The sequence below is a fragment of the Furipterus horrens genome, unplaced genomic scaffold (genome assembly GCF_987537825.1).
Source record: "Furipterus horrens unplaced genomic scaffold, mFurHor1.1.pri manual_scaffold_2, whole genome shotgun sequence".
Lineage (NCBI taxonomy): Eukaryota > Metazoa > Chordata > Mammalia > Chiroptera > Furipteridae > Furipterus > Furipterus horrens.
This window is the reverse complement of record NW_028327172.1, coordinates 172,668,006-172,740,094: the sequence shown is the minus strand read 5'-3', so window position 1 is coordinate 172,740,094 and position 72,089 is coordinate 172,668,006.

Sequence of the window (72,089 nt, the reverse complement as noted above, 5' to 3'; positions counted from 1 at the left end):
ATATTTCAAGCAATGGAAAACAAAGGCCTAGAACCAAGACTGCTCTACCCAGCAAGGCTCTCCTTTAAAATGGAATGTGAAATGAGGAGTTTCCCAGACAAAGGAAGACTAAAAGAATACATCTCCACCAAACCGCATTGCAAGAGATGCTAAAGGGAATGTTCTAAGAAAAAGAAGAAAAAGGGAGAGGGAGAGGAATATTGGTACAAAAGGAAATGAATAAATACCTGTCAGTCAGTAATAACCTTAAATGTAAATGGATTAAATGCTCCAATAAAAAGACATAAGGTAATGGAATGGATATTAAAACATGAACCACATAGATGCTGTCTACAAGAGGCACACCTCAAAACAAAAGACTTACACAGACTGAAAGTGAAGGGATAGAAAAAAGCATTCCAAGCAAACGGCCATGAAAAAAAAAAGCTGGGGTAGCAATACAAAATGGATTTCACAGCAAAGGTCATAAAAAGAGACAAAGAAAGGCATTTCATAATACTTAAGGGAACAATTAATTCATCGGAAGATATAACCCTGGTAAACATATATGCACCCAACACAGGAGCACCAAAATATATAAGGAAACTATTGGAAGACTACAAGAGAGATATCAACAGCAGCGCATTCATAACAGGGGACTTTAACACCCCATTGTCAACAACTGACAGATCTTTGAAGCAAAGAAATACCAAGGATATTGAGGCACTGAACAACACTCTAGATCAAATGGACTTAGTCGATATATATAGAACTTTTCACCCCAAAGAAGCAAAATATACATTCTTCTCAAGTGCACATGGAACATTTTCAAAGATAGACCACATGGTAGGACACAAACAAGCCTCAACAAATTCAAGAAAATTAAAATTATATCAAGCATCTTCTCAGATCACAATGACTTGAAACTAGAGATCAACCTCAAGGAAAAAACTCAAAGACATTAAAACTCATGATGAATGAATAACATGCTATTAAATAATGAATGTGTTAACAATGACATCAAGAAGTTTCTGGAAACTAATGATAATGAACACACAACAGCCCAAAACTTATGGGACACAGCAAGAGCAGTTCTGAGAGAACAGTTCATAGCAATACAGGCCTACCTGAAAAGGATGGAAGAATCTCAAATAAAAAATCTAACCCTACAGCTACAAGAACTAGAAAAACAACAAACAAAGCCCAGAGCAAGTAGAAGGAAAGAAATTATCAAGATCAGGGCAGAATTAAATGACATAGAGAATAAACAAACAATTCAAAAGATCAGCAAAAGTAGAAGCTGGTTCTTTGAAAAGATAAAGAAATTTGATAAGCCTTTAGCCAGGCTCATTAAGAAAAAAAGAGAGTACCCAAATAAACAAAATCAGAAGTGAAAAGGAGAAATCACAACTGATATCATAGAAATACTAAAGATTGTAACAAATTACTATGAACAACTGTATGGCAAGAAACTTGACACCTAGATGAAATGGGAAAATTTCTAGAAACATAATCTTCCAAAATTGAATCAAGAAGAAGTAGAAAGCCTGAACAGACCGGTAACAAAGAGTAAAACTGAAACAATAATCAAAAGACTCCCGGCACACAAAAGCCCTGGACCGTCTGGCTTCACATGTGAATTTACAAAACATTTAGGGAAGAACTATTCCAAAAAATCCAAGAAGAGGGAAGATGCCCAAACTCTTTCTATGAAGCCAGTATTACCCTAATTCCAAAACTAGGTCAAGACACAACAAAGAAAGAAAACTACAGGCCAATATCACTGATGAACATAGATGCTAAAATCCTCAACAGTATATTGGCAAACAGGATCCAGCAACACATTAGAAAGATCATACACCACCATCAAGTGGGATTCATCCCAGGGAATCAAGGATGGTTTAATACTTGCAAATCAATATAATATACCACCTAAACAAAATGAAAGACAAAAATCACATGATCATATCAATAGATGCAGAAAAAACATTTGATAAAGTACAATACCCATTTATGATGAAATCACTCAGCAAAACTGGAATAGAGGGAGCATACCTCAACATAATAAAGGCCATATATGAGAAACCAGAAGCCAAGATCATACTCAATGGACAAAAACTGAAAGCATTCCCCCTGTGATCAGGAACAAGACAAGGATGTCCACTCTCTCCACTCTTATTTAACATAGTGTTGGAAGTCCTAGCCAAAGCAATCAGACAAGAAAAAGAAATAAAATGCATCCAAGTTGGAGAAGAGAAAGTAAAACTGTCATTATTTGCAGATGACATGATAATGTACAAAGAAAACTCTATAGACTCCACACACACACACAAAAAAAAACTCAACCTAATAAGTGAATTTGGCAAAATAGCAGGGTACAAAGTCAATATTCAGAAATTGAAGGCATTACTGTACACCAACAATAAAATATCAGAGCTAGAAACTAGAAAAAAATCTCATTTAGTGTAGCAACAAGAAAAATAAAGTACCTCAGAACAAACTTAACCAAAGAGATAAAACACCTGTACTCAGAAAACTACATAACACTGAAGGAAGGAATTAAGGAAGATACAAATAAATGGAAGCATATACCATGTTCATGGATGGGAAAAATCAACATCATTAAAATGTCCATACTACCCAAAGCAATTTACAGATTCAACACAATTTCTATTAAAATACTGCTGATATATTTTGCAGACCTAGAACAAATACTTCAATAATTTATATGAAACCAAAAAAACCCTAATAGCCATAGCAATCTTGAGACATAAGAACATAGTAGGAGGAATCACAATACCTGACATCAAACTATACTACAAAGCCACTGTAATCAAAACAGCCTGGTACTCACATAAGAACAGACGTATAGATCAATGGAACAGAACAGAGAGCCCAGAAATAAACCCTAGTCTATATGGTCAACTAATATTTGACAAAGGGGGAAGGAACATAAAAAGGAATGAGAAGAGCCTCTTCAACAAATACTGCTGTGAAAACTGTACAGGGACGGGCAAAAAAGTGAAACTAGACCACCAACTTACACCACACACGAGAATAAACTCAAGATGGATCAAAGACTTAAATGTAAGCCATGACACCATAAAAGTCCTAGAGGAAAACATAGGCAGGAAAATTTCAGATATCCCATGTAGCAATATTTTCACCAATACATCTCCTAAGGCAAGGGAAATAAATGAAAGAATAAACAAAAGGAACTACATCAAACCAAAGAGTTTCTGCTCAGCAAAAGAAAACATCAGCAAGATGAAAAGGGAAACAACCATATGGGAAAACATATTTTTTAATGATACCTCAGACAAGGGATTGATCTCCAAAACATATAAAGAACTTATACATCTCAACACCAAGAAGACAGGCAGCCCAATTAAAAAATGGGCAAAGGACCTGAACAAACACTTCTCCAAGGAGGATATACAGAGGGTCCAGAGGCATATGAAAAAATGCTTAATATCACTAGCCATCGGAGAGATGCAAATAAAAACCACAATGAGATATCACTTTACACCAGTCAGAATGACCATCATCAACAAATCAACAAACAACTTGGGCTGGTGAGGATGTGGAGAAATGGGAACCCTAGTGCTTTGTTGGTGGGTATGCAGACTGGTGCAGCCACTATGGAAAACAGAATGGAATTTCCTCAAAAAACTAAAATTGGAACTGCCTTTTGAACCAGCGACTCCATTGCCAGGATTATACCCAAAGAATCCTGAAACCCCAATCAAAAGAACTTATGCACCTCTATGTTCACAGCAGCACTATTTACAATAGCCAAGTGCTGGAAACAGCCTAAGTGCCCATCTGTAGATGAGTGGATTAAAAAACTGTGGTACATTTACAGAATGGAATACTATGCAGCAGAAAGAAAGAAGGAACTCCTGCCATTTGCAACAACATGGATGGAACTAGAGAGAATTATGCTTAGCGAAATAAGCCAGGCAAAGAAAGAAAAATACCATATGATATCATCTGATGCAGGAGACTAATGAACAACACAAACAAATGAACAAAATTGATCAAGGAACAGAATAACAGTTAACAGGGGGGAGGGGAGAGGGAGAGAAGGGGGATAAGTAGGGGAAAGGTTTAGTAAAGGAACATGTATAAATAACCCATAGACATGGACAATGGGGTAGGGAATGACTGTGGGAGAAGGGGTGGGCTGGATGGGGGAGGAGCAATGGGGGAAAAATGGGACATCTATAATAGGAAAGCAATAAAAATTAAAAAAAAGAAAAAAATAATAAAAAGACAGGAGAAAGAAGATCAAAACTATGAATAATAAAATGGCAATAAACACACACCTATCAACAACTGAACCTTAAAAAAACCTAACCAAATGAGAACAGAGTCAGAATAATGGATATGGAGAGCATTTTGATGGGATGGGGATTTGGGGAAATGGGTGAAGAGCTGAGGGGATTAAGAATTATAAATTGGTAGTCACAGAATAGCCATGGGGATATAAAGAAAACACAGGAAGTGGAGTAGCCTAAGAATTTATGTGCATGACCCATGGGCATGAACAAAGATGGGGGATTGCCTGAGGGAGGGGAGCTGCTAAGGGAGGCAAAAGGGGAAAGATTGGGGCAGCTGTAATAGCAAAATGAATAAAATACAAAAAAAATTCTGTACCTTTCTCATTTACTTCCTCCATTTGTATTGTTGTCAATAAAAAGGGGCAACCTCATGTCAGAAAGAGTAAGAATCATCCACAGTATTTTAAAAAATTACATGATAAAAATAAGACTATGTAGGATATATAAAACAGGTACAAATATGCATTTTATTGTTCAATTTGCATACTAAATATCATTTGTTTATTAAATGAGAAATATTATAGAAGTGATGTATGTCTGTTAAAAAATGAGGTTTCAGGACATCAAAGTTGTGTAATTTTGATTATGAGGCATTTCAGTGCTTCCAGCCCTAAATCTGAACACACACACAGATAGACACACACACACACACACATGTGCACGCTGATAACTAATAAACCACTGTGAATTTTTTTATAAATATTTTCAGAAGCATAAGAGCCAGGAATAGCAGAATAATATTAATATCATAACAAAATTACCAACTGATTCAATGACATAATACCTTTTCAGGCAAAAAGAGTCATTAATCTTCTCCTATCTCTTCTCCCCAGAGATAATAAATATTTTTAAATAACAGTAATATTAAGCAATAGTTAGCAATAACTTGCCTTGGTTATTTATTCTTTTATTTAAAAGTTAAAAGTAAACTTTTAAATATTGATATGATACTATGACTATTTTCATTAGTAATATTAGTTTTAAATGCTCTGCCTTGATAGCCACAAAATTTTCTAATTTCTATTGATGTTAATATATCCTGTTACAGCCCTCAAAATCACTGTGAAGTTATTACTGAATTCCAAATCTAAACAAGTTGCTACTATCACAGCATAAAAACACACATGCCTGTGTGAAGAAATATGAACAAGTGCATGAACTTTTAGTGAGTACTTATAACTATGAGTCAAGCACCATGAAGTCTTTGTATTCACAATAATTTCATTTCTCTAAATGATTTAGGGTATTTTTTGGAGAAGAAAACTTTAGATTATGTTTCACCCAAGTGAAAAGTTGGCTTTGTGCAGTTTTTAGGAAAAGATTTGTTGTGCTTGGACCTGAAATTTGCTTAGGGTTTCTTCTATGCTTAATTTCCCTTGAAGTAGTATAATGTTACATTGCTGCTAAAATCAAGTTTTGCTGCAGCAAGCAAGAATTTCTAAGATTCTCTTAGTTGACAGATACTTTTTTCCTTGAACTATTCCACGGAACAAGGAAGAAAGGATGGGAAGATACTCTCTGTGATGAAACTCAAAGGAAACTTCTAGAGAAAATATATCTTTAAAGATGCTATTTTTTAACAGATATTTCTTTTTAAATGAATTGAGAGAGTTAACAGAAAATAGGCATGGTATTTACTACCTACATTAAATTAAATAATTAGAGCTTTTTATAGTCAATTTCAATCATTTCAAGTGGATGCTGATGTCTGCTTCTCTAGTTTCTTCTAAATGACTCTGAAATAGTAATGATTATTGGGATGCTCTTGATACACAATAGGCTGAGAAAAAAGTCTTAGAGTCAAAGGAATTAGGTCGTTTTCTCTCTCAGTGAACTATCTGGTATCTCAAATGATTTCCTGGCCAGTTAAGACTAAAATGGAATCTCCCTGACAGTATCCCCATATCCACATAAAAGACTTAAGATAAGAAGGTTTGGCCAGCTCTGAAAATATTAGGAAATGAAGGAACACAAAGAACAGTGTTTGCAGTGATTCAGAAAAAAGAGGTGTCAGCTGCTGCAATGTGGCTTTTCATGTAGTATGTGTTGACTGTCACAGCTCTTCCATCTACCTGAAAATTCAATTTCTCACAGTGATGGAATAAGGTTATATTTCCATTCCTGTACTTGCTTCCATGAGCATTGTCAGCATGAGCCAAGGTTAAGACTGGCTAAGTTTAGAGCACTGACTGTGTTGTCTTTATCAGCCTGCAAAGCTGAGAGGCATAACCTAGATTTTGGTAAATTCACCAAGATAATTGGGGCCTGGCTGGACAGGCAGCCACCCTCCTTGATAAACTCCTTCAGCATCAGTAGATGGACATTTCATTGCTCACTAGATAAGCACACTATACCTCTGGAGGTTTATACTCTGTGATCTATAAAAACAATATTCATTTCCAAAATATTCTCTGAAAGCCAATATTGTAAATCCCTTTTGGGAATCTGCTCTCCTTTGTCCTCAGGGCTAATTGCCATTCTTGGCACATAGTAAGTGTGAACAAATGTTTCTTGAATTAATAAGTGAATGAATGAATAAGTGATATAATTTAAACAATAGATAATAACTAGATAGAAAAGGAGAAAAATTGCTAATTCTAAATCCAGTGATACATTAAAACAAAGTCACCTACTTGTTAGCTCTTATAGCTAACAAAAAAGAAATTAAGGTAAGCTTTAAAGAAAAAAAAAAAAAACAAAAGAATGGAATATTACCACTTGTGACAGCATGGATGGACCTAGAGGGTATTATGCTCAGTGAAATAAGTCAGACAAAGACAAATACCATATGATTTCACTTGAATGTGGAATTTAAAGAACAAGATAAATGAACAAAGAAACAGAAACAGATTCACTGATACAGAAAACAGACCAGTAGTTGCCAGATGGAAAGAGTGTTGGGAGACTGGGTGGAAAGGTAAAGGGATTAAAGAGTGCAAATTGGTAGTTACAAAATGATTATGGAAATATAAAGTGTAGCATAAGGAATAAAGACAATAATATTGTTATAACTAAATACAAGGGGGGACCCCCCAAAGTCCCAGAATTTATTTATAAAAAATTGTGTGTTCTCACATGTTTAAACTTCAGTCACCATCAAAGTACTCTCCATTTGATGCAAGATGACTATCAAGACTTATTTCACAACTCAAAACAGTTTCTGAACTTGTCAATTTTGATGCCTTTCAGTGCTTCTGCTGTTTTTTTGTTTTACCTCTTCCACATTGGCAAAACATTTCTCTTTGAGGACTTTTTTCATCTGGGGAAACAAAAAATGTCAGTCTGGGCAAGATTGGGTGAATAGGGAGGGTGGGGCATGGGACTCATGCCATTCTTTGGTCAAAACTACTGAACACTCAGCATGTTGTGGGCAGGCGTGCTTGTAAATCACCCACCATAAAATGGGCAAATGTATTGAAAGAGCCTTAAAAAATATTCACTGAAGCTGAACACGGCCTCTCACAACAATGCCAGCTGGTACACTGATACAGATTGTTTCCTAGAACACTCACCTAGTAGGGGAAGCCTGTACTACAAGGGGCTCACAAGAAGGTAATTCCTTTTTTCTGGGTCTCTCTTTACATGGTGCCAGATAGGTACTGGAAATAATACTTTTAAAGTATATGATTATCTAACTATTATGCTGTACACCTGAAACTAATACAAAGCAATATTAAAGTAAACTAATCAAAAATAAAATGTAAAAAAGATATACAAAAAAGGAAAAAATGATGTTATATAGCATGTGGTGATATAAAAATAAATGACAGTGCTCTATTTTAAAAGATAACTTATTGCTACCAAACTTGTTTATTGTTAAATCTTTGCATCTACAAAGAAATTGAAAGACAAGTACAGAAAAGATTGTTAGGCAAAAATTTTAACTTCCATGGTTGAAAGTCTTGATATAAAAGGGGTTTATTAGGCCATTGCTGGGGGAAAAACAAATGATCTTGCTGTATGGAGGCTAAACCACAGCAGCAGGGCCAGGCAGGAAACACAAGCACATCCATAGTCTTGGATTTACAAGCATTTTTATGCATCAAATAGGGGGAGGGAGATGTCAGCGGTTCTGATAGGATTACATTAGCTATAGACAAGGGGATAGAGAAAGTGAAGTGGGGCTTGCCCTGGGATAAGTGCAGCAGAGTCCGCAAGGAAGACATGTTCGCTGCTCCTGTGGATTAGCTGTGGGAGACAGATTGGAAAGTTCATGTGTAAATACGAAGCCAGGTTCCTGTGGTCAGGATGGCAGAGGCTCCTGGGGTTCCATAATCACAGAAATAGCCGCCTAGAGATGAATCCTAAATGCCGACAGATACACAGGTGTATGAGCAGTCTTGTCAGAGCTGGTCCACAGCCGTGATAATTTTAATTTAGAACATCTCAGAGTTTTTTCTTGTCAATATTCACAGATCCTTCACATACATTCACTCATAGTTTTCCAATTTTGCTATATCCTTGTGCTGTCTCTCTCTCTCTTTCTACCCCCTCCCTGCCCCCCCGCCACACACACACCTTATTTAAATATTCCCAATTGCACAAGACATATATTTTAACGGTTATTTAATCATTCCTTCATCATTGCTTTGCTTATTCATTTGTTTTTGATCGTAAGATCCATAAACTCTAATCAAAATTCCTGTACAGCTTTTAGGTGTTATGTGTCTTTAGTCTCCTGTAATACTTAACAGTAGAAAAGCCCCAGTCAACTTCTGTTTTGTTTTTTCATGGTATTTAGTGTTTTAAAGGATCCAGGCTAGTTTCCTTTAAAACATAACATATGCTGGATTGACGTAATAACTCCTCAATATTAGATTAAGTCTAGACATTTCTGACAAGAATACTGTTACTGACATTGTCCACTTCCTGATGTGATGCAATAAATACACAATGTAAGATTATCACACTACTGGTGATGCTAAGATTGGTAATTGTGGTTAAGTAGAAGAAGATGCAACTCGTAAATTTCTATTTTTTTTATTGTGTAGTCATACAAAGTAAAGGCATTTCTAAAAGATTGATAAGTATAGAATATATTATTTGGTTTCCTGATATCATCAAGAAGCACATAAATTTAGAATTAATTCATATTTTTACTCTGAATATTAGCTATTATAGCTTTGCTACATTAAACTAATTTACACTAAATTCATAAATTACACTAAAAATCATAGAAAGATGACTTACAATGAAGAAGATAAAGAATATATACTTAAGATAAATTTGGTTGCAAAATTACATCTTTAACGGTAAAGTAAAATTACCAATTATTCTGCTTATAAGCATGAATAGAACAGTGTGCTTATCATTTAGAGTTAGTTCCACAAAATGAAATTTTTATAGCATTTCATGTATTACCATTTTAAATAAGCTTGACTCAACAACCATTCTCATTATTTGATAACCAGGAGGAAATTACTATGCTAAAAAGCTTTTAATGAATAATCATGACTGGATTTGAAAGCAACACGATATTCTAGAGGTTTTGATAATTTTCACAGAAACTTTCAGAAATCAACTAACAAAATGAAATGCTGTTATCTACTATTTGTAAAACCACTGTTTCCCTGCTCTTAGCCAGAAATACAAGCATTTGTAATTAAATAAAGCACTCTGTTGAAATGCAATCCTATGATCAGAAAATAGATTGGCAGGAGTTTTATGGCATAAGGACTAAGTTAGGGGTAGGAGAGGTTTGAAATTTTTTTCTCAGTTCTTTCTTCTGTAGTTGATAATATAAAAAAAATCTACTGCTTGTCTACCTCTGAAGCAGATATAAAAATAACTATATGTCTTCCTTAGTTGTGTTTACACAGTGAAGAAAATATTTTGAAATATTTAATTATTTTATCCATTCATTTGCACAATTGTTAACCTAATGGCTACCAAGTGCTGGGTTATAGTTGAATGGGCATAAAGAAGACACCGTTTCCTACAGAGCTCACATTGTCATGAGAGAGACAAATGATAAACAGAGATTTTATATAGTAAGACATCAAATAGAATAATTACATTAAAAATAAAGTGGGGATAAAGAGCAAATGATTGAAAATGAAGGGGCATTTTTACAGGGTGACCAGGGAAGACCTCTGCTAATGACATTTTAGCAGAGACCCAACCCATGAAATCAGAGAGTAAACCATGAATTGATTTGGGGGAAGAGCATTTAAGGCAGATGGGAGAGCATACAAAAAAGCTTTGAAAGATGGGAGAGTAGTATATTCACAGAAGATCTAGGAAGCCAGGGTCCTAGGGCAGAATGAACAAAGGTAGAGGAGAGGCATATGTATGTAATCAGGGCAGCTTAATCAAGAACTGAAATTTTAATCAGAGTGCACAGGAAAACCCATAGCAGTGATTCTCAACCAGAGCCAATTTTGCGCCCAAGTGATATGTGACAATATCTGGAGAAATCATTCAGTTATCACAACTAGGGGCTTGCTATTGCCAGGGATGCTGTCAATCATCCTACAATGGTTCAACAACAAAGAACCATCCAGTGCAGAATGGCAACAGTGCTGAGGCAGAGAAATCCTGAGGAACAGAGGGCTAAGAGGTCTCTCAGGTTGCTCTGTGGAAAGGGAGGTGCAGGTAGAAATAAATGAATGCAGGATGGCTGGTTAGGAGGTTATTTCAGGATAATGGCTTGCACTACAGGGAATAAGAACAAGAGGCAAAGGAGAAATGCAATCAGACAATTCTTTAAACATATGATCAACCTACTACAAATCAAAGAAATATAATTTTTTTAAAGATTATTTATTTATTCTTAGAGCAAGGGAAAGAGATGGAGAGAGGGAGAGGAACATCAATGTGTGGCTACCTCTCCCATGCCCCCAACCAGGGACCCGGCCTGCAATCCAGGCATGTGCCCCGACTGGGAATCAAACCAGCAACCTTCTGGTTCCCAGGCTGGCGCTCAATCCACTGAGCCACACCAGCCAGGGCAAAAATAGAAAATTTTAATAATAAGATATTAGTTTTCATTCAGAGGTAATGGCTGATTTGTTCCAGGGTGTTCTTTACAGCTTGGCTTTCCCTAAGGAGTGAACCTTTACCCTTTCCTACAGAGTTCCATGGAAAAATAGGTATGGTTCAGTGCTTAAGGCAATCAGTACTGATTAACCCCAGGACTTGAACCCCAGCCCTACATACTGAGGCAGGGGCTGATACTTGCCCAGATATAGAGACTGGAATGGCCAGTTCTGCCACCAGTGTGCTCTGATAGCAAGGCTTTACCCCAGATATATGATTATAACAGGAAGAGCTAAGGCTCTTACATGTCATAATGCTACTATATCACAGTCCCTAACCCCACCAGAGGAGGGATTGCTGTTTCCCCTGATCATGAACTTAAGGGCCACATATTTGTGGGTCAGGGTGTCTCTCACTGAGTTGATGTTCTTTCCTGCCAGATTGTTGTTCACTGCCCCAGATTGCAATGCAGCCAAGGTGGGAAGATGAGGGGGTGTCCTACAGTTACTGTTACTTCTGTATCAGCAAGATTTTCACATGAAAGCAGAACCAGCAGATGCAGATATATGAGGTCTGTCTGGAAAAAGTGCAATCATTAATATAGTGAGAAAGGTTGTGTGTGACATTGATGTAAGCTGGCAGCCAAGGAGACTGGACTGGAATGCACATGTGTGAACAATGATGACTTCACTGTACTAGTCAGTGGGGGCAGTAGATGCTGTGAGTGAGCATGTGTATGGTGGCCATTGCATTCAAAATGAGTAAAGCAATAAAACCACATTAAATTTTGCATTAAGCTTGAACATTAGTCCACAAAACTATTCAGATGATTCAGAAGGCCTCTCTGTCTCTTCTAACTCATTTTTAGTCTTTTTAAAATCATGATTGCCTCCTCTTTTGATCATTGTTAATATGTCTTCTCTTCATAAAATTCTTTCCTAGCACCCATCTAAATGTATCCCTCCCCCTAGTCATTTTTTAACACCTTATTCTGTTCCCCCCCCCATAACATCTATCACTATCTGATATCACATCATTTGTTGGTTTACTTGGATGTTTCTACCCTTCTCACTAGAATGTAAAATGTGGGAGGCCAAGAATAGTACCCAAAACTGTTGCTGATGCATAGTTGGTACAGCTGTAGAAATAAGGAAGTATTTTGGATGTCAAGTAAAAACAAGAAATATTTAAGCAATAAATTAAATTAATATAAAAAACAATACTTTTATTTGATATTAACTTATCAATCTACTTGTTATTTGAGGAGACTATATAAATGAATTGTTTTTTTGCATCATATATTGAGTATAGTCTTTACTGCTCTCTTACAGATAGTTGAAAATAACATTTAAAAACATGTAGAGTATTCAGGAAGACTAATAGCAGGTTTACAGTATCAGCCAACCTCCCTCCCCTCCTCACTCCATTAAATCCCAGAAGATGATGTAAACAATCAAAGAGAAAAATCTAGGTGTGAAAGTAGCCAGGGTTATTAATGCTTAAACTATCAATTCCAACAATGCAAAGCCTGAAGCAATTCAAGTTATTTAAAAATAAAAATAGTAATAATGTAGAATCAGCATGTTTTTTCAGTCAAATTCCTTTATTTTCTCTCTGATAAGTAGTAATTAAATATTACCTCACTATTTTCTTTATAGTGAGGTTTGTGTCCTTAATGGTAATGTGTTTTGAATTTTTGGCAGTGTTTTGAGGCCTTCTACAAACTCCTCCCCCATCTCTGTTTTAGGAGGGGCAGAGGAAAAGATGCTTCTCTATTGAAAGTATCCTGGTTCTGGTCCAGTCACTGCTTCTCCCTCTATGGGCACCCTGCTTCCCTCTTTATGTGATTGATCATAACAGAGCTGAAATTCAACTTTTTTTTTCTCATTTTGATCATAGAGAGGCCAGCTTCACCTATTCTCTAGCCAAGCTCTTGAAAAATGACAAGCATGGAAAAGAATGATCACAATGTAAGTCACAAAACCAAGGAATAAATTAATAAAGGTTGAAAAGAACAGTATGGCATTGCTGATTCATGTTGTCCAAGGAGCAGTTTACCAGATCCATATGCACACAAAAAAGGATGCATTATCTGCTAGAAATTGGCCTAAGGACCCCATGGCCCACTAGTTTGCTAAGGTAGGTTTGTCCAGGGTTCTTCGGAAAAGTGGATCCTGGGATGAATGCTTACTTAGTAGAGTAACTTTCCCTGAACAATCTGAGGTCACGAAAGGAAAATGTTAACTCTCCATTGCTCGCCATTAAGGTCTGTTAATAGTGGAATAGACTCACTTCAAGGAGGGAAAACTATCTTTATATTGAGGGGGAGGTTTGGAGGCCAAACAAGCCTAAGGAAGAGATGGGATTGATGCACTTGAAAGCAATTTGCAGATATCGACCAATAGTCAAAAGATGGATGACTGGAGGTGTGCAGCACAAATAGCTACTGTGACAGAAGTCATAGATATTGGGACATTTCTCTAATTCAATTCCTCCATTCTATTTCAAAGCAAGGTTCCTGAACTACAACCTGATAATGAAGTTTATTCCATCCACTAGGTAGGTAGAAAACAAAGATAAAAGATATAGCAGCATTGTAAACTTGAAGAAGAAAACAAGCTGGGCAGAGTTCCAGATGATTACTGGGACAGTACTTTGAACACATATGGAAAAATTAAAAACACCTAAAATGCCCTCACTGTTTTCATACCTGCAGGCTATTGGGGTGACTGAAAGGATAATGGAAATATTATTAATCTGTGCTTGAGATTAAATGCTAACATTTTACATTACTTTTAAACTCGGATTTGCTCTTTGATGTCTGTCCTGATACTTTATGACAAATAGCAGTGCTAGATAAACCTACTCTCATTCAAAGAGATGTAAAGAGAAAGTCAAAGCAAAGAACAAGTGAAGGAAGAAAGGAAGGAAATTAAGAACACAGCACCTATGCCAAAGTTCTGCAGATTAACAGAAAGGAAACTGGCAAAACATTCAAAGGATTTTTTAAAGAGCATTCTATTGAATACCACATTCTTAACAGGATTTTTAGAAACCATAGTTATATTTTAACTCAATTCTAGAATTATAGGATAATATAAGGACTTTTTTGTTTACACATCATAACAACATTGTTATAACAAATAAAATCATGTATTTTTATTATCCCTTTTTCACATTTAAAAAATGGGAAATTTCACCAATGTGCTTATAAGATTTAAAAATTTTTTTATCTATATATAACTTGAGACAAATCTCTGTTAACATTTTGTTAAAATTCTATTTTAAACTCTGACTAGAACTTGAGTGGTGCTCTCAGCTATGGGTATTGTGATATGACTAAACTTGAAGAGCTATTTCTTGACACAGGTGGCAGTCACATAGGTAAGTTCACATTGCAATAACTCATTAGGCTGTGCATTAGTGATTTGTGGAATTTTCTATTTAGATGTTATCCTTTTACAGAAACTTATTTTTCAAAAATTTTTAAGTAATTTTCTATTCATTGGCTCTTCGCTTTTTTCCTATAAGAATGCACATAGTTTGGGCAAGCAGCTAGGCATACCAGGAATCCTAGGCAGCCTTGGTATTAGACAAGATAGACAAAAAAACACATTGGTGTGTGTGTGTGTGTGAGTGATATCAACTTCTCTCTAAAGCAAACCCTGAATCACCTGTGTTTGGGAGCACAGATAATGGTAGTTCATTATTGATTCTTAACAGTACATACTAGTACACTCTACATAAACAGTAAAAATACTAATCTAAATTCCGATCCATCCTTGAAGACCAAAAAAGGGAACACCTTCAGGCAAATCTTGCTAAAGCAGATAAACTAGAATGAGCAATACTATTTTTTGTTCTCCTTAAAACAAATTGTCTATTAAAAATGACTGGTTCTAAAAACTTATATTAAAAGAAGAATATTTGGAGTGAAATAACATCACCAAAAATTTCATTATGATTTGATGAAGACAGCCATTTAAGTATTTTAGTGAATTATATTAGATTTATTTAATTCCATTAAATATCACCTATTTCTATTCCAACTGAAGCTGGAGCTCATTGCTTAGATATTTATCATAAATAGTAACATTGAAAGTTCTTGGTCACTGGGTAATACAGGAATTTTTCATCCTTTTGCTTTTGTCTGTGCCTTAAGTACAAACAGAGCTATTTATTATCATGTGGAAAATATGACAGGGTGATCAAACTGAATACTTTTCTCCAAGTATTATTTACATTATATCATCTATATGTATTTTTTTTTCAATCTTAGTTCTTCAGTTACTCCTGTTTCTCTAAATTTGACTCATTTATTTCTGCATTCACAAACTTTTCAATTTATACTTTTTAAAAAAACTCTGCCTTTAGAGAAAACAGTTTAAGGCTCATTTCCACTGTAAGGCTCATTTCTAAGCAGTAGCCATTGATTTGTATGCAAAAGTAAAAAGCAAACCAAAGACTCATAATCAGTAGTTTCAAAGTACTTTAGTAGGCAGTATAACATTTATTTATTTATTTATAATCTTTATTTTTAGACAGTTTTAGGTTCACAGCAATACTGAGCAGAAAGTACCAAATTCCTATATGCTCCCTTTACCCCCACTTGAACAGCCTCCCCCACCATCCACATCTTGCACCCCAGTAGTATGAATGTTACATTCAGTGAACCTACATCACCACCTCATTATTGCAGTACACTATTCTTAACTGAAAATTTTCTAAGAATTTCAATGTTAATCTCTTCCTTTAGGCTGTTGGTTGAGAGAGAATACTGTATGGTATCAGAATCACTGAAAACATCTCTGATTTAGTGAGGCACAGGATGCTAATCCACACAAGCTATAAGTTTTAAAGCACTAATGACATCACACTGGGCATTAATAAATAAGAGCTCAACAAAACAGAACTTTGTAAAATAGTAAATTTTTCCTTATGCATTCCATTTTTGTTTTCTTTATATCTTATTTGCATAGGACTGTTTACACAGCAGTGTTACCTCATTTGTTAAGCATTTGTATGTTTATTGTACTATAAAATCATCTTCATAATCACAGCCCTGAAACGCCTTGGCATTCTAAGCAATCAAAGACAGACCAAATATAATCAGTCTGCTATACTTTCAAGTCCAGGGGGTTGTAGATTTTTTTTTTTAAGCATTAGATATTGGTTTGGAAAAAGAAAACAAACAAAAAAAAATACAGTGGCAGAAGCAACAACAAAATTGTCAATGTCCTGGTTGCTATTATTTATGCAAAAATCACAATTAACTATTTCAGACTTTCTTGGTTTTTTACTGCTCAAAATTGCAACTTTATTACATAATTTCTCCCTTTATACTTTATTTCTTTTGAATTTTGTTTGTAAGATAATAGTATATAGTCTGTAGAGATTAGAGGCTCTAAGATATGAAGTAAAACTTAATTATTGAGTAGGCTGATGGACTAAGGATTCACCAAAAGACTTTTGGCAACAATATGATTCTATCATTTCCTAAATCTGAAGTGGTTGTACTTTTTCTTTACCTCACTAATTAAAAAATAAATTGAATGTGTGGGTTTTAAATAAATGCAAAGAATTTGAGAATACACGCTAATGAATATAAATACTCAAATCCAAGGAAGCATCCATTCTCAGTAAAGATGACATGGTGCACAGGAGAAGATTGGTAATAATGCAACACAGGACATTTCTTAGCCTCATCTGCTAGAGTCAATACTAATTACTCATGGAGGACTGGAAGTTAATCACCAGGCAATTCTGGTTTATATGCTACTTTACTTAATCATCTCTATATTTACAATTGTGTTGCCTATTGTTGGTGAAGCAACGTCTTATATTGCAGGGCCTAAGACTAAGATGAAAGTGATGTGCCTTAATATGGACTTTGCAAACCCAAAGCAGCAAAATAGGAAGAAGTGAACACAGGGCAAAGGAAAAGGAGAAGCATTAGGGAGTGATACTTGACAATGCTAACTGCCACTTTCCTAGGAGCTAAAAAGAGACAGAGCATATTTCTTAGACGTAAACGTTCTTGGCCTGGGAGACTTTTTTTCAATGGCTGCAAGGAAAAAACATACATCAGAGCAGTCTATGGAAGAGAGCAAATTGATTTGCCTACCTCCCTCCTGACTATTCCTTATTGATCAACTATCTTTAATTTCTGGGTTTCATTTCAGCATTTGGTCCTTTCTATGGCTGTTTGGAATGTCAGATCTCAATCCCTGTGGTGTCATGTGTCATTCAATCTTAGAAGTGGTGGCAGGAATTAGAAGTTCTGGTCAGCCTGCCTATACTAGAGAGCAAGGGAAAGGGCCCCACACTCCCAGCCTAAGTGTTTGGCTGGTGATAGGCAACAGATCCCGTCATGGGGTTGGTTGGGCATGGAGGTGACAACTGAGTTAGAGAGCAAGCTGTGTAGGGTTAGGGAATCTGAGTAGGTGAATAAGTCTTATATAGATGGCAATAAAAATAAAAACAGAACACTTTAGTTCGGTTAATTTGTAGAAAGAGTTTATTGCCTGAGGTGTTTATTTTAAAATTTTATTCTGTAAAGGTGTGGTTGAGTTGTAGGGGAACCACAGACAAAAGTTATGCTACTCAGAGATAGTAGCAATAAAGCTGCCACCACTCAGCCCAAAGGGACATGGGAGGGAGCTGTGGATCAAATCTGGAAGAAAACAGTCTTGGAGACAGAACACCTTGAGAGGAGATATGGCCTTGATTCAAGGATACAGGTGCACAAGGCAACCCCCAGGGAGGGAACTAGGGAAATAAACTGACCTTGTCTTTTCTCCGTATACTCTCCTGCTGGACCTCCCTGTGAGTTAGATCCAGGCAGAAGCCGGAGAATGAGGGAGTGCTTTCAGGTAGTCCCCATGATTCAGCTTCCCCTTCTCTGGGGCACAGAGCAGGTGGAAAAGGGTGGGAAGTAGATTGGAAGGGACAAATAAAAGCTATTTGGAATGCCTTTTTAATAAATAGAACTTGCTGTTTTATAATGTGAAATTATCAAAATGAATTTTCCAAGAAAATGAATTTCTTCAGGCTTTTTACAGTCCACTGCACCTCCTCCTTTTAAACTTCCTGAGCCTCAGGATCACCTAGAGGGCTGGTGACAGCATAGACAGTGGCAGGGGTTGGGGTGGGAGGTGGACTCTACATCCAGAGACCCAGTTTCTGATGGAGTAGGTCTGGGGTGGGCCCAAGAATTTACATTCTTTTTAAAAAATAATTTATTTATTTGTTTGTTTATTTATTTTATTTTTAGAGAGAGGGGAAAGGAGAAAGAGAGAGAGAGAGAAAGATCACCATGTGGTTGCCTCTCACTTGCGCCCCCAGCTGGGGACCTGACGTGCAACCGAGTCATGTGCCCTGAGTGGGAATCAAACCAGCAACACTTGGCTCACAGGCCAGCACTCAATCCACTGAGCCACAGCAGCCAGGGCTCAGAATTTACATTCTTAATTACTCCCAGGTGGCCCAGCCGCTGCTGGTCTAGGAGCCTCACTTTGAGAACTACTGCACTTGCCTGTCATAAAAGCAGGACTCAAATGCGCACACTCATTGTTGGAGACAACTACTCAGGCTTCTCCCTGGCCTTCCACCATTTCTTGCCTGCTCCTCCCACTTCCTCCACCGCCTGCTTACACGCAGAGTTTGGATCCTTATTTATTTTTGCTTGAGATGGTTGTGAATTCATGGCCTAATGAACTCACTGACTTTAATCCCCACTTCCTGCCTTTTTTTGTCTAGCCATTGACCTTGACTGCATTTGGATTTTCACTCTCCTACTCAGTTTCTGTTTTGGTTCCACAGTCAAGGCTCTCTGTCTCCTGTTCTTTAAGATATTGACCCCTTTTCCCTCTTTTCAGGTTGATTCCAGTTCCCATACTTTCTAAACCCCATTTGCTCATTCCTTCCCCAGTATCCATTGAGAGCTTTTGTTCTCACCTCTGGGACAAGAAGTAGCTGATAACTGAACAGTGTGGACCATGACCACAGCCAACAAATGTAATCACAATCCTAGTGTGCAGAACGAGAAGACACACATGTAACATATGCTCCACATAATACAGATTGAAAGGATTGTTGTCTAAGTCTGGTGTTTTACATGGTCTGTAAACAGGTTCTTTGTTTGCTTGCTTGCTTACTTGTTTGTTCAGGTAGATTAAGCTGGAAGCAGTATGTAGGAGGGATAGGAAAACAGAAGATACCAAAGGCTTTTAAAGGCTTAGAAAAAGAAAAATATGTTCCAGCTAGAATGTTTAATGTATCTTTAGTTTGTGTGATGATATTCTTTTTGGAACTCGGGGAACATAGATAGGGAGAAGAAGTCATTATTTTGTGTACTAAGCAGATGAAGTTTTCTACTGGGAAAAGATTATAGTCTACACATCAATCTTACCAAATGCTTATATTGGAGAGATGAGGGTCTCACCACCAGTGAGCAGTTTTAAAGCATCTGTTCTGCTTTCCCTCTCACAGCTTCAACTGCAGAATATGTATCTCTGCATGTGCCCTTCCCCTCCTCTTAACCATGAAAGTTTGGTCATTGCCGTCCTGGACATGATGGTAAAGTGCATTTACTGTCTTTAAATTTTCTGATGCATAGCCATTCTGCTTAAATCATGTTCTGAAACTGGCCGTGCATATTTCAAACTCAGGATGGCATCCTTGGTGGTCCTGGAATTAGTTCTGAAAGTGGAGTGTTAGAGTCAGCATTTTGTCCTCACTGCTCTTTTACAGCCTCCTCAGAGGGGGATTAAACCCTAAATTTTGTGTTTCAACTTGTGGATACTTAATACAACAATCTTTGAATTAAAAAAAAATCTATCTTACCATTCAATTCTTGGTTGGATTGAAAGTCACCTGCCTAATTTTGTGTATTTTAAAACTTAATTTTCTATCAGTGTTGATTTTGCTTTAACTATGGTTTCTTAGAATTAACTTTATCTACTATTTTCTTGGGTAAGTAATTCCCACTATTAATGGAACTCCAACAAAGGGCTTCTAACAAGAATTCTGGAAAAAGTAAGACGTTATCAAACACTGCAGAAAGGAACTTCTTTGTCTAAGCATCATGTTTTGTTTCAGTTATGGTGGATCACATTATGACTCACTTGGTCTCTCACTTGAAAGCTTGACCTAGGGAGTCCACAAATTGCAGTGCTGTTTCTTCAACCTCTTGCATGTTAAAATTTTGACAAAACCGAAATATCTGGTCACTTTAACTAAAGGAACCTCAAAAGACTTCATGCATCTGATTCTTTATGAAGTCCCCCCTCCCCTTCAAAATGCTGCTTAATCCCAGACATGCAATATGTTTGGCCAGATTCATAATATTCAACTTGTCTCTGATCACTAAGAGTTAATCTATTTTTCCTTATTTCAATAAAATAGAAAAAAAGTAGAAAATTTTCAAAACCTTTGTTTTATGATGATCATATTAAGCTAAGAAATCTTTTGACATTTATTTAAATGAGATGAAAAAGCTCTTTTGAGTTAAAATTACAGAAATATTACAATTGGTTCAAGAAGATAAAGCATATGAGGTAAAACTGATTAAGAAGAGACATGCTAATCCTGAATAGTCAGAGTGAAAACATAATCCCTTTTTTAAAAAAAAAATTTAGAGTAAGAAGTGAGAAGGAAGAGAGTAAAATGAAAGATATTATTAAACACTAATTACAATCCTCTAGAAGCAAATACATATGGACTTTTCATTCAGAGCAGAAAAAAAGGATTATAAAATTTTAAAGTAGTCTTCTCACTTTTAGTATTAAATATAAAATGGTGGATTAAAGAAGATATTGGAGCATTTATTATATGTCTCTTTGCACTGAGATCCATTTTTGCCCTTTCCCGCCCATGTTCTCTATCTCCCATAACTGCATTCCCCTGGCTTCCCTGTCCCCTGGCCTCTGGTTGGTTTAGTCACTGGGAGGCACTGGCAGGGGTACTTGTTGGGTATTTTGAAGAATGTCCCTCTGTAGGTATTTATCTGATGTTTTTCTCCAGATTAGACTGCAAAGAGGAAGACTACAAAGACAAAATTTTTACCATCTCTTATCGAGGGTGCATACTGTCAACATGATTGATCACTGTTGATGTTGACCCTCGTCACCTGGCTGCAGTATTTGTCAGTGTTTTCTGTTATAAAGTTGCCCTTGCCCCATCTCCTTTCATACTGGACTCTTTGGAGGGAAATCACTATGTGCAGTTCACGTCTAAGGAGTGTGGGCACTCTATTGATTGCACAACAGGATGGCTGGCCTCAGTGTACTCTAGAGAATTATTTGTGCCCATCTTGGTGGTGAGCTATTTCTCTCATTTAATGTAAATGAATTACACTATGTCTGTGGTTTCTATTAAAGTCCCTTTGCACTAAAAGTAATTGTTGCTTTCTCTAATACAAATTTTTAAAAAATCATAAATAAGCAAAAGCTCCCATTATTTCCCTGCAAATTAGGAATAGTCGTTATTTGCCACAGCATAAACATGGGCTATCAGAGTCATGCACTGTTTAAAAACCTCAGATTTCCCTTTTGGAAAGGACCTGGAAGAACAATTAGGTATTCCTATGGCAGAATGTGTCCCATGTTCCTCATATACATTGGTGATTAAGGAATAAACCCTCTGGATAAATATAAAACGCTCAGATGAAACAGCTCTGTCAGATCCATTGATCATGCAATTTCAATAAGGACCAATTTCTCAGCCATTTCACTGTAAATAATAATGGAATTACAACCTAAAGTTACACAATTTAGTTTTCCAAAGTTATGGAGAAGAGTGGGATGATCTTTAGCGTCTTAGCTTTTATAAAGACTCAGTTAAAGCAAGCATAACACAATTCTGCCACAGTGAGTGTGCCATCATTAGTTTGGGGAATAAAGAGCTTTCAGTCAGACGAATTATTCACGATGTTTTGAATGCAATATTCCCTTGTACCTCTCAATGGATTCTAACAATCTTAGTTGCCAAGTGCATCAGATAGTAGCATACTAATGAAAGATTGATGTAAAATAAAAATACCTCCTGTTAAATTTTGCATGTTACAACACTGGGCATTGAGTCAAAGTTCTCACTCAACAAATACCTACTGATCAGATATAACATGCTGGACACATCTAAGTGCAGCAGTGCTATTCAACGTGCCAGTCCTTAGTGAGATAAGGGGCTTAAACCATGGCATAGAATGAGGCGCAGTTACCTCCATCAACAAAGTCTTGCTTATATTTTGGGTACCCCATTATAGTTCTTTAAATATTTTTGGCACATAATTTTATATTGAGTTTCCAATAGTTAAAATATAAAAAGTACTTGAGAATCTAATTGTCTGAAAGTGTCTTCCAAGTCTATTTGGTGACTCAATCCTTATGTTTACTATAATTTAATGAGCTTTTGTTTGGCTGATCTCAATCTAGGGAATACAGCAAGGCCTAGTTTTATAGAGACATCTGTTTTCACTTCTTCCTTGAACTCAACAGTGCTATTGATCTGAAATCCCATCAATTAATTCGTTAGTTTATGTGCATAGAACCAACCAGAGAGTGCAAGTTCAAATATTAAACCTGTCCAAAGGATAAAATTATGGCTTAATTTCTCAAGGGAATTATTATTCTCTTCAGAGCACAGTTTTAGACTTCCACTAATGCCTCTTTTTCCTTTATTCTCCCCTCAACCTTTATGTTAAAGATATGACTTTTTATAACTTTGTAGGATCCTGACTTCAGTGGTACTCAGTTCCATCTTATGTGCATGATTTTGTATCCATGACTTTTGTTCTCTTTGTGTTCATTAAAACACAAGAACCAGCACTGGTGAAGGCTCTTGGGAGACTTGTGGCCCCAGCTATGCTTCTCTGCCATCTTCCTCATTTTTGACCCCCGGGGTTTCCCTATTCTCTTGTATTCCCAAATAGGCACTTCAAATCATAGTTATTATATTGTATTCATTATTAAAATCTTTTTAAGTGGGAGACCATTTTAGAATATCCAATTCACAATACTCCCCCAAAAAGAAACTCACATAGGCTTTTCTCTGATTTTCCTCTTTTACATCTTGAAGAACATGAAGAAGACAAGACATGTCATTGCTTTAAATCGTACTCTTCTAATTTTATGGAGTGTTGATGCTAACTTTTTAACTGTTGGGTAATAATGAACAGATGCTTTCACAGAATATAATTATATTTTGAAGCATTAGCAAGAACTTCAAATCCCCAGTGCATCCATTGGGACACTGGGTCACAGAGGCTATTGTCAGCCTTTTTTTTTCCCCCATAGCTCTCATGTTTAATTTTTTGATGTCATTATTTCATCTAAATTATCTTTGCATAGTTCAAGAAGAAGCTCTTAGAGAGAAATTTTTTATTCTTTATACCAATTATATTCTTTTCTGATCAAATAAAGGACACTTCATTTTGTGTCCATTTGACAACCTGATTGTTGGATAGTAATTTTGCATTAAAAAGTCATCAAATTTTTTTCCCCATTGGGAAATTCAAGACCATTAAATTATTCAGAGAATACACCTTTGGGGGGGAAATAACTATATCTAAACAAAGTCTCTTTTGAAATAACTCTCAAAAAATTAAACATTATAATAAATAAATTAAGGCAAGTTGTGTAGTGATGACAATATCATAATGTGAATTGTGTATATATAGATAGATTGATCAATAGAGTTTAGTAAATATTGATGTAATAGTCCATTGAAATTCAATATTAAGATGTAGATTATAACCTGGTTTACCAGACTCTTCTGCTGTCCCCAAAAGAAAGTGATATTATATAAATTTTTAATTAAAGACATACCTCAAAGACTCTGATTGCTTGGCCTTTTCGTTTTTTGTAATGCTAATGTAATCATCTAATATTAGGACTATCCATCTGAAAAATCTAGTACTTTGGGACATGCTTAATGGATCTCTTTTTTTTTTTTAGACAGAATATTTTAAGTACTTTATTTCTTCTCCAAATTGAGAATATTTACATTTATCTAATTCTTTAGAATGTTATAAAATTGGTTTTTTAATGAAAGAAAAAGCTTAGAGTATAAATAGATTGACCAACTAATATTCTATTTCCTGTCCTATGTAGTCAAAATGGACCAATATGTAATTTTAAAAATAATTTTAGTACATACATTTCACTAAAAATGTAAAAATAATGACTACATCCAATGAATGGGCAGTCCTTTAAATTTAGATATAGAATACAATTATTTCATTCAAAAGCATTTATAACTGAAGTAGAGACATATTGCAATAGAACATCTTGATATCTTGATTTATACTGAATCAATCAGAAGAATGTTACTAAATGAACTTGCCAGGGGGCAACCTATACAAAATTATATATGTTAGTTATGAATAAATCACTTCTCTAAATAACATAGTAAAGCATAATCTAATTATAATTGTATTAACATTTCTTAACTTTCTATTCTCATGGACTGTATCTATTGTTAGGAACATGCAAAAAGAGAAATATTAGTTGTTTTTTAAGTCTTTTAAAAGTCCATATTTCTTCATTTGCATATTATTGGAAACTCTTCATGGATATACCTAGTAACACTGAACATAATTACATCTTCTCTAATTATAAAAAAATAAGGTATGACATAGCACATATAATCAATATACGTTTTACAAATGATATCAACCTTTTACAAGCTGCTGAGAAATTTGATTTTTGGTGATTAGTAGGAAAATAAGAAAACAAGAGTTCAGAAATAAAACACTTATTTTGAACTAAACCCAGATCTATTACCTATCTTGCATTGTGATTTTTAAAATTATATAATTGATTCAAATGTCTCTTGCTTCAATACATTTAAAAAAAGGAATGTAGAAATATATTTATCATCTGGCTCTCTGGTAGTCTACTATGAAGACTAATGGGATACTGTTTACAATGTAATGACAACCATTTCATCTAAATGAAAGTAACCTAAATTGTATTTCCCTCAGAGCTGGGTGGTAAAAAGCATTATTCATTGTTAAGTGTATAACTTGCTTTTCTCTTAGATGCTAAGTGAAGGGTGATACAATCTTGGGAAAGAGAAAGTGAAACTTGTGACTAAAACTAATTATGATCAATCGGGAAATTAATAGCTAATAGGGTTTATGACAAGCAACTGAAAAAGCCCTTCCCATTGCCTCTGTGTGCAGCTGCGCAGATTGTTTCACTACTGGGAAGGCCTGGCCCCGCTGAGTCCAATTCTCTCTGCTTTCTCATACAGCCTACGCTGCTCTCATACAGCCAAGCCAAGAACTGTTTCCACCCAGCCCTCAGAGTTCCCTAGCTTCATACTTTACTCATGCTGTTTCCTTTATCTGAGATACCTATCCACTCCATTCCCATCTCCACATGTCTGGATGATACTTATTCTTTGAGATCTAGCACACATGTCATATCCTTGCTGTTTCCATCTGTGATCATATTTCCTCTTTTCTAATTACATGTTTACCTTGTGTTTTGCCCCTCCATCACAGGCTAAAAAGGAAGTTTTCCTGAGTTCAGAAACAGTAAGTTATGTATTACCTAAGTAAGCCCTACCCACTTTCCCCACTCTTCCAAAGTACTAGCACATGACTTTACTAACAGTAGAAAGTCAATGAATGTTATTACATGAATGAAACAGACTTTTAGAAAGACAAGGAGATGAGCTAAATTGGAGAGCAAAGTAGACAAGTTTCTCCCCTAGAACTGGGGAACTAGATTAAATTGGAAGTTAGATTCACAGGCTCTTAGAACTTGAAGAACAGTAGTTGAATTCCTTCATACTATATAAAAAAACCCTGAAACTCATGAGGAACTAAAATGACAAATCTGAGCCAACTTCTAAGACTCCTGATTATCATTCTTGTGTTTTATTTAATTAGAGAACATTTTATCTTTAATTTTATAAACACTATTATAGAATAATAGTGTCTTATAAATAATAGTGTTTTATACTTCAGATGTTCTTATAGACATCCATAAAAATTCATTTTTTACATAGAAATATCCACATTTACTCACAATATTATATTTAATCCATTTCACTTCTTATTCTATACTCTTTTCTCCATGTTGGTACATAATTAAAACTTTTTTCATTGAATTTCATTGAATTAATTTTCCAGATTGCTTCTGATTTTCTACTATGTAGTTAATACAAAGAAATAACTCTCTGTTTGTAGTAGTTACTTCTTTTGAAATATTTCTGATGGAAATATTTTCAGGAATTAGTTTACTAACTCTAAGTCTGTAAACATCTTTTGTTGGCATTTATGCATATTGTCAAACTGTTTTTTCAAAAGGATTATGTTAAATATGCTACTCTCATAGAAACCTGACAAGTACATATTCTATTTAAATGGGATAATAGTAGTTGAATGTTGTCTTAGTATGCATTTTTCTGATGATTAGCAAGGCCAATCTTTACTCATTCTAATTTTAATTGTGTGAATTTATCTATGTCCTTTGCCTTTAATTTTTTTCTGCCTCCTATTAGTTATGTGTTTATCTGCTTTGTCTTTTCTTTTTTTCTGTGACTTTCTGTGCCTTGGGTATCCTGATAAACTTTAGAGAAGTGGGGCCAGTAGCTCTACCTTAAACTTGGTAAAGTCTTGGGATATATACCTCTTTCTAGATCCTCAACATAGTCATAATCCAGATTTAAACATACATGTCTGAATCTACAACTTTAATCCAAAACCAAAGAAACTTATTTTAAATGGTATCTCCAACCAGCTTTTTCCTGTATCCACCATTTACCAGTGGTTTAGTCAGAGAGATATAATAGTGAGAGAAGTGAATTCAACTTCCCGAGGCTGCTCTGTTACTTAAACCTACCTCTGTAATCTTGGATAAGCCAATGAACCCCAGTGTCCTGTGTAGACTGGGAACAAATATTCACTATTGCTTGGCAAACCTATCTTTCCATGTGAGGATTGGACCTGATTACATATTCAAAGGGTTTACCCACAGTTGACCCTAGCCATGTTACTATCTTAAAGCACCTTTAATTATCCCTTTCTCAGTAATTGCATCAACCTCTAAGTTAATACATTCAATTTTAGGCATGATCTCTTTATTAGCGACTTTCAGCTAAGCAGATTTTCTTGTTAGAATCACTGAGCATTTCCTTCTGGCTCTCTTCTTTCCCCATCTAATTATGATGTGAATTTACATTTCCAGAATTCCAGAGAGGTTTTATAAAAGGCCTTTGCAAGGACTCACAAATCAAGGTCCACTTCAGGGAAAGCCCTGGAGAGGGTATTGGGAGATATTTGGTGTCCTATAGTCCTCGTTCCCCAAAGAATCTTAAAACAGTCGCTTACGTTTATTTAATACTTAATATGTACCAGGCATCATTCCAGGCACTTTGCACTTACTCATTTAGTTCTCAGATTATCCAGTTACTATTAACATCATCTCTATTTTACCAACTAGGAAACTGAGGCACAGTGCGGGTAAATCATTCGCTCAAAGCGTGGGGCCAGGCAACCAATGATGCGATTAGCCATAGTGATGCTTTCTTTTCTTTGCTGCTCTCAGAGATTCTGAATTTCACAGGAAGGTATCCGGTTGCCTCTTACCGGGATGTGAATAGCTTCTTCAGAATCCCAACAGCTGGTTGGTGCCCCCTGGAGAATGACGTTTGGTCTGAAAGGGGATTAGGAAGAGCAAATAGCTGGCAGAGCCCTGACGGTGTGAACACCCAGCCCTAAGGCAGACGCCTCCGGCTGGGGCTGACTTTCCTGCGGTGGCAGGTGGCTTGAGCTGGGCAGGGGCAGAACCTGTTGCTGAAGCCCGACGTGGGTGCTTCTGGTTCCCACCATCGGCGAGTCTCTGTGGTTGCGCGGTGTGCAGGTAGGGGCGCAGGTCTGGCTTGGCTCGGGTCCCCAGCACCTGTCTCTGGCTTGGATGATTTCTGTTAATGTTTGGGGACTGTTACCATGGATTTTGCGATTTTACTCTTTCAACCTTTCCCCGAGCCCTTCCTAGTTCCTCCGGCACCCTCTGTGGATTCACAGTCCAGGAGGGTGTCGCTTTAATCTCCAACCAGCCCGACTGTTGGGGGTCTTCCTTGCCCGGGCTCTGTGGACCATACGTGGATGCCTGCTTCCAGACTGGCGGGGCTGGGACCCGGTGAGGGACCAGGGGGCGCTATCTTCACCGTGAAGTTCTCCAAATACCCTCTCCGGTGTTGTATTGTAACTTTGTTGAATCTCCTTGTGAAGAATTCTTTTTCCCAAACTGTTCTCTTTATCCGTGATCCTTCCGAGCTTTGTGTATCTTTGTGTACGTGAGGCTGCATCTTGTGCGTTTCCACTTGCTAGAAAGGCTAAACTGCTGTTTCCTACCCCGTTCTGGGACGGCACTGAGCCCTCCGTGAACGCACCAAGAAAGATTTTTAGCTCTTTTTGCTGGTGAGTTAGGGTTTCCAGACAATGCCATGTTTCACCTCTCTTCTGCCAGACCTCCAAGCATTTCCAATAACATTTCAGCCCTCTGTCAAAGTCAGGGTCCGGTGCTAGAGGTCAGGAAAATTATCTGCTTTGTGCTGTGTGTGTGTGTGTGTGTGTGTTTCAGACAGAACTCTAAACTAAAAACAAGGTACATTACCTCCACCCCCCGTTTCTCCTCAGCTAGATACTTCCAAGATTAATTTATTTTAAAGAACGTTAAATATAAGATGACAAACAATATGAAGATGCTGTGATATTTTTCAGATTCAGGTAAAAATTCAAGTATTGAAAAGTATATGTTAAAATTTTGTTTTTACTTTTATAATTCTTTTACCTCAGAGCTCTTGTTAGAAATCATTCTGTTCATTAATATTTTCTCTTACTGATGTCAAAGGCTGTAGAATGTATAAGTACAAATTCACTATTACCCAGTGAATGGTTTGCTCCTGGAAAATTAGTTCATTTGTTCTTGGCTTTTGTGTGTGTGATTTTTGATGGGAATTCCATGCAAATGTCTCTGATAAATATTCATGAATATTTTTACTCTATTGCACTTAAATGGATTTCCAGCTGTAAAAGGGCCACCCAATATGGAGAACTTTGTTCCTCAGGCTTCAAATGAAAATAAATAAATAAATAAATAAAGATTAAGTCAAAAAATAAAAATATCATTTTGTAAAATAGTACCCTCCTTATTGTGAAGAGAGGGACTTGATTTGAGGTAAGACCTTAAAACTGTCATACATATTAAAAGAGAGATAAATATAAAAACACATCTCTGAAATATATCTATATAGTCTTTTAATAATCCTACCAAATTATTCTCTTAAGTGCGTGAATTTTGTGCTTGCTATCAGCCTGATGTTGACAGCTGGATATTCTTTTTTTTTCTGTTTCCCTTTAGTTTTAATTTCTAGCTCTGTGGGATAAACTAGCTCTTAAATGAATTTCTCAATTCCCTGGAAACTGAATATGAAGGGTCCAGAGAGTCCTCCCTGTACTGAATCTAAGGCAGATGTAAATAAAACTCCCCAGCAATGAATTGCAGTGGTCGTCACAACAGACAGCTCTTTCGAGTGGGTCTCAAGTCCCGTTTGTGCCTCACGAGGTTTTGAGACGTAAGACTGCTAAAAGAGAAGAGAACAGATTTTCTTCCCAGTCAGCTTCTCATGGGCTCTGTGCCTGAGGCAAATCGTTTAATTTCTTGGAGTCTAAGATTTCTCAGAAATAAAAGGATGAGATAGAATATGCTTTCTAAAATCTTTTCACTACTCTGGTGTCCCTGTTTCTATGGTAAAAGGGGAAGGGATCCAGGGTGTGTAAAGGCTTAGAAATCCTTGTTTTGCCACTTGAGAGCAGCTACCCCAGGCAAAGCCCTAAAAATTCTGACATCGATGACTTCTGTGTTAAAGGGGCTATTAGAAGGACTGTGTGGGTGGCCTATGTGACTGTGCTGGATGCAGCATCTGGCACATAGGGGATGCAGAGTGATATTTTTCTAAGGCTCGCATCTGTGGCAGATCTAAAAGTGCTCTGACTCTGGCAGGGAGCAGAGGAACAAAGTGTGGAGAAGCCTCTCCTCCGGGTTCAGGTGGCCATTACCAGTATAGCTCTTAAACAGTGCAACGGGGGCCAGGAGAAGGAAGGGCCAGAGACTCACACGTGTGCATGTTATGAATGCCTCCTTGATATCTCCCAACTCCCCTCCCTGACCCTCTCCCACAAAAGTCAAAATGAGTCAGGACAGCACCAAAGTTAAATTGATCTCAATGCCACATGAGACTGAAAAGACATGCTGTCTTTCAGCTCTCCTGTTAAACTAGGTTTGACTCTGTTATAGCTAAAGACACCAGATACATTGCATAAGGAGAGCCACACAACCCAAATCACACCAACCTAGTAATTTAAGGAAAAGAAAGAAAACACCACAAGCCAAATAGCCCAGAAATGCCAAGACATTGGCTCTCTCCCTTAACTGTTGCCACTGAAAAGTTAACATTCCCAAATATTACCAAAGCATATTTCTTACTTTATTTTCATTTTGGGGCTGTGGAAAGAGTTCCATTCACGTGCTTGCACCATGGCCATTACAGACTAAAGCATCTTCTCCTAGGTTCAATGCATCTTTTTTGAGTTCTTTACAGAAATCTCAGTTGACTTACATTTTCAAAAGTCCTGAGGGTCTACCAAATATGTTAGAATATTACAGCTCTGAGTTACATTCCCACAACATTTAGGAAACAGCAATTCCCCAAGGCTAAGTGAGATAGTTATTGCTAAACTCCAGTGAGCTATAACTTCACATACATTATCTCATTTATTCTTCAAGGTTTTAGAAATTGAGAATAGCCACAATCCCTGTTTTGTTGATAAGGAAACTGAGGCTTGGAAATAATTTGCCCCAAGTAAACATATTTGCTAGGCTGAGGATAATGAACTCAAGTAGCCTTAAAGTCCACATGCCTAAATTCTATACTGCAGGGCCCCCAGGGAGATAGGAAGAGCGGTCAAAGTACTCATACCTGTACATGCCAACCCTTTTCAAGCAAAAGCTGCATACTTAGGAGAAAATAACTATTACGTTCTTGACAAAGGTAGAAAGTAGAAAGCATCAGTCACTTGTGAAGCTTTTCCAAGTGCCCACACCCAAGTCTGTCCCAACACTGCAGACCAGTGATCTGGAGTAACGTGTGGGTAAATGTATTTTCATGATTCTGAATGAAAATTATCCTCATGATTCTCATTGTGGGGGAAAAAAAAAGATCCTATCCCACATTACTGTTTGCATTCAGAAAAAAATAACAAGTTTTGTCTGGGAAAGGGAATATTTAGGGACATATAACAAGAAGACAAACATTTCTTGAAATCAACATCACCAGAATGCCAATTAAATCAGATAGTTGTCTGTCTTATATCAGAGTTTACCACCTATGAACATAAAACTCAGGAAAAATTTTAAATCAAGAGCTTGCTCATGACCCTATGGTTCCCCCTATGAGGGAGGGGCTGGTGGCCAGCAGGAATCTGTCACTGAGATAAACTGCTTTCTCATTCAGAGAATGTCATGTCAAACATCCCTTTCTCCTTGCAAAATGTAGACACTTAAAGAGATGTACTGTAGTACCCAGGATTTTTCTTGATATTGGGAATCTCACTTAAACTCTTTAAATTAAAATACCTATTTAAACTTTCTAAATTTTTCTTCCTATTTTACCTCCTATTCTTTTATTCTTGGCACATTTGTACTAAAGTAAATGTGGGCTCTCTCCAGGAACACAGCATACAATCCTTTTTGTGCACAGGGTGTGTGACATTTATACAGGCATTCTCTCTGCCGAATTTATAGCCTCACATTTCCCTTTGCCCTGGCTCACGATCTCCTGGTCTTCTCTCTGGAACTCCCCATTCTCAACAGGCTTGCAAGGTTTATTTTGTCCTTAGGGAGGCACTTATTTCTATTACGATGCTACTTCAGGCTTGAAACTTTTGGTTAGAATCCTGCCTCTTTGAGGAGGTTCCCTTCATCCCTACTTAAATTCAGCTGTAAAGCTACCTACATGATTTCTGAACTGTAGTGTAATTTATACTTCTTCCAAAACTAGCAGCCCTGGAAGCTCACCCGAGCTTCCCCAAGTACCCATATCCTGAGCTTGATTTTTTTATTTTTATTTTTGCTATTTTGATTATTCAGGTTTTAGTTACTTCTATTTATGTTTTCCTATAGAAGTAGAGCCTTGAAGGTTCCACAGAATGCACAGCCTTAAACATTCTCTCTGAGACATAAGTTAAACAATTTCCGCAAAATTATAGTAGCTATTTACTAGAGCTGATTGATTTTCTTGGAATAAGATCATATTATCAGCAACAAGAAGATGGGTTTGTCTCTTCTACATTCCTACCAAATAGACAATATTTTTGTCATTTTCACTAATTATAATTTATGAGACAAAATTGAAAAACGACCAGCAATAACAATGCTATCCTGCATCACTATCAAATTTTTGGTTAAAATTAAAGGGTTATTAGAATGTTGTAGATTAGAATAGTTTGAGTTTGGTTTTGCTTAGTCCTTTTTTTTATTACTTATTTTTCTTCTATTTTTTGTTATGTATTTTTATTAGCAATGCCAAATGTTTAAATGAATGAGTATAATCATATAGTTTACTTTATTTTATTTATTTATTTTACAGTTGACATATAATGATATAGTTTCAGGTGTAATTTATATTTTTTAATTTGTTGATATAATAGACTACGTTGATAGATTTTCCTGACATTTAATCACCCTTGCATTCCTAGGATGTCCTTTTTGGTCCCTTTTTATGTCTTATTTCATCTGAGGTTTATCTAGAAGCATGCTTGTTAGAAGTGTCTAGAAGATTCTTTTAGCATATTGCTGTATTTTATTTAATAATTTTAAAAGTTCTACTTCTAAATTCTATAAATATGCCAAATATATGGTAATAGAGGATGATTTGACTTTGGGTGGTGGGCACACAATGCAATGTACAGATCATGTATTACAGAAATATACACTTGAAACCTATAATGATCTAATTAACCAATGTCACCCTGATAAATTTAATTTACAAATTAAAAATATAGCAATAAATAAATTCTCTGAATAGATATAATTGAGATTCATGATCTGTTCATATTCATATCACTACTATTAGGTTTTAGAATTATATTTATGTCTCTATTTGAGCAAAATTGTAGAGCTCATGTGAGCAAATTAAAGAAGTACCTGTTGGAGAAATAAACATATTTCTTAAGAATAGATAAAATAAAAATATCTAGATTTACTTACAATTGCAAGAAAATAGCCTCTTATGTGAGCAAGTTATCTTCTAAATGAAGTGTTTGATGCCATGAGATATGAGTAGTGAGACTTTCTTTATAATATGGTGATGTAGCCAAAATATGAAAAAAATTAGTTTCTTTCATAATCTTTTTACAATATTTTTCTGCCAGCAACCAGTAATATAAGTTTTATTTGCTTTACTCTGAAGGTTTAGAGCTAGAAAGAATATTAATTTTTATTTTTCTTTCTAAGTTTATAGATTATAAAACAAAAACTATGAATATTAAGTCAGCATAGCTTAGGAAGAGCCAAGATGAGGATTCAAATTTTTTTCCCTCCAACTTTCTATTTTCTGCTTTAGATTACTGCCATTCACCATAGTTCACAGCTTTTGAAGACCTTGTAAAGGAAGAAATACATAGAAGTCAGGACAATACACATTCTGATAAAGAAAAGGAAGAAAGTCCTTATTTCCCCAAAAACTTTGAGTAAACTATTATGGATACTTCTACTAGGTTATCTGACCTGTTCTCTGTGGAACATGTTATTAAAATTCAAAGTACTTATCTACTGTGTTCAGATCATTTTAAAGCCTACCCTTTAACCTTGGTTTTAGTGCTCTGTTGAACAGCATAATTGGATTGTTTCCTATGCAAGTGAGAAACAAGGATAAAACTTCAAAAATAGAACCATTTGAACTTAGAACATGTTCTCTTAAAATTACTATTTGGAAAGAGGAGCCAAAGTATATTTATTAAATAGAATCTTCTAGCACTCAATTTCAAAGGTGAGGTGTTTCTTTGGCTGCTGTTTGTTAGACCTAGAGAGGAGTTTTCAACTTATTGTCCTGGTAAAGAATACACGTGTGTTCCAATTCATTCAGCATAAACAGACCTTGAATTTAGCTTTTCAAGGTATAGTGCAGTACAATTTTTTTGAGGGTGGGTATTTTAATAAAAATGGGTAAAGGGACCTAGGAAATGATGTTTTAGCTAGAGCTGTATAAAACAAACTGTCATCCATTTGCAGAATGTGGTGTTTATTTTAAACAGCTGGGAAACATTTAGGGGGAGAATTTTAAAAATCTGCTGCAGTTGTAGCCTTGGGCATGATAGGATTTGATAACCAAGAGATTCACCTTACAAAGCTGTGATTCACGAGCAAATGTTCTCTTAGGTGTTATAAGTTCATATTTATATCAACAATTCCAAATATCAATGATTAGATATTGCAGATTTTACATTTGACAGAGACAGAAGGCTACCCTTTCAGCTCAAGTAGATTCAGCTCAGTTTAGAATAAATTATGGTCAAACACTCCTTAGTGAGATTTGTCTAAATGTGACTTGAATGCCAAGCAGTTGGGGAAAAATTTCTCTCACATTTTTGATCCATTTTCAATGAAAATAATTATTTTATAGGCTTATAATTATAGTTTTCTCACATTATCATCTCCTTAGCTGGAAAATTACTTACCATGGTGAGTTTTCTTTGACCATCTGTAGAAGACATTTCTATATGCATAGAAAAGAAACCTAACTGTTAACAATAATATCAAAAGAAAAATGTTACTAGTAAAGGCTGACCGAGTATGAATGCTGTAGCTGCAGAAGAAACAATTTGATTTTATTAGATTAGTAATAAATCTCCTGACCATAAGTCAAGTTATAAGAGAATGGATTTAAAAGAGCACTAAAATCGGAATAGAAAGGGACTTTGCGGTGATGGGTGCATGATGCTGTGTGCAGATGATATTTTATTGAGTAGTACACTTGAAATCTGTGTGGTTTTGCAAACCAATGTCACCCCAATAAATTCAATTAAAATAAAAAGAACACTATTTCCTATTAAAATTCAATAGTCATTTGTACTGCAGTAATGTAAGACATAATAAAGTTTTTTTTTTTTTTCTTTTCACACTTATGCCATCTAGTGTGTTATTGTTTAACAAAAAATAGAAATTTAATCCTAGGTTAAAGCACATTCTTCCCTTTAGGAAGACTACTTTATTTTTAAACAATATCTAGGTTATATCCAAGGTAGTGAGGTTTAGAGTTCTGTGTGTAAGCCTAAATGTCCAAACTCTACAGACCAATTAAAACAAATAATGCCACATCATATACCATATTTCCATGTTTCTTATCTTGTGAGAATTGTCATAAGCAGCTGGTATCCTTATATAATCTGACTAAGGCCTTTCATAGGTATTTTTTGGATAGGATGAAGTTGCCAGATTAAATTAGGGGAAGTGTTGTAGGAAACTTTTGGGGAAGGAAAGCAAAACTTAGTTAAGACTAAGAGGACTAATAAGGTGAGGGCAATATGTGATGATATTGTTGGTTGCCTGTACTGCAAGGCACTAAGGTGCTGAAACAGAAACAGGTTACTTTAGAAGCTCAACGTCTGTTTTTCTCTCTCTTTTGCTGTAACCCTCCCACATTCTAGAGAAGTAGGTCAGTTGTAAAGTCAGTTTAAATATGTCTTGTCACAAAGCTAGTCCATTTGTTTAAAATTATTTTTAAATTTTCTTTTTCCCACCGCTACTACACTATAGATAATGATAAAGTTTCTTTAAAATATTTACTGACATATGAGATCTGTCCAGAAACTAGCCAGTCATGTAATATGAAAAACAGAGACATTTATTGAAAAAGGTACGAGATACAAGAAACATTGTACATAGGACAATGACACCTCAGTCCCCTTCCAAGTAAGCATCTTGGGACCTCACACAGCTCTCCCAGAGTCTCTTCCACTGTTCAAAATGCTCTGAAAAATCATTTGTTGGAATCACAATCAGTTGCCCTGTCATATTTTCCTGATTCTTATCAATGGTCTGAAATCTCTTTCCTTTCCAAGGTGATTTCAGTTTTGGGAAAAACTAGATCACTCCCTAGATCAGCTTCTAGTTCTCACACTGTCAGTTGCCGATCTTTGTTGATTGCAACCCATATACATTCCACATTCTCAGGTGTTCTGCTTGTTGCAGGCTTCCGAGAATGTGGATCACTCTAAACAGATTCTTGACTGTCTTTGAAGCATTTGTGCCACACTTTTATTTGTGCTGCACTCATAGCATCATCCCTGAAGGTCTCTGAATCATCTGAATAGTTTCCACAGAGGAATGTTAAAGTTTAATGCAAAACTTGATGCAGATTTGTTGCTCTACTCACTCAGTCATTTTGAATGCAACAGCCACACAGTACACATGCTCACTCAATGGCGTCTACCGCCTCCACTGACTAGTGCAGTGAAGTCATCATTGTTTATGCATGTGGACTCCAGTCCAATTTCCTTGGCTGCCAGGTTACATTGATGTTGCACAAACCATTCTCATTATATTAACAATGACTGGACTTTTTCTGCACAGACCTTGTGTAGAACAGAAGGGATTCCACCAAAAAACAGAATTTATTTGTAAAAAAATTGTGTATTTATTCTTACATCTTTAAACTTCTATTTATTATTACATCTTTAAATTTCAGTCACCTTCAAAGTGCTATTCCTTTTATGCAATACACCTATTGAGACTTTTTTCCACTGCTCACAGTAGTTTTTTAACTTGTCAGTTTTGATGCCTTTTAGTGCTTATGCCATTTTTTGTTACTCCTCTTCCATATCAGCAAAACTTTGAGGACTTTTTTCATCTAAGGAAACAAAAAAATTGTTCTGGGCAAGGTCCAGTGAATAAGGAGGATAGAGCACAGGGGACATGCCATTATTGGTCAAAAACTGCTGAACACTCAGCACAGGGTGGGCAGATACACTTGTAAATCACCCATCATGAAATGGGCAAACACATTAAAAGAGTCTTCAAAAGAAAATTAACTAAATCCAAACATAGTCTCTCACAACAACACCATCTGGTACACTGATACAGATGGGATTCTAAAACACTCACCTAGCAGGAGAAATCTGTACTACAAGTGGCTCACCCTCAAGAAAATAATTCCAGTTTTTTAAAAGTATATTTTGTTGATTATGTTGTTACAGCTGTCTCAATTTCTTTTCCTTTTCCTTCCCTCTGCCCAGTACCCCACTTCCCTCCAACAATCCCCTCCCCCTTAGTTCATGTCCATGGGTCATGCATATAAATTCTTTGGCTTCTCCCTTTCCTATATTATTCCTAACTTCCCCCTGTCTGTTTTGTACCAGCCAATTATGGTTCTTAATCCCTGCATCATTTCCCCATTTCTCCCTCTTCCCCTTCCCAGCTGATAACCCTCCAAATGATCCCCATACCTATGATTCTGTGCCTATTCTGGTTTGCTTAGTTGCATTTTGTTTTTATATTTTAGATTCACTTGTTGATAGTTGTGAATTTATTGTCATTTTAATGTTCATAGTTTTGACCTTCTTTTTCTTAAATAAGTCCCTTTAACATTTCATATAATAATGGCTTGGTGATGATGAACTCCTTTAGCTTTACCTTGTCTGGGAAGCACTTCATCTGCCCTTACATTCTAAATGATAGCCTTGCTGGATAGAGTAATCTTGGTTGTAGGTCCTCGCTTTTCAGCACATTGAATACTTTTTGCCAGTCCCTTCTAGCCTGCAAAGTTTCTTTTGAGAAATCAGCTGAGAGTCTGATAGGTACCCCTTTATAGGTAACACTCTGTTTTTCTCTTGCTGCTTTTAAGATTCTCTCTTTACCTTTTTTAAAAAAAAAATATGCTTTATTATGTTGTTACAGTTGTCCCAATTTCTTTTCCCCTTGTTCCCCTGGTGTGGTTCTCCCTAGGTCCAGTTTTGTTGGAACTCTCTGTGCTTCCTGGAACTATAAGTCTATTTCCTTCCCTAAGTTAGGGAAGTTCTGCTTCATTATTTTTTCACATGATTTTTCAATTTCTAGGTCTACTTCACCTTCTGGCAACCCTGTGATTCAGATGTTGGCCCACTTATAGCTGTCCCATAGGTTTCGGAGCCTATCCTCATTTTCCTCACTTTTTGTTTTCTCTTTCTGCACTGGTTGACTGTTTGTTCCTTCCTTATGTTCCAATTTGTTGATTTGATCCTTGGTTTTTTTTTCCCTCACCATTAGTTTTGTATGTGTTTTCATTCATTTCAGCATGACTAGCCTTCATTCCTTCCCCATCTTGTTTAACATCTACTGTTAGGTCTGTAAGCATTCGTATAATCAAAACTCTGAGCTGAGCCTCAGAAAGATTTCTTATCTGCTGCTTCATTAGATTAGATATTTGCTGTCTGGTCAGCTGCGTCACTGGGATCTCTATCATGATTGGTGTCATCCTGACAGTTTTGTATTTACCTTTGTTCCTGGGTGGGACTTTCACACCTCCTACCCTATAGGAGGCGGAGCTCCATGCACTCATCACAATCAGGCGACCCTTCTCACCACGCTGTGGCATTTTCTGTGGGAGTGGGGGTCCAAGATGGATTCCTGCCATTCACTCTTCGCTGAAAGACCAGGAGCCTCCTTCTCCATCGCTACCCCCTTCAGGCCTCACAGTCCAAGGCAATGGGGGTCTGTCTTCCCCAGCATTGGAATTGAAAGCTGATGGGTCTGGTCTGCACCTGGGGTTGTCCCCCAGGTGCTTCTCATCTCACCTTAAATATGGGTGTCTTTGCTTATCACCACCCCGCTGCTGTTGTCACTGCTGCCGCCACCAGCACAGCTTGACCTCTTTGCCCTGGCTTCGCCCCTCCTACCCATCTGGACAAACTCTACTTCTTTATAACTTCATATGTTGAACTTCCATTTACTTTCTGGAACTTCTGGTTAGTTTTGGTTTGGCAATAGTTGTATTCCTTCTTAGTTGTGGAGGGAGACAGAGTGTACTCTCTTTATCTTTAATGCTTGGCATTTTAATTATGATATGTCTTGGTGTGGTCCTATTTGGGTCTAATATGTTTGGGACTCTCTGTGCTTCTTGGACTTGTATATCTATTTCCTTCAGCAAATTTGGGAAGTTTTCCTTCATTATTTTTTCACATAAGCTTTCAATTTCTTGCTCTTCTTCTTCTCCTTCTGCACCTCTATGATTCAGATGTTGGTATATTTAAAATTGTCCCAGAGGTTTCTAAGCCTCTCCTAATTTTTTTTTTTTAATTCTTGTTTTTTTTATTCTTACTGGTTGACTGTTTATTTCTTCTTCATGTTCCAAATAATTGATTTGAACCCAGGTTTCCTTCCCTTTACCATTGGTTTTGCATGGATTTTCCTTCGTTTCACTTAGCATAACCTTCACTTCTTCCTTTCTTCATTTGCAATACTTAAGCATATCTGTCAAGTCTGTGAGCATCTTTAACACCAGTGTTTTGAACTCTATGTCTTTTAGGTTGGCTATCTCCTCATCACGTAGTTCTATCACTGGAACCTTGATCTGTTCCCTCTTTTGAGCCATACTTCTCTGTCTCCTCATCTTGATAGGCTCCTGTGTTTGTTTGCCTCTGTGTCTTAGGTAGAGCTGTCACACCTATTACATTGTAAAGGGTTGAGCTGTTAGTATTCATCAGTATGGGCTACCTGTTTCATCACATTGTGGCACTGTATGTGGGGGAGGGGTCTGAGAGGGAACAATGCCACTTGTTCAGCACTCACCCCTTTTCCAGGCACTTCTCCCACTTCCGTATGGGACTGGCACCTCTCTAGCTGTTGCCCTTGCTGTTGTTCCCAGAGTGGTTTGGTCTGTGGATGTTCTAAGATAATGGGGGCCCTTTAAACAACAGAGTCTGCTGAGAGCCTGGCAGTTTCTTCCTCCCCCCCAACCCGCACTGGTTTGCACAGTCAGAAGCAATGAGACTTTAATTTCCTTGGTGCTGGAATCATGAGCTATGTGGTCTGGTCTGATGCTGGAAGTGCTCCCCAGGTGTCCCCCCTACTTTTTAAAACATGTGACTCTGCTTTCTGCCAGCCTGCTGCTGCTGCCACCAAACCATTTCCTCTCTTCCCTGGCTCTACTCCTCTTATCTGTCTGGATGAGTATTTCTTCTTTACATCTTTGTTTGTTGGACTCCATGCAGCTCAATTTTCTGGAACTTATAGTTTTGAAAGAGTTGTATTCCTTCTTAGTTGTGGAGGGAGATGCAGCATGTCTGTCTAGGCATCCATGTTGGCCAGAAGTCCTAATTCATTTTTTGGGTCTCCCTTCATATATATATATATATATCAGAGAAGGAAAACTCTGACTCCAAAAAACCTCCGCTGCCTTGCGGCATACCTCTTCAGGGGAAAGGCTAAGGGAGTAAACCCCGACAGAAAATCCGGAGCCGGAGTCCCTAAGGCGGTTTGACGTTGTAGTCAACACCGGCAACTCCTGCGGCGCACCTGAAGCCAAGCTGTATTGACTCCGTCTTTCCCTTGGACCCTTCAGCTGCGAAGAGAGGGGGGGTCTGCTGCATGGGCAACAGCAGACCCTCCATATCACCCTGCCCAGGCTCTGTAGCTTCAGCTTCACTGGAGAGGACACTCCAGCGTCATCGCAAGATGTCGATTCAACACGGGAGGAGACAGATACCGTGTCACTCCCGAGTCGGACTGCACAACCATTCTCGGCGGTGCAGATAGACTCTTAAGAAGCTATACCATCGTCTCTCGAGACGGACGGCTGCCGACGATATATATATATACATATATATATATATATACACACACACACACACATACATATAGATACACACATATGAATGTGTGTGTGTGTATATATATATATATTTTAGCCTGAGCACAGTAGCAATTTAGAAACTGATATGAAATGAAAATTTTCTGTTTTCATATGAGAATATCAATTTGCTGTAAAGCCTTTGGGATTGGTTCTATTTTTCTCACCCTATGGTTGCCCAAATTTCTATTCATTACCAGTCTGTTACAGTCTTTTAAGCAAAATTGGATCCTATATTCCTAAGGCTGAAGTGGCAGAGTAGCCTGAATCTGCTGCATACTTTCTCTTACTCTGGGCTCCACTATGACTTAGGAAATGTGGGGGTGATTTAGCAAATACATCAGTAACCCATTAGTAAATATTGTTTATTGCAGCTGAAAGCCCATCACATGCTGTACTTCTTAGTTGTTGAATGATACAAGATACAGCACCTGGCTCTCCCTCTGCAGGGAATAACTATTCATGCCTTAGACCACGACTCCCTGGAAACTTCATTAAGATAACAGATGCCTGAAGTTCTGTGGGGATTATCTTCTACCCTCTTGTATTCATTTGTCTTATCAAGGTATCAACTGTATTAACTATTTTCTGCTCACCAGGTCTGATTAATACAATTCCATCATTTTAGTAAACCAATGTGAGCAAGGTCTCTGCAGGACAGATCATGAAGCAATGCTGAAATATCAACATAGTTTGACATAGCCCTTAGGTAAAGGAACAAAAATATACTACTGTCTCTGCAAAGTAAAAGCAAGCTAGGTCTTGCAGGCTTTGACAGTTTACATGGAGAACAATATTTTTCAGACAGCTGCATGACAGGTTCCAGGGGCTCTGCTGATTTACTTCTGCAAAAGCAGTACTTCTAGAATAGCAGAGTAAGTGGGATCAATACCTGATTTCAATTTACAATAAGACCCATCACTCTCCAAGACCTTTTTTTCCCCCAACTTTAAGAAATTTTATGTTTCAAAAACTTTACTGGTCTATATATGATTGCCATATATAGAAATCTACATATTCAGTGTGTACAATCTGATGTGTGTGGACATATTCAAACACCCATGATACCATCATCACACTCAAGGTAACATCCCAAAGTTTTCACTGTGTCTTTCTGCTTTGTGTTTTGCTTTGTGGTAAAAACACAATATGAGATCTACCATCTCAAGAAAATTTGAAGTGCACACTGCTATATTAACTATAGACACTATGTTGTATAGTCATGAACATCCTAACAGTATTTCGATCACCAGTGGACCACACACACAGTGGTGGTTTCATAAGGTAATAATGGAGCTGAAAAGTTTCTATCAGTGATGTCATATCCAACTTAACATCTTAGCTCAAGGCATTCCTGTTTTTGTGCAGGGCTCATTCTAATAGTATAAATGCCTGGCAGGGGAGTTTACCAATGTTACAACTGGCCAGTATGGGGTGGGGGGAAGACTGTTGGGGAGGCCAGTTCCGTAACAGTATTCCCAGTCATCATGCCATTCCCTGCATTCAGAGTACACCCATGCTAGAGACCTTTATGAGGATGCTAGGGTTTTCCTGACCAATGTATTTCTCAATTGTTTGGTAAAGGGAAAGTTCTCTGGGCCTCATAGGGTACAGCAAAGAGGTAGATTCCTTCCTTAGTATTATAACAAAAGCATTAAAGGATGTAATTTTTTTTACTGTCAGCTGACACTGAGTTTATTATAACCAAGAAAACAGGTCTTTTTCCAGCTGCTCAAACTAATATATTGAATTCAGAACCTTGGGAAATATATGTGAAATAACAGCTCTCTTCTTCTCTGTTGATATCTTGAAAGAACTTAAAGCCTGAAGGCATTCTTTCCAATAAGGTCAGAGCCAATCTACCTGAGTTCTCATAATCTCCTCTCCCACCATAAAGCAGTAACCCAGCTCTTTGGCCATTTTAAACCTCACCTGCAATAGGCAGGTCATTCCATTCAAACACCTGTGCTAATTTAACTTGTTGCCACTGCATGCCATGGCTCACAAGTATTCCATTTCCATTTGTGGTGAGGTCATCAGAGCTTTTAATCAGACGGAGTAAAAGAACTAATTCCTGATTGCCATTTTTGAGTTTCTATTTCCTCTAAACATTCAGGTATGCAACATGAAATAAATCAGAGTCCTGTTTTATATCAGAGAGGCGTTTAATTGATTTAATTCAGGAAGGCATTTAATTCAGGGACTTAGGCTCCTAAAGGCATCAGATGTACTGAAGGATCAATGACCAGGGAAAGATGCTACTGGATCTAAAGTTCTCTATCAGGTTTTAGAAAAGCAGGAAGACATGGAACCAATGATCCTATCTGGCTGCAGCACTGAAACCCACGGCTTAGAGAATACCTGGAGGTAGTTAGTGAAAGACTTTTTACCTGCCAAGGCCCATGTAGCTGTCACAGCTGGAGAAGCGAAATATGGTTTCTGCCTCTCCTCTACTTTCCAAATCTCTTGTAACTGCCTACACTGCTGGATCTAACCTAGAGCACAAGATATTTCTTGTGATACAGGGATAGGATAGAAGAGGGTGAGAAAGGTACTAATCTACCACCAAACAAGCTGCCATAGCAGTTGAGAGCACGAACCACACTACCCAGGTTCAGATCTGGGTCCACCACCTGCTGGTTGTGCAACCTTTGACACACCAACTAACTTCTCTGTGCCTCAGCTGTGCCAGCTGTGAAATGTAGACAATCTCCCTACATCGAAGACATTTGGAGAGTTAATACACATGGACTATGTATAACTGTAACAATGCCTGGCATATAGTAAGGCCCAGTGCTTTAAGGAATTATTATTAACATCTGTAAATGTAGAATATAGTTTTTCCAAAATCCAAACAAAGTAACTAAGCATTGTATAAAGTGTTTGGAACAATTTGGTATATGAGATTTTTATTTTTTATTTTCTTTAAAAAAATTTGATTGTTATTTTTCATATGACTCATAATAATTTAACTGCTTCAGGTATACTCTATGTTTAAGGCTACATATTCTAGCAGCTAGTTTAGGTCTAACATTGCTCTTCGGTAAGAGAGGCAATACTATCTGAAGGCTCGGGGTTATATACTTAAGTCATTTTTTGTTACTTTTTAATGAAGGCCAAGGGAAAATTTTTAATGTTTTCATACTCTCTGTTTTTCTCTTCCAGATAGGACCACAAATGTGCTTTTTTAAAATGTTCACCTTAGGGATATTTAAGTAATTAAAATACCTCTAAAGATTTGCTCCCTACCTATGAAGTAATAGGACAAAAACTAATGATCTTACAATAAATTCCTGTAGCATATTTCTCTAGTGACACTGATTACAGTATAATTAATTAAACACTGCACAAGCTCAGTTTCTAATTTCTTAATGTTTTAAATCCCTTCAAAAGTAGACATATTGTAAGAGACTGCCTACAGGAAAAATGGTTGCAACTCTTTTTCTCTCCCTGTTTATACAGCCCTTCTTATATGAAATTATAGATCCTCCCATAAAGAAGTAAAGATTTATTTCCCCTATCTCTTGAATCTAGGCTGTGCTTTTTATGCTTTTTTTGCTCCTCTGCCTTCATCTTGGGAACATACTCAGATAGCCTTCTAGAGAATGGGACTTGTAGAGACACATGAAACAGCTGACTCAGTCCAGTTGTCCTAATAAGACTCAGACAGGTGAGAAAGCCCAGATTCACAAAATCGACCTAGAGCTGACCAAGCCCAGGTCAGATTAGCAGATTTCCAATAGCCTTTGGAGAGTAAAAACTAAGAAACATTATTGTAGGCCTCTGTGGTTGTAAAGTTGTTTCTTACACAGCATTTTTAAGCAATAAAAAAGAATCACAAAAGGATTTAAAAAACTGAATAGTAACTATACCTAAATTCAATAAGTATTTTTGTTTAGCCAAGTCAGAAAATAAGCATTCCTATGTTTTTTATCTGTTTTCTAAACATACAATGCAAAGCTTTTAAAAACATAATTATTTAAGGAAAATTCAGAGCACTTGCTTTCATAACCAAAAGGACGTTTTATTTCTTATTCTTCCAAGAGTCTGTAGGCAGCACATACAAGCCAGAGGAAGTTATTCATTCCTTACATTTTATATTCTACACTTACTTGTTGTCTATGTTGAAATAAACAAGACAATTTTAAGTAAAGAATAGTTTCTCTTTAATACTGCTATGCAGCAGGAAAATCAGTCTCTAAAAATCTCTTTGAAACAACTAAAGGTGAATCAACTTTTTCATGTATTTTTGGGTGTGTAGATACTCTGAGAATAAGAGAAAAAAGTTACAAGTGGAAAGCAGTACAGTTTCAAGCATTCAACATCCAAGTTTTCAAAACAAAATATTGGCATAAAAAAAACTAAAAGCACCCTGCAGTATTGCTTGAAAAAGACGAGTGTTTATTTCTCAGTAACCCCACTTTAATATAGGAGTTAGTGAAGTTTTCCAGTTGGGTGAATAAGACATAGAAAAAGCCTTGAGAAGAGGAAGTTCAAGTTTATTCAGGAAAATTCAGTTTTTCAACTATAATGTGTTAGTCACTCTACCAGGTGCTGAGGATACAAAAGAAATGATTATTAGTCTGTATGAAATGCAGAATAAAAGCATATATAAGACATAAGCAATAAAATTTTCCTCCATGGTCAGAGAATGAGTCCCAGAGGAGAAGTAAATGACTGGGTGTCAATTTATTTTATAGTTTAGGAGAGAGAAGAAAGGGGTTTGGCCGTAGTACAAAGGAATAGCATACAAAGGCATGGAGATGTGACAACATGAGTCACAGTAGGAACACTCCATCCCCCAGGACCACAGGTGCTCTGGGGACAGAAGATGATGGAGGTAAAATATGGTAGTCAAGGTGGTATATCAGTTATCTATTTCTGCAGACAACCTAACCCAAAACTTAGTTGCTTAAAACATTTATCTCAGGAACTGGGGATGGTTTAACTGTGTCCTCTGCTCATAGTCTCTCACATGATTACAGTCAAGGTAAAGAGCAGCGTTGTGATCTCATCTGGGTGCCACAGGGGAAGGATCTACTTCCAAGTGCACTCATTCAGTTCTCAAATCATGTTAAGGAAGTAGTTCAAGGAATAGTTCTCTGAAAAAAACCCAAGAACATTAGCGAGACAAAAGAGAATGAAATAGAAATACTGAAAGATGCCTAACACATAAATAATATAAATTCTAGAAGGAGAAAAGGAATTTAAAAATAACAAGCTATTATTAAATGGATAAGAGAGAAATTGGTTCTTGGTATATATATATAGTTATATCTCCAATATTAATGTTTTTAAAGGAACTTCTGATTATGTGTTAGTATAATTACTGAATTTGGGTGAAAAAAATCTTATCCTATTATAAATAACCAAAAATTGATCCAGGAGGGTATTAATTTTCCTCTAATGCACTGTACTCCAGCCAAAGTGGTCTCTTTGCTATTCTTGGAACACATTACACCACCATTCACAGTCTCATTTCCTTCTTCTGGGAAGAGTCTTCCCCAGAAACAGATGCACTAGTTAGTTTGTATTGGAGGGCAAAAGGGAGTGCTATGATAATTAGACCAAGGCAGCACTGGAATCCTGGGACCATCCCAGGCATACCCGATCTTGTGGTCACCCCACCAGATCTGCAGGTCTCACCACTGCACTACCTTTAGCACTCTGCTCAAATATAAGCTTTCCAGTTTCCCTGATGGTCTGTCTGGCTAGTAATGACAGCCACCCTTGCAATTTCTGTTGCCTCTTACACAACTTAATATTTCACCTTTTCTATTATGAATTTACTTATTATCTCTCCACCTCTGAGAGCAGGGCCTTTTCTGTTTGGTTACTGCTGCATCCCAAGAGCCTGGAACAGAGTGGCACATCGTAGCTTTTCTCTTTCCAGATGACCCTCCGTGAGGGGAATACAAAACTTATGTGCCATCCATGATTTTAGCCCTGGAACAGAGGAAGTTCTTTTTTTTTTTTTTTTTTTTTTTTTTTTTTAAGTATATTTTATTGATTATGTTGTTACAGTAGTTCCAATTTTTTCCCCTTTACTCCCCTCCACCCAGTATCTCCCTCCCCCAGCATCCCCCCCAAGTCCATACCCATGGTTCGTAAAAAATAACTATCCCTCCCTCTCAGATATTAAGACCCTTTGTAATCTTGTAAAGGACAATGGGCGAAGGTCTCAAGCTCCTCTAGCTGCTTCAAGCTGGACATGGTCGTCGTCCTACCTACCCTTGGGTCCAGAAATCCCTAATAACAGTGGGGGTGTGGAGGGGAGGGTGGCCTTCCCACATGGGGAAGGATTGTGCAGACTCCAGGTCAGTTGGCTGTCTCCGGACAACGGCGTGCTTGGTTTAGCAGGCTGGCATCCTTGTTGTGTTCTGGGGGCAACAGATTTGGCAAAAAGGGTTAAAAAGCATCATTCAATCCATAACTACTAGGTGGCAAAAGGCAGGGATTAATTTTTCAATGTTCCACATTAGGAGAAAAAAAAAAAAAAAGGGCTTCTTTGGAGGAAGGTGTGCTAGGCACATCTCTCCTGTCCAAAACCCTTTTGCCCATTTTATTTAGTTTGGGCTGAGGGAAATAGTTTATGTTTCCCCCCTCTCAGACCTCTGGGCCCTTTCTGTCCAAGCCATTAGGATAGAAAAGAGAATTCAGTTTTAAAGTGAAGCCCACAGACCACCCCATTCTTCACCAACTCAGCCATTTAGTTCAGCCAAACTGTTGAGTCTCCGGAGGCAGCGCTGCAGAGAGGATTAAGTGAGGCTTATGCGTACAGACAATCACTCAGGTAATGCGGTCATAGGCTTATGCCCTTTGAAAACAGAAAACACATGTTAATTTATGTAACATAACCAACAAAAAAGTCTCTAAATCTGTAAGACTGTCTTATTGGGAAGACATACAGTTGCAAGGCACTTGACATTCTACTTGCCTGCAACTTGAATCTCTTTGGTGATATCACAGATATGGTTTAATTTTCAAGTGAAACCATTTTTTAAATGAGAAGAAACTTTAAAGATGGTTAGCTGCCCTACTTTACAGTCTGCCACTGATCATTGTGATTTTCCTTGAATACTGATTTTTCTCCCTAAGATTACTCTCCTTGTCTTTAAAGGGACTACATTAAGTCTATTGTAAATAGTGCTGCTATGAACATTGGAGTGCATAGGTTCTTTAGGAAGTTCTTTTAAAAGGAGTTTGATTAATGATTGCATCCCTGTTCATTTTCCCAGTCTTCAAACACTGAGATTGAAGTGCTACAGATCTTGACAGACACCCCCTTGAAAGCTTCACTTCAGGGAGCTCACGCCTCAGATAAAAGCTTTATCAGCCACCATCAAATCTCTTAGCACAGATGTGTCCTGATATTTAAGTCAGACTTCCCACAGGGCTTTAATTTTCCTTTGATTCCAGTTGCCTATTTTGCTATGACAATGCTTCTCTGCAGTGTAGCTCTTAGGGAGCCAGTATTAACTGACATTTTCTTACAAAAACTACACTTGCCTCAGAAGATAGTTTAGTCAGATAAATTGGGTTTAGCTTTCAACCTCCAAATATTGATTTTCAAGGTGATTAATGTTGTGTGTACATGTTGTTAGGTGACATTTCCTCTTTTTGATAGAACTATTCTTATATTAAAAATTGCATAAATAGCAGGAAAAGAATGGTATCTGATCTCTTATAATCTATAATTGATGTTATCTCTTACCATTTTTTTCCCATAAGAGATAGCATGGGTTATCAGGTATAAATTATTATGCTGTAATTTTGTGGTGTTCTTCAGGATTTGGCTGTATTATCTATTGTTAAACATAATTTGAAAAATCATGTTCTTATTTCTTAATTCTAGCTGCTGATTTCTAATAAAAGTTGACTATACTGACAAGCCATATATATATTTTTTATTTTAGAGTGAGTATTTACATCCATAATACCACTAAAATTTTCAAAAGTAACATCTAAATAGTAATATTTGAACAATATATTATTTTTTTCTTCCACTAAGAACTAAAGAAATAAAGATGGGTAAGGCCAAATTATTTTTCTTCCATCCTCTTTTTTTAAAAATTTTATTTTTGAGATAACTAGATTCACATGCAGCTGTAAAAAACAATGCAGAGAGGTCCCCTGTGTACTCTTCACCTAGTTTCCCCCAGTGGTAACATTATGCATAACTATGGTACAATAACACTACCAGGAATTTGACATTGGTAGAGTCCAATGATCTTATTCAAATTCACCAGTTTTACTACGGTGTGTTAGTACTTTGCAGCTTGATAGCATATAGCTTTATTGGACCACCTCACAGTCAAGATTCAGAATGGTTCCATCACAAGGATTCCTGGTGCTGTACTTCTGTAGCAACACCTGCTTCTCACCTTCCAACCTCCCTAAACCCCGGCAACCACTGATCCAGTCGCCATCTCTACAATTTTGTCTTTTTTTAAAATGTTGTATAAATGGAATTATATAGTGTACAAAGTTGAGTTTGGCCTTTTTCAACTCAGTATAATTCCATTGAATGGCCACTGCACCTTTGTCAAAATCAATTTAGGTGGGTCTATTTCTGGTTCTCTATTGTATTCCATTGATCTGTGTGTCTGTCTCTTCACCACTTCCACACTGACTTTTGAACACAGCTATTTAGAAAGACAGTATCAGGTAGAGGAATTCCTTCCACTTTATTTTTCTTTTTCAAAGTTGTTTTAGCTATTCTATGCCCTATGCTTTCCATAGAAAGTATAAAATACACTTATCTATGTCCACAAAACAAACAAGCAAACAACTTCTGTTGATTTTGATAGAAATTTCAGTAAACTTATGGATTAATTTGGGGAATCTTCTTTCTCTTTTAAAAGGTCTAGCCAAAAAAATAAAAAAGAAAAATCCTCATAGACAAAGACAATAGTATTTTAATTATCTGAGGGAAACAGGGGTACAGGAAGGTAGAAGAGGGTAAAGGGGGGAGGAATGGTGATGGGAGACTGGACTTAGGGTGTGAACATACAATAAATATATAGATGATGTATTAGAGAATTGTACACCTGAAACCTATATAATGTTATTTCCGATATCACTCCAGTAAATTCATTAAAAAAAAAAAAAAGCCCCAGATTTTTTTAAGCTCATGGCATAAGCTCATGGCATAACACAACCATGCATTCTCTCTCACTTATTCAGTGATATCTTCAGCACATGGTTCACTCGATCTCAATGTTTTTGTTTGTTCATTTGTTTGTTTTTGGTGCCTTCAACACAATGAAGAGGGCTCAGTGTGGCTTTTCGGTTTCTTGACCTCTTTTCCTGAAATGATGTACCACATCATTTTTATGTTTCACTTTTCCTGAACCATCTTGGAAGCTTTATTTCAGGAAATGTTCTTTTCCATTCAGTTGACTTACTTTAGCACATTGCTCCAGCAATTCAACTGTGCTAAAACTTCTAATTTAATTTTTCAACAAATAGAGATGGAACAGTAGGATATCCATATGCCCCCTATGAGAAAGAATCCCAGCCCATACCTCATATCTGATACAAAAATTAACTCAAAATAGGTTCAAGACCTAAATGTAAAATTTCAAATAATAAAATATCTAAAAGAAATTAGGAAAAATACTTGTGATATTGGTTAGGAAAATATAAAATTCATAGATTGGACTTCATAAAAATTAAGAACTTTTACTTTTCAAAAGCCGGTGTTGACAGAATAAAAAAGCAAACCAAAAACTGGGAGAATATTTTTATAAACCATGTGATAACTTGTGTCCATAATATCTAAAAGCCTCTCAAAACTCAGTATTAAGAAAATAAACAATTCAGTGAATGCTTGGCAAAAGATTTAAGCAAACACTTCACTGAAGAAGATATATACATAGCAAATAAGGATATGGAAACGTGCTCATTACCATTATCATTAGGAAAATATAAATTAAAATCACAATGATATATCTCTACATACCCAATAATGACTAAATTTTTTTAGAAAAGAAATAATACTAAGTGCTAGTAATAATGCAAAGTAAATGAAACTTTCATATATTGTGGTTAAAAACACAAAATGGTCCAGCTGTTCAGGAAAGCAGTTTGGCTACCTTATAGATACACTTATACTATGTCCTAGCAATCTCACACCTAGATATTTATCCAGGTGAAATGAAAACTTTATTTAGACAAAAAAAAAAAAAAAAAAAAAACCTATACAGGAATGTTATAGTGACTTTGTTGGTAATTTCCTCAAGGTGTTAAATATCCAAATGTCCCTCAACTGCAGTATGAAAAAAGAGACTGTGGTACATCCACACATGGAATACTATGAAACAATAAAAAGTTATGAATTATTGATACAACAATATGGATTATTTTATTTTTATAATTTTATTTTAAGTCTCAAATTCATTACTCTAATTGAAAGAAACTAGACTCAAATACTACTTGACATATGATTCCACTTCTATGGTATTCTTGCAAATGGGAAAATACAGAGACAGAAAACAGATCAGTGGTTGCCAGTGTCTAAAGTTGGGATTGACTGCAAAGTGGTACATGGACGAATTTTGTGACCTAATGGAATTGTTTTATATCTTTATTATGATGGTGGTCATATGACTGTGTACACTTGTCAAAGCCCATAGATATATACCCTGAAAAGGTAAATTCTGTCTGCAAATTGTTTTCAATTAAAAATTATAAAAATAAAAACCCTGTTTCTGATTCAATGACCTTACCACTTTTTTTGTTATTCATCTACCCAAAAGATTCTATTGTCTAGACTTGATTTCATGTTATTCATTATCATTAGTTCCTTATAAATACTCTTAATTAATTTACTATCTCTCCTATTTTTAAATTTTTTTGAATAAATGGAAGTTCATGTGCAGTTTTGAGAACTCTCCACAGGAAGATACTATATACTCTTCACACAGCTTCTCTTGTAACATCTTGCAAGGTTATATGGCACAATATTATAACCAGGATATTGACATTGATTGAGTCAAGATACAGAACATTTACATCCAAGAAGATCCCTCATGTTCCACTTTTATAACCATATCCACTTCTCTCTCAACCAGAAAATATCAACCTCTGGAAATCTTTAATCTGTTCTCCCATTTTATAATTGTAATTTCAAGAATGTTATAAAAATAGAAACATACAGTATGTAATCTTTTGGGAGTTTTTATTATACTCAGCATAATACCCTGGATATTTGTCCATATATTTTTATATATCAAGAACTCATTTATTTTGCTGCTAAGTAGTATTCCTTGATATAGATGTACCACAGTTTATTTTACCAATCCATCTTCTATTCACAGGTAGGCATCAAGTCCAGATTTCTCACTTAGCTTCTGTTTCTATCCAGAGGTGAATGGGTGATGGTTATTTCTGGGTAGCAATGGGAGTCCTGGCTCCCAATAGCCCTTGATTGATAGATACCTCCCTGACTGTGAGGACTTGGTTTGCCTCAGTACTGTTTCACAGAGGCCAGCATTCACAATAGAAGGAGGAAGGCTTGTTACTGCCTGGCAGTGATGAAAGTCTCAGCTCCACCTTTTTTTTTTGGAGTTGATGATTATTGTTCAAAAGTTTGCTGCCTTATTATTCTCCATTTCTGGTTCTTTGGCTAGAGAGAGCAGATTTTGAGCACCCCTTGACATTTCCAGGTTGCCTGCTTCTTTGGCTTCAAGTCTGAAACATATGAATCAAAAGGAAAACCCAGGGAAAGCTTCACTATGGTGTTCTTTGAGTCCTAATATCCTTATCTGGTCTACCTTCTTCCCACTGCTCAGAATCTGTTATATTTGTTTTATGTATGTTCAGGGCTTTTAGTGGTACTTAGTGGGAAAAGTAGGGGAAAAGGTTGGTGCAAAAATAGTGTCTGATTTCAAGGTCTATTTTAAAAATGAAAAAGCCCATGATTATGAAAATATTTATTCATTAACATAACCTCCTTTGCCTTCTAGAACCTCATTCTATCTGTCAACTAGCTTATAAATGCCACGCTTGTAAAATTCGTTAGGTTTTGAAGCAAAATATGAATCCAACTCATTTTCAACCTCTTTGATGTCACCTAAGACCATCAAAATGGCTCTGTAGTCCCTGAAACAAGCGATAATCAGAAGGAGCAAGGGCAGGAGAATATGGAGGATGAAGCAATATTTCCCAACCAAGCCCTTCCAAGAAATTTTTGGTGAGTTAAGCCGTGTGAGGATGAGCATTATCGTGATGGTAGATGACACCCCTTCTGTTGACTAAGGAGGGTTGCTTTTGGTTCAAAGCTGCTTTCAAACAACAAAGTTTGTTCACAGTAAAGATTAGCAATAATTGTTTGATTGTTGTCTAACAGTTGCCCTGGCTGGTTTGGCTCAGTGGATTGAGCGTCGGCCTGTGAGCTAAGTGTCGCTGGTTCGATCTTCCAGTCAGGGCACATCAGAGAAGGAAAACTCTGACTCCAAAAAACCTCCGCTGCCTTGCGGCATACCTCTTCAGGGGAAAGGCTAAGGGAGTAAACCCCGACAGAAAATCCGGAGCCGGAGTCCCTAAGGCGGTTTGATGTTGTAGTCAACACCGGCAACTCCTGCGGCGCACCTGAAGCCAAGCTGTATGGACTCCATCTTTCCCTTGGATCCTTCAGCTGCGAAGAGAGGGGGGGTCTGCTGCATGGGCAACAGCAGACCCTCCATATCACCCTGCCCAGGCTCTGTAGCTTCAGCTCCACTGGAGAGGACACTCCAGCGTCATCGCAAGATGTCGATTCAACATGGGAGGAGACAGATACCGTGTCACTCCCGAGTCGGACTGCACAGCCATTCTCGGCTGTGCAGATAGACTCTTAAGAAGCTACACCATCGTCTCTTGAGATGGACGGCTGCCGACGATGTCTAACAGTTCATAATGGACAATTCCTTTCATATCCCACCATACACTCAACATGATCTTCTTTGGATGAAGTCCTCCTCTTGGTTGTTGAGCTCTTCTTCCTCCTTGACTGATCCAGGATTGGGGGCATTTAACATTATGGTAAAGAATCCACTTCTCAGCACCTGTAACAAGCCTACCTATAAATGGTGCCTGAAGGTGTCGCGAAAGCAATGATTCACAATAAGCAACATGCTGTTGCAGATTCTCTGGAGACAGTTCATGTGTGACCCGTTTTCCAACTACTGAAACCTTTCTGATCCTTTTCAGTTGGCGTAGCATGGTTGTATGGGCTATGTTAAATTGTTCTGCAAGTTCCCCAGAGGTAATGGTGGGGTTTTCTATGACACCAGCTTCCAACACTTTGGAATATAGTTTATATTGGACGACACTCTCTTGGCTCATTTTTCAAACTGAAATCCCTACTTTGGAAATGGGAAAACCATCTCCTGCAACTTTCAGTCACTGCATCCTCCTCCTAAGAACTCTGAATAGACTTTGCTGCTGTACTTGCATTGGTACCTTTATGAAACTCATAGAGTAAAATATTTCTAATGTGGGCTTTAGATGGGACAAACATGGGTACAAATATTGTGGAAGATTAAGAACAATACTTCGATAATCTGAGAAAATGAGCTATAAATTAGTCACTGTGACATCAAAAAATTGTAAGAAGTGACACAAATTTAATAAATACTATCTAAAACTTTCTTTTAAAAAAGTCGGACATTACTTTTACATCTACTCTGTCTTCCCAGAGGCAGAAGTTTTCTTCCAGTTTATTATCTTGGGAAAAATGCTGAGTAGAGTTTAAACCAAATGTCTTTCTAATCTATACCTATAGAGTAGCCTGATTATACTGGAGAAAATCACACAATTACATAGCTGACTAATTTTAATTTCATTAATCTGGATTCCACAAGTAGACTCAATTCTTGCCTTTCATTCTACATTTCTTGGGTAAGCTCTATTTTCCTCTTTTTCATATAACATTTTTATATCTTCTCTTCTCTCTTTGGATTTCTAGTAGATTCTTCACCCCCTACTTCACTTTCAACTGATGGCTTTATTCCATCCATACTTTATATAATCTAAAAATAACCATAAATATATTAGAATATCCATAAATGAGGACATGTATTAGAATTAGGTTGCCTAACAATCACAGTCAGAAAGGTTAGTCATGATATCATTGTTGGTGGTTACATTGGACAGTCTTAGCTTTTCATACTGTTGTTGTTTCTCTGTTTAAATCTAAGATCACTTTATTAATAAACTCAAAGTAAAATTATAAGGAAAACACTAATGAGTTAATTGTCGACTTTTTTTGGCAGTATGTAAAGTTGCATCTTACAACTTATGATGTCTTACCTTTGATAAGAATATATTACTGTGATATAAGAAACTGTAAGTGATCTGAGATGTTCCCACAATTGTGCAAATACATGTTTCTTGATAGGTAGATAGATAGATAGATAGATAGGCAGATGTTTCAAACACACAGGTGAAGTGGCTGGGTCAGGGAAAAGGGCTGTATTTATAGTCACAGAAAGACAGTAGCCAATTAACATTGCAGCATTGGTGCTCTATGCCCAGCAGCCTCACAGGTTGGCATGATACGAGCTAGATGGAAAATGCCACCTACACAATTGACAGATTTTATTTGGTAAGTGAGGGAACCAAATATATATATATATTTTGTTGCATGTTATAAAGACAGTCTCCTGGAGAGGCAATGGAAAGAATCTGTACTCTAGTGCTCTGATATATAATCAATTTCTTCAGAAGCCAAGTAAGTTCAACATGTCCAGCTTTTGCAAATTAGAGATGTCTCCAAGAGTTTGGGATTTATTTCTTTTGAAATATAAGTACCTAGGAAGATAACACTAAAGCCTTGCTGCAAATCTCTGGGATATTCTCTCATATTTGGAGTAAACCTAAATGCCTATTACAAGATGTAACCATTTGGCTCTGGGGAAGATACTAGAAAGTTTATTAGCTTTTTGGATGAGAGTAATTTATCTCATTATCAGGGAAACAAATGAGTACAGATCTAATCTAAATGTTTCTAAGGAAAGTATAAACACATTCTCCATATTTATATTATATACATTTCTATTTTTCAGGAACCCGAGGCACTCAGAAACCCAGGGAAGATTTCTATTCCCACAGTCACATTATGCTAAAATGGGACTCTTTCTGCCTACTTTCATCTGTGCTCCAAAGATGGAACATACCAATGTACTGTAGTGCCAACATTGTTAAACTGTTTTCCTTAACCTATGTAGTTGGATAAGAGGAAATTTCATGAAACTATCAAGGTTAGAGGGAAGCAATAACCATTACTCTTGGAAGGATTTAAGGGCAATGACAAAGAGCTAGGGAAGTGCTCAGCTTCTTCTCACTTTTTTCTGCTCCACATCACACTCTTCTTCCCACTGCTGTCCCTGAGGAACCACAGAGGTAGCAGCCACACAGAGACAACAGCTTCCCATAGAGCTGCCTGCCATTCCTTTTATACAGTCTCTGTAAGGACACTGAGCTCACCCAGCTTCCCACATGTTACCTCCAACTGCAAGATGTCCTCCACACGAGGGCTTCAGGATGACTGACAAGTGACTTTTTCTGTGATCCAGCAACACTCCCCTCTGTGAGTTCACTTTCCTAGCAATTCCCACACTTACATAAAGCAGGGTGGGCAAACTATCTACAGCCCCACTGCCTGATTAAAAAAAAATTATATTAGAATGCACTATACCTATTTGTTTATATATTGTCTCTGGCTGTTCTGTGCTATACAGCAGCGTTGAGTAGTTGTGACAGAGAGCTTTTGGTCCACAAAGTCAAAAATATTTATCTGGCTCTTTACAGAAAAAGTTTGTTGACCTCTGGTGTAAAGTATAAGTCTTATAATAGGTACCATGTACCATATTGTTATTCCTTCTGGACTGAACTCTTTGTGATATACCACCTAACCAGGACATAGAATGCATGTGGCTAATAACTAATTTAGTAATTCTTAGCTGACCTTTCATTATCCACCTCTGAGAAATTGAGATGACAAGAATGCAGTGAACAATTGGAGAGATGATCTTGTAGGAGAAAATTGGGGATGGGCTGTGGCATTTTTTCTTGCCCACCGTTTGCCCATTCTTCTATTATATACACATACAAGAAGTACACTTTATAAGCAGAAGATGGGGATGCTCCTACTCACATCAAGCCAAGACAAGAATTGGCATGGGATAGGAGTGGATTTAAGAAGACCACCATGAATTTGTGACTGAAGACTTGTAACTGACTCAGCCTTCACGGGCAAGAAGCTGGCAGCTGCTGCCTATGGTATCAAACATATGACTGTGTTTATAAAGTAACTGCACTTCCAATCAAATGCACATTTTCTAGGGAACATATATAGAAACTGATATAGAGACATCAGCATGGTATCAATTTAGAAATAACTTTTTCCCAGACAGCTTCCTTCAAGGAATAGGAGGAACTCAGCAAAAAAATGGGAAGTGGTCCATCTAATAAGAAGACAGGTGAAGTCTTCCCTCCAAATTAATCTCAGTCAGGCTTTCTTCCTACTCATTCTAGCAAAGATAATCTGTCTGGTTCATCCAGAATATCTACGTTGCCAAACCCAGTGACTACCCTTTGTTCTTCATTTTACTCAATTTCTTAGCAGCATTTGAATATTTAGCATAATTGACAACTTTCCTTTTGAAATACTTTTCTCTTTTGACTTCAGTAAAATCACACTCTTGGTTTTTTGTTACCTCAATAACTGTCCCTTCCCACTCTCCTTTTCTGGCTTGACCTCTGCGCCTGTACTCTAAATATTGGAGAACCTTGAACTTGACTCTAGACCTTCCTTTTTTCTTTCTTTTTAAAAAATTTAATTTATTGGAGTGATATTGGTTAATAAAATTATATAGATTTCAAATGTGCAATTCTATAATACATCATCAGTATATGGCATTGTGTGGCCACCACCCAAGGTCAAATCTTCTTTTGTACCATATATTTGACTCCCTTTACCCTTTACTCTTCCTCCATCCCCCTTCCCTCTGATAACCACTATACTGTTGTTTGTGTCTATCCGTTTTTGTTTTTCTTGTTGGTTCATTTTTTGCTTTCAATTTTATATCCCACATATGAGTGAAATCATATGGTTCTTGACATTTTCTGCCTGAGTTATTTTGTTTCGTGAATATTCTCACAATCCATCCATATTATCGTAAGTGGCAGTAATTTCATTTTTTCTTATGGCTGAGTAGTATTTTATTGTATAAATGTACCATATCTTACTTATTTAATCATCTATTGAAGGACACTTTGGTTATTTCCATGTCCTGGTAACTGTGAATAATGCTGCAATGAACATAGAAATTTATTTATCTTTGTGAATAAATATTTTCAAGTTTTTGAATAGATACCTAGATGAGGGGTTGCTGGGTCAAATAATAACTGTTCTTAATTTTTTTGAGGCACCTCCATATTGTTTCCCATGATGGCTGTACCTGTTTATATTCCCACCAGCAGTGAATGAGGGTTCATTTTTTTAAAAAAGTATATTTTATTAATTATGTTGTTACAGTAGTTCCAATTTTCCCCCCTTTGCTCCCCTCCGCCCAGTATGCCCCTTCCCTCCAGCAATCCCACCCCCCTTAGTTCATGTCCATGGGTTGTGCATATAAGGTCTTTGGCTTAACCCTTTCCTGTACTATTCTTAACTTCCCCCTGTCCATTTTGTACCAACTGATTATGCTTAGTCCCTGCACCGTTTCCCCATATCTACCTCTCCCCCCTTCCAACTGATAACTCTCCAAATGATCCCCATACCTATGATTCTGTTCCTATTCTGGTTTGCTTAGTTTGATTTTGTTTTTATTTTTTAGATTCAGTTGTTGATAGTTGTGAGTTTGTTGTCATTTTAGTGTTCATAGTTTTGATCTTTTTCTTAAGTCCCTTTGACATCTTGTAAAATAATGGCTTGGTGATGATGAACTCCTTTAGCTTTACCTTGTCTGGAAAGCACTTCATCTGCCCTTCCATTCCAAAGGATAGCTTTGCTGGATAGAGTAATCCTGGTTGCAGGTTGCCTTTCATCACATTGAATACTGCTTGCGAGTCCCTTTCTGCCTGCAGACTGTCCTCTCTGAGAAATCATCTGATAGTCCTATAGGCACCCCCCTGTAGACAACTCTCTGCCTCTATCTTGCTGCCCCTAGGACTCTCTCTTTATCTTTCACCTTTGGCATATCAATCATGATGCGTCCTGGTGTGGTCCCCTCTGGGTCCAGCTTGCCTGGGACCCTCTGTGCTTCCTGGACTTGTATGTCCATTTCCTTTGCAAAATTTGGGAAGTTTTCCTCATTTTTTTCAATTCTTGCTTCCTCATTCTGCACTGGTTGACTGTTTTTTCCTTCCTTATGTTCCAAATCATTAACTTGAACCCCAGTTTCCTTCCCTTCACCATTGGTTTTGTGTGGGTTTTCCTTCATTTCACTTAGCACAGTCGTCACTTCTTCTCTTTTGCATTTGCCATACTCAAGCATATTTGTCAAGGCTGTGAGCATCTTTATCACCAGTGTTTTAAATTTTGTGTCTGTTAGGTTGTCTATCTCCTCATCTGTGAGACTGGCTAACTCCTCGTCACTTAGTTCTCCCACTGGAACCTTGATCTGTTCCCCCTTTTGGGCCATACTTCTCTGTCTCCTCATTCTGACAGGCTCCTATATTTGTCTACCTCCATGTCCTAGGTAGAGCTGTCACTCCTGTTATGTTGTAAGGGGCGGAGCTTTAGGGATTCATCAGTACAGTGCGACCTGTTTCACCACGTTGTGGTGCTATATGTGGGGGAGGGTCCGAGAGGGAACAATGCCATATGCCCAGCACTTGCCCCTTTTCCAGGCACCTCTCCCACTTCCACACCAGACTGGTGCCCCTCCAGCTGCTGCCCTGGCCATTGTTTCCAGAGTCGGTGGGTCTGCGGACGTTCTAGGACCATGTTGGCCTTTAAACAAGCAGACTCTGTTGAGAGACCAGCAGTTTCTGCCTGCGCCCCATCCCCCACTGGTCTGTGCAGTCAGAAGCAATGAGCCTTGATTTTCCCTGGTGCTAGGATGGTGAGCTTCGAGGTCAGGTGAGGAGCTGGGAAAGCTCCCCAGGTGTCCCTCCTGACTTTTTAAAACATGTGACTGCACTTTCTGTTGGTCTGCTGCTGCTGCTGCTTCTACTACTGCTGTCACTGTACCGTGTCCTCTCTGCCCTGGTTCTGCCCATCCTACCTGCCTAGATGAGTATTTCTTCTTTATATCTTTGTTTGCTGGACTTCCATGCAGTTTGATTTTATGGAACTTCTGGTTGTTTCTAGTTTTAGGTAGTTGTATTCCTTCTTAGTTGTGGAGGGAGATACAGCGTGTCTGTCTATGCCTCTATTTTGGCCAGAAGTAGCTCTCATCGAGAGTTCCTTTTTTCCCACAACCTCTCCAACACTTGTTATTACTTGTCTTGTTAATAATAACCACTCTAAGAGGTATGAGTACCCTTTTTCCATATGTAATTTTATCATATTCCATAATTTAAAATACAATACATATGCTAATAATTCCCTAATTGATCTCATCAGCCTTTATCTCTCTTCTGAACTTCCAAAACATACATCCAAGTACTTTATATCTCTATTTGACCTTCTAAAAGTTATCATGTATGCGTGTGTGTGTGTGTATTATACAGCCTTCCTTACTTAAATAAATGTCATTACATCCTATTCAGTTATTAAGCCTAACCCAGAGTCTGCTTCCTCTCTTCCTTTCTATCCAACTCATATCAAATTCATTGGCAAACAAAGACCACCAATCCATCCCTCTTTCTGTATGTGCACTGCTGTCACCTAATCTAAGCTATCAGCATTTTCCAAGTGAACTATGGGAATCACTTCTTAACTGACTTTCTTGCTTTTATTCTTGACCCCTTCCTCTGCCCAATGCATTCTTTATATAAGAACCAGAAAAATATTTTTAATGCAAATTGGATTATGTCCTCACCAGCTTAAATTATTTCTATTTAATAAAATTAATTATTTTTTACTGTGGTTTATAAGGATTTTCCTGATTTTATCTTTGCTCTCTCTTCTCAATTCCACATAAAAGCAGAAAACAACATGTTGCATCTGGGTAATTGCAGACATAATTGTTCCATTTGATTGAGGATAATGTTAGGCATGTGGAAACTTGGAAGGTGATGGCACTGGAAATATATGAAGAATTCAATTGAGAAGGACTCAGTAACTTAAAAGTTCAGGCACTTTTTGAAGAATTTGAGCAATATAATGACTAAGTCAAAATTTACATAGGCATTTTTAAGACCAGCTGATTGTCACAAACCTCAATTTTTCTTATCTCAAATAATGATATTTTAAACAATGGTTTAGATTCATCCACTCATTCTGTCAGCCCTCCTCTGATTTCAGCAGCAGCTGAGGAGGAAGTTCCTGTGCATAATACCAACTTCCCATCTCAGAAGTCTGCAGCCCACTTTCTAGAGTCTCTGCTTCATTGCTTTCCTGGAAGTAGCAGGTCTCCCAACCTACAATGTGGGACAATTAATGCCCTGGCAGGCAACACCCAAGTAACAAGGATATGGGGTTAGCAGATAAATGTCCTGGCCATCCATCAGGCTTTCCACACATTTACTTGAAGATCCTCCTTTGCTCACAATGCTAACCAGTTCAGTGACTCACCTTTATTGGTTTTTCTTCCTTCACTTGCTTGTTCACACTGCTCATTCACTCTTACTTCCTGGAATTGCCTCCCAAATAAATGACCTTGTCTTAGCTCTGGTGTAGGTGGAATTAAAAAATGACAATCATTCACTCTTTTTTTTTTCCCCCCAGCTTTTCTTTATTGATTATATTGTTACAATAGTTCCATTTTTTCCCCTTTACTCCCCTCCACCCAGCATCTCCCTCCCCCAGCAATCCCCCCCCAAGTCCATACCCATGGTTCATAAAAAATAACTATCCCTCCCTCTCAGGTATTAAGACCCTTTGTAATCTTGTAAAGGACAATGGGCGAAGGTCTCAAGCTCCTCTAGCTGCTTCAAGCTGGACATGGTCGTCGTCCTACCAACCCTTGGGTCCAGAAATCCCTAATAATAGTAGGGGTGTGGAGGGGAGGGTGGCCTTCCCACATGGGGAAGGATCGTGCAGACTCCAGGTCAGTTGGCTGTCTCTGGTCAACAGCGTGCTTGGTTTAACAGGCTGGCATCCTTGTTGTGTTCTCGGGGCAATAGATTTGGCGAAAAGGGTTAAAAGACATCATTCAATCCATAACTACTAGATGACAAAAGGCAGGGATTAATTTTTCAATGTTCCACATTAGGGAAAAAGAAAAAGGGGGGGGGGTGCTTCTTTGGAGGAAGGTGTGCTAGGCACATCTCGTCTGTCCAAAACCCTTTTGCCCATTATATTTAGTTTGGGCTGAGGGAAATAGTTTATGTTTCCCCCCTCTCAGACCTCTAGGCCCTTTCTGTCCAAGCCATTAAGATAGAAAAGAGAAACCAGTTTTAAAGTGAAGCCCACAAACCACCCCATTCTTCACCAACCCAGCCATTTACTTCAGCCAAACCATTGAGTCTCAGGAGGCAGCGCTGCAGAGAGGATTAAGTCAGGCTTATGCGTACAATCGCTCAGGTAATGTAGTCATAGGCTTATGTCCTTTGAAAACAGAAAACACATGTTAATTTATGTAACATAACCAACAAACAAGTCTCTAAATCTGTAAGACTGTCTTATTGGGAAGACATCCAGTTGCAAGGCACTTGACATTCTACTTGCCTGCAACTTGAATCTCTTTGGTGATATCACAGACATGGTTTAATTTTCAAGTGAAACCATATTTTAAATGAGAAGAAACTTTTAAGATGGTTAGCTGCCCCACTTTACAGTCTACTACTGATCATTGTGATTTTCCTTGAATAGTGATTTTTCTCCCTAAGATTACCCTCCTTGTCTTTAAAGGGACTACATTAAGTCCATTTTTAATTTATCCGTTCATTTGCATAAACATAACAAGAGCAGCAAATGATCACTTATGATCTTTAGTTCTGCTTTGCTGGAACTTACCCAAGGAACATTTAGGGTGACCCTCAGTCTGCTCTTCAGGGCACAGAAGCTGAGCCACATACCTGGCATTCATCCTTGCCTGTACACACCTGTCCTTTCCAAGTCTTTCTGGTTTTCCATTGTGCCTTAAGGTCCCTTCTAGCCATCTTTCAGGAAAACAACCTTCGTTCCTTCCCTGGGGAGATTGCTGTGGACCGCACAACCAACCATGGTAGCAGGCCTTTTATCTCGTGGGATTTTATAACCTTTGAAAGTCATTCCCAGTTCCTCAGGGCTTTTTGGTAACAACTTGAGCCCAAGTATGTCTCCTTTAGGCTTGACATTCCAGTCAAAGACTTGGTAAAAAAAAGGAACCTCTATTAACAACTGGTCTTATTAGGTCTATGCAAAGAAACTTAAGTCATTACTTACTTGTTTAGAATGCCAAACTCTGGAGAGATCAAATAGGGAGAAAAATATACAACGTGAAGGAAAATCTTTGACCTAATATTCACTGAACTGGCATTTCCATTCTTCATATTTTCATTTTTCCCCCACTAAAAAAAATTTTTTGTTTGCTTTTCTATTACAGTTGTCTCACTTTTTTCCCCCTCTTGCTTCCCTGCACCCTGCCCCTCCCTTCCCCCACATTCAGTCCCCACTCAGTTGCCCATGTCCGTGGGTCATTTATACATGTTCTTTAACTTGACACTTCCCCTTCTTACCCCTTCTCTCCCTCCCACCTCCCCCCTTGTTACTGTTAGTCTACTTCTTGTTTACATAGCTCTGGTTCAATTTTGCTCATTTGTTTGTGTTATTCATTAGTTTCCTGTAATAGGTGACAGCATAAGGTATTTTTCTTTCATTGCCTGGCTTATTTCACTAAGCATGATTCTCTCTAGTTCCAACCATGTTGTTGCAAATGGTAGAAGTTCTTTCTTTCTGCTACATAGAACTCCATTGTGAAAATGTACCACAGTTTTTTGATCCACTCATCAACAGATGGGCATTTAGGTTGTTTCCATCACTTGGCTATTGTAAATAGTGCTGCTATGAACATTGGAGTGCATAGGTTCTTTTGAATTGGTGTTTCAGGATATTTTGGATATAATCCTAGCAATGGAATTGCTGGTTCAAAAGGCAGTTCCATTTTTAGTTTCTTGAGGAAATTCCAAACTGTTTTCCAAAGTGGCTGCACCAGTCTGCATTCCCACCAGCAATGCACCAGGGTTCCTGTTTCTCCACATCCTCTCCAGCACAAGTTGTTTGCTGATTTGTTGATGAAGGCCATTCTGACTGGTGTGAGGTGGTATCTCATTGTGGTTTTTATTTGCATCTCTCTGATGGCTAGTGATGTTGAGCATACTTTCATATGTCTATGGGCCCTCTGTATGTCTTCTTTGGAGAAGTGTTTGTTCAGGTCCTTTGCCTATTTTTTAATTGGGTTGTCTGTCTTCTTGGTGTTGAGTTGTATGAGTTCTTTATATATTTTGGATATCAATCCCTTGTCTGAGATGTCATTGGCGAATATATTTTCCCATATGGTTGGTTTTCTTTTCATCTTGCTGATGTTTTCTTTAGCTGAGCAGAAACATTTTAGTTTGATGTAGTCCCATTTGTTTATTCTTTCCTTTATTTCCCTTGCCTTAGGGGATATATCAGTGAAAAAGTTGCTACGTGGGATATCTGAAATTTTCCTGCCTATTTTTTCCTCTAGGACTTTTATGGTATCACGGCTTACATTTAAGTCTTTGATCCACTTTGAGTTTATTCTGGTGTATGGTGTAAGTTGGTGGTCTAGTTTCATTTTTTTGCATGTCCCTGTCCAGTTCTCCCAACACCATTTGTTGAAGAGGCTCTTTTCACTCCATTTGATGTTCTTTCCCCCTTTGTCAAATATTAGTTGACCATATGAACCTGGGTTTATTTCTGGGCTCTCTATTCTGTTCCATTGATCTATATGTCTGTTTTTATGCCAGTACCAGACTGTTTTGATTACCGTGGCCTTGTAGTATAGTTTGATATCACGTATTGTGATTCCTCCTACTGTGTTCTTCCTCAAAATTGCTGTGGCTATTCGGGCTCTTTTTTGCTTCCATATAAATTTTTGAAGTATTTGTTCTAGGTCTGTGAAATATGTCGCTGGTATTTTAATAGGGATTGCATTGAATCTATAAATTGCTTTGGGTAGTATGGACATTTTAATGATGTTGATTCTTCCCATCCAAGAACATGGTATTTGCTTCCATTTATTTGTATCTTCTTTAATTTCTTTCTTCAGTGTTATGTAGTTTTCTGAGTACAGGTCTTTTACCTCCTTGGTTAAGTTTATTCCTAGGTATTTTATTTTTCTTGTTGCTATGGTAAATTGAATTTTTCTTTCAGTTTCTATCTCTGAGTTTTTATTGTTGGTGTATAAAAATACCTTCGATTTCTTAATATTGACTTTGTATCCTGCTATTTTGCCGAATTCACTTATTAGGTTGAGTAGTTTTTTTGTGGAGTCTATAGGGTTTTCTATGTACACTATCATGTCATTTGCAAATAATGACAGTTTTACTTCCTCTTTTCCAATTTGGATGCCTTTTATTTCTCTTTCTTGTCTGATTGCGGTGGCCAGAACTTCCAAAACTATGTTGAATAGGAGTGGAGAGAGCGGACATCCTTGTCTTGTTCCTGATCTCAGGGGGAATGCTCTCAGTTTTTGCCCATTGAGTATGATGTTGGCTTCAGGTTTCTCATATATGGCCTTTATTATGTTGAGGTATGCTCCCTCTATTCCCATTTTGCTGAGAGTTTTTATCATAAATGGCTGTTGTACTTTATCAAATGCTTTTTCTGCATCTATTGATATTATCATGTGGTTTTTGTCTTTCATTTTGTTTATGTGGTGTATTACGTTTATTGATTTGCGAATATTAAACCATCTTTGCATCCCTGGGATGAATCCTACTTGATTGTGGTGTATGATCTTTCTAATGTGTTGCTGGATCCGGTTTGCCAATATTTTGTTGAGGATTTTAGCATCTATGTTCATCAGTGATATTGGCCTGTAGTTTTCTTTCTTTGTTGTGTCTTGACCTGGTTTTGGAATTAGGGTTATACTGACTTCATAGAATGAGTTTGGCAGTCTTCCCTCTTCTTGTATCTTTTGGAATAGTCTGAGGAGGATAAGAGTTAGTTCTTTCCTAAATGTTTTGCAGAATTCACTTGTGAAGCCATCCGGTCCAGGGCTTTTGTGTGCTGAGAGTTTTTTTATTACTGCTTCAATTTCACTAGCTGTTATTGGTCTATTCAGACTTTCTGCTTCTTCTTGATTCAGTTTGGGAAGACTATAGGTTTCCAGGAATTTGTCCATTTCCTCTAGGTTGTCAAATTTCTTGCCATACAGTTGTTCGTAATAATTTCTTATAATCCTTTGTATTTTTGTGGTATCAGTTGTGATTTCTCCTCTTTCGTTTCTGATTTTATTTATTTGGGTCCTGTCTCTTTTTTTCTTGATGAGCCTGGTTAAAGGCTTGTCAATTTTGTTTATCTTTTCAAAGAACCAGCTCCTACTTTTGTTGATCTTTTGAATTGTTAGTTTAGACTCTATGTCATTTAATTCTGCCCTGATCTTGATGATTTCCTTTCTTCTATTTGATCTGGGCTTTGCTTGTTGTTCTTCCTCTAGTTCTTGTACCTGTAGGGTTAAATTTTTTATTAGATATTCTTCTAGCTTTTTTAGGTAGTCCTTTATTGCTATGAACTCTCCTCTTAGGACTGTTTCGCTGTATCCCATAGGTTTTGGGTTGTTGTGTGTTCATTATCATTAGTTTCCAGAAACTTTTTGATTTCTTCCTTGATGTCATTGTTAACCCATTCATTATTTAATAGCATGTTATTCATTCTCCATGAGTTTGAATGTTTTTGAGTTTTTTCTTTGAGGTTGATTTCCAATTTTAAGCCATTGTGATCTGAGAAGATACTTGATATAATTTCAATTTTCTTGAATTTGTTAAGGTTTGTTTTGTGTCCTACCATGTGGTCTATCTTTGAAAATGTTTCATGTGCACTCGAGAAATATGTATATTTTGCTTCTTTGGGATGATAACTTCTATATATATTGACTAAGTCCATTTGATCTAGAGTGTTGTTCAGTGCCTCAATATCTTTGGTGTTTCTTTGCTTCGAAGGTCTGTCCATTGTTGACAATGGGGTGTTAAAGTCCCGTACTATGAGTGTGTTGTTGTCTATATCTTCCTTGGAGTCTTTCAAAATTTTCCTTATATATTTGAATGCTCCTAAGTTGGATGCATATATATTTATAAGGGTTATATCTTCCTGATGGATTTTTCCCTTAAGTATTATGAAATGCCCTTCTTTGTCTCTTTTTATGGACTTTGCTGTGAAATCTGTTTTGTCTGATATAAGTATTGCTACCCCGGCTTTTTTTTCATATCCATTTGCTTGAAACACTTTTTTCCATCCCTTTACTTTCAGTCTGTGTAGATCTTTTGTTCTAAGGTGGGTCTCTTGTAGACAGCATATATATGGGTCATTCTTTCTAATCCATTCAGCTACCCTATGTCTTTTAATTGGAGTGTTTAATCCATTTACATTTAAGGTTATTACTGATAAGTACTTATTCATCGTCATTTTTCCCCTTTGTACTTGTGTTCTTCTCTGTCTCTCTCTGTTTCTTTATCTTCTTAGAGCAGACCCTTCAGCATCTCCTGCATTGCTGGTTTGGTGGAGATGTATTCTTTTAGCCTTCTTTTGTCTTGGAAGCTCCTTATTTCACCCTCCATTTTGAATGAGAGCTTTGCTGGGTATAGTATCCTAGGTTGCAGGCCTTTGTTTTTCATTGTTTGGAATATTTTTTGCCATTCCCTTCTGGCTTGTAGTGTTTCTGCTGAGAAATCTGATGATAGCCTTATTGGAGCTCCCTTGTATGTTATTAGTTGTTTCTCTCTTACTGCTTTTAGGATCCTCTCTTTGTCTTTGAATGTTGCCATTTTAATTATGATGTGTCTTGAGGTGGGCCTGTTGGGGTTCATCTTCATTGGGACCCTCTGTGCTTCCTGGACTTGCGTGACTCTTTCTCTCCTCATGTGAGGGAAGTTTTCTGTCATTAGTTTTTCAAAGAGGCTTTCTATCCCTTGCTCTTCTTCTTCTCCTTCTGGAATTCCTATGATATGGATATTATTATGTTTCATGTTGTCCTGTAGCTGTCTTAGAACCTCTTCAGTCTTGTTCAGTCTTTTTTCATTTTGTTGCATTGTCTGGGAGTTTTTGTCTACATTGTCCTCCAGCTTGCTGATCCGATCTTCTGCTTCCTCTAGCCTGCTTTTAATTCCTTCTACTGTGTTCTTCAATTCAGAGGTCGTATTCTTTATTTCCTCCTGGCTCTTATTGATAGCTTCTATGTCCTTTTTGATGCTGGTATAATTCTCAGTAAGTTCCTTATAGTTCTTCTGGAGTTCACTGTAGTTTTTCTGGAGTTCTTTGTAGTTTCCGCTGAGCTCATTGAGCTTCTCCATAATCCATGTTTTGAATTCCATATCTGATAGTTTGCTCCCCTCTATTTCATTTAGCACTCTTTCTGGGGATTCTACCTTTACTTTTGATGGGAGGTTGTTTCTCTGTCTCCCCATTTTTGTGACTCCTATTGTTTGTTGGTGCTTCTTAGAATGATCTGCACTTCCTGGATCTGCCTCTGGTGGCGTCAGATCATGTACCAGTCTGGGCCTAGGCAGCCCTTGGAGACTTCCAGGGATCTACTACTGTTGTCTGTCTTCTTTAATTGTTAATCTATTCAATCTGTGATTAGCTGTCAGGCTTAAGGACTGTGGGTGTGGCAGCTTAATTCCTGTAGGCAGGGCTTTTGCTTCCCCTCAGGCTGACGCCACTTGGAGGGGAATGGTCTGCCTGCAGTACTGGGGATGAGTCAGCACTGGGACCCACACGGCTGCTCCTCCAGTTCTCCCCTCAAAGCCACCGTGCCAAACTCTCCCCAAGTGTCTCCAGTCCTCTCTGCCTTCCCTCTGCTTGAGCCCAGGGTAAGTGGTGGCCAAAATATTTTCGTATGTGATCCACTTAACAGTTCTTTTTCTCCTGCTGTTTCTCTCTGGCTAGCAAGAAATCCTGTGGCTTTTCGCTTTTCACAGCTGATACTATTTTACTTTCCACTCTGTTGCTGTAGGCTGGGAAGCCCAGCTGAGGGTTTAGACCCTGCCCTTCTCAGGGGGAATCCCCTGCTGCTGAGCTGTTTCTCAGTCCCTTCAGCAGCCAGCCTTGTGAGCCCAGCCAGCCCTTCCATGTCTCCGCACTCCCTACCGGTCAAGTTGTGATGTAGCGGCCTTTTCTGTCTCTCCGTTGTTATAAGACTTCTTTCCAGCTAGCGTTCGGTTGGTTATTCCAGATGATTTCTCCAAAATTAAGTTGTAAATCCAGACTGGTCCTGGGAGGAGATTAGTGTAGCTTCCACTTACTCCTCCGCCATCTTGGATCTCCAATCGTTCACTCTTTTATTCAAGAACTATTGAGACTATTGTGCAATGTGCTAAGAAATTGAAGTCATTATCTAATAGTGGTAAGTCTTCTGAGTACAATAATAAATTGGTAGGACAAAAAGGAAACACCAACAGTGTTAACACTATTTTCCACATTCTATAACCATTTCATTTTTTTCCAGTTATTACAACTGACATGAGGTGGCTCTGAGCTGAACACAGAGTTAGTGTTATTTGCTCCCAACTTTCTTTTGTATCATTGCTGTCTGACACTTCCATAAAATCTAAATAATCTTCAGCTATGAAAGACAGCGAAAGAAAGTCTGTTGGGACAAAGAGTTTATAACTGTGAATTTTTGCTTTTTAATATGTTCTATTTTAAGATTCAAGAACAACATTTTTTTCCAGCATGAAACAAAAAACAGCAACTCTCCTCTATTTCCCTTGCATGCTTTAATCAATTTCTTATTTTGTTCAACTATGTATATTTCCTGCCTAGACTATCATAGCATAAAGCATGTCTTTTAATTTTAGAGTTCTTTCTCCACAATTGTCTGGGCAAATGATATTCTACTATTACATTTTCCCCATTTTTATTTATATAATTAAAGACAGCAACTGAATTATGTCAGATTCAATGAATTAGTTCCATTATACCATTTAGGTATAAGGAAATGGTAAGTGTTATCTAATTTTTTAAAAAGCCTATGAACCCTCCCCATACTGACTACTCTTTTCATGCCACTCTGAAGCACATGGTTTCTTAGTTGAGGAAACTAAAATTGAGAGAAAAGTAATGGATAAAAATCAAATGACCTTTAGGTAATTCCTAAGAATGCCACAACAAGCAGAAATCTGACAGGGAATAATGGGGTGGGAAGGTGGATGTTCTCCTATTATAAGCTGGAGGAGAGCAGAGGCTGTGTCTGACTTGCAAGCTGCTGCTAAGAGGATGCTCAATAATGACTGCTGGTTACCAGTGTATCCTCACAGTCATTGTGAGCATTCTTTATATGAAATGATGCATACAAGGTCATTGAGTATCATGCATATATTAAGTGTAAAATACGTATTTTTTCCTTGATATTCCCTGTTCCTTGCTAGGTGATCAAATATCAAACACTACTCTTTGTTGAAGTTAAAAGTAATTAAAAACAAACAAACAAACTCCATGAACTAGCTTAGACAGGATACAAAGATCTAGACCCTTTTTGTTTGTTTGGTTTTGGTCCTTTTTATTTACTTATTTTTAATCTTTATTGTATTTTTTTTTCCATTACCATTTAGGCCCTTTATACACCTTCCTCTCAGCAATCACCACACTGTTGTCCCTGCCCATTTACCCTTTGGGACAGTATGGATGGGCCTGGAGAGCATTATGTTAAGTGAGACCCCTTTTGTTTTGCAATATGGAAATAGTTTCAAGTTTTTTAAGCTCTCAAAGTCTTCTTATAGACATAATTAGTGCTCTGATGGTTCAAAACACAGATGCCACTTTGTATTTTTTACTGCAAGCAGGCTGCATTATTTTAAGTTCTTCTTGTCCTATGATGTTCTGTTTAGGCTTCTTAGCATGTAAAATTAAAAATTAAGTCTTAAGAACATTCTGGAAATTCAGGTACATGGAAATAATCTACATTTTTATTCTGATTTTCTTACTGAAAATAAGAAAATAACCTTATATTTATTTATTTGAACAATTTCAAGTGATTAGCAGAGAAAAAATAAAATTAATGGGTTGCATTTGTTAGTTATACTTAGTATTCGGAATACTTTAAAATTAAATTGCTTTATATGCTATTCTTCAAAAGAATATCTCTTAAAGAAAGCTATTTGGAAGAGTATTAACAGTTTATTGCTAATGCAGAATAAGCAGTGAAATAATTTTGTCAGATACTGAGTTGAATATAAACAGTATAAGATGGCACAGGGCTTACGGAAGACTTATGCATCCTGTGGGAACACAAAAATGTATCTTTTTAATTTTTTATTTTTCAATTACAGTTGACAGTATTATAGTAGTTTCTGGTGTACAGCTTAGTGGTTAGACATTTATATAACTTACGAAGTGAGTTAAGTCTAGTACCCATCTGGAACCATATGTAGTCACTACAATATTATTGACTATATCCCCTATGCTGGACTTGACATTCCCATCAGAATATATATCTTTTAGATGACTGAACTGCTGATAAAATTTGACATGGATATTTAATGATAAGAAAATAATTAATATTTTTACAAGTCTGTAATTTCCTTACAAATATTCTTAGAAAAATTTGGAGAAAAAAGGAAACAGTAATGAAAAAAAAATTAGCACTGGGAGCATTAGACTTCATCTGAAATTCCCACTGGAGTTGAAACACT